This window comes from Hibiscus syriacus, unplaced genomic scaffold (genome assembly GCF_006381635.1).
Source record: "Hibiscus syriacus cultivar Baekdansim isolate YM2019G1 unplaced genomic scaffold, ASM638163v2 tig00111206_pilon, whole genome shotgun sequence".
NCBI lineage: Eukaryota > Viridiplantae > Streptophyta > Magnoliopsida > Malvales > Malvaceae > Hibiscus > Hibiscus syriacus.
Genome location: NW_024063018.1, coordinates 1368170 through 1440258, shown reverse-complemented (window position 1 = coordinate 1440258; position 72089 = coordinate 1368170). Strand labels below are relative to the sequence as shown.

The 72089-nt window shown below is 35.5% G+C and overlaps 1 protein-coding gene across 1 annotated transcript; it reads left to right on the top strand.

The window, feature by feature from the left end:
• The first annotated feature begins 37906 nt into the window (after window positions 1-37906).
• On the top strand, window positions 37907-68202 carry LOC120155722 (glutathione amide-dependent peroxidase-like). Its single transcript, XM_039167207.1, has 5 exons — window positions 37907-37993; window positions 38086-38184; window positions 42771-42929; window positions 67656-67952; window positions 68029-68202. The coding sequence occupies exons 1-5, from the start codon at window positions 37907-37909 to the stop codon at window positions 68200-68202; spliced, it is 816 nt and encodes a 271-aa protein (XP_039023138.1).
• The last annotated feature ends 3887 nt before the right edge of the window (window positions 68203-72089 follow it).

Genomic DNA, 72089 nt, shown 5'->3' with positions numbered 1-72089 from the left:
AGAAGTTGGGGGCATAGACTTAGGTTCTCTTGTTAAAGGCCCTATGATTGTTGGCCAGGAAACTCCTACAAAACCTGAATAGGCGGGAGTGAATATTTAGATGGCTGATCAGGAGAAGTCACGTGGGGAGTTGGTATTTCATTCTTGAGCCCATTGTAGGTCGGGCAAGCCTTGGTTCAAAAGTTGTGGAGGATTTAATAAGAATGGGATTATTAGAGGCTCTAACGGATGAGCATCCCACAACTATTTCCTCTTGGGATGAAGACTTTAATGGGTTGATGAATAATTAGTTTTGTGCTGATATGTGCATGGACTAAAGTCAATATTTTGACAAGGATGACCCACAAGGTTTCTTTAGAGAACTGAAGTATGGGTGGGGAAAAATAGGAGAATAGGAATGTATGGATCGATGCTAAACATGCAAGATAGTGTTCTGTCAAAATCTGATCGAGAAAAAAAGGGTAAGGTGCTGAAAAGACAGAAGGTAAAGGAAAAGGATCTAGAGTCATCAGAGTTTAAACTTGAATATTGGGGAAAAAATGGCAAATAGAAAAGAAAGAGGCATAAAGAACACTAAGCTTGGGAAAAAATTGTGCATCCAAATTTTTGGAGAAGAATCTGCGATATTAAAAGAACTGGCAGCTTTAGAGGCTGTTTAAACTTGTTTTTTCTTTATCAATCGTGGACGGAAGTAGATGTTGTTGGGAAATAAACCGAGTACAAGTAATTTTTCTATAACCAGATTAGTGAGAATGTGAAATAAAAGTGGAAAAATAATACTCGAAATTGATAACAGAGTTCAGTCAATTTTGCCTACGTCTCCGGACTACTGCAGATATTTTACTAAAGAGAAAATTTACAGGTGTTTACAAAATACACTTAAGAGAGAACTAGAAGATTTTGGTATTTTGGGATGATTTTGAAGCTAAATGGGTAAGAGTTTTTATAACTGAAGCTTAGAGACTAATCTTGTAAATACCCTAAAGTCCAATGACTAAAAATAATTTTCCCATGTCTAAAAAACCAACAAAAAACACTGTCTAACTTTGAATTAAAAAACAACCCATTTTCAATTCTAAGCCGCCGGCTGCTTAGCCATTTTCTTTGACTTTACAATAATCTCCCACTTGAAGACTGATTTTAATCTGTCTTCACACCTCAATCAATGCAGCAGCTTTTCTTAGTCTTGTTATTCTAGCATGCCAACTGAAGTTGAACACAACTTCAGTTTGTCCGTAGTCACCATCTTTGTCAACATGTCTGCCGGATTTGGAGATCCACTTATCTTTTCAAGTTTCAAAATCCCATCTTCCAGAAGAGACCGGATAAAATGATATCTCAATTGTATGTGCTTTGTTCTAGAATGAAAAGATGGATTCTTTGCTAGATGTATAGCACTTTGACTGTCGCAATACAAAACATTGTTCTCTTGTTTCTTGCCTAACTCTTCCAAGAAACTTTGGAGCCAAACCATCTCCTTGCTGGCTTCCGTAACAGCGACATATTCTGCTTCAGTTATGGAGAGAGCAACTATCTTCTGTAGTTGAGAACCCCAACTCACTGATATTCCTCCTAGAGTATAGACATACCCTGTAGTGCTTCTTCTGATGTCGACATTTCTACCTAAGTCATCATCTACATAGCCTGTCAGTATCGTATATCCACCTTTAAAACAAAGTGCTTTGTTTGTAGTACCCCGCATATATTTGAGGATCCATTTAACTGCTTCTCAGTGTACCTTGCCCGGATTATTCATGTACCTGCTAACAGCTCCCACTGCTTGAGCAATATCTGGTCTGGTACAAACCATGACATACATCAGACTTCCAATTACTGAGGCATACGTCACCTTCACCATGTGTGCACGTTCTTCCTAAAGGCGTACTTACTGGTTTAGCATCTTGCATGTTGAACCTGGAGAATACTTTGTTGATGTACTCAGCCTGTGATAATATCAAAGTCCCCGAATTTTTTTCTCTCTTGATCCTCATCCCAAGAATCTACTTTGCAGCGCCCAGATTCTACATAGTAAACTACTTCGACAATTTTTGCTTCAAGTGTATAATCTCTTGCATGTTTGAGCCTGCAACGAGCATGTCATCAACGTACAACAATAAAATAATTAAGCTATTGTCGAACCTCTTGATGTAGCAACAATGATCTGCTTGGCATCTGGTAAAACCATTGCTACCCATGAAACTATCAAACTTTTTGTACCATTGTCTAGGAGCTTGTTTTAAACCATACAAGCTCTTCTTCAACTTGCATACCAGGTTTTTCTTGCCTGCCTCTATGAAGCCTTATGGCTGCCTCATATATATTTCTTCCTCCAAATCTCCATGAAGGAAACCTGTCTTTACATCTAATTGCTCAAGATGTAGATTTTCTGCAGCTACAATTTTCAACACCAGTCTGATTGTAGACAGTTTCACGACTGTAGAGAAAATTTCATTGTAGTCAATACCTTCTTTTTGCTGAAACCCTTTGACAACCAATCTCGCTTTGTAGCGTTTGCTCCCATCGTGCTCTTCCTTGATCCTGTAAATCCACTTGTTGTGGAGCACTTTCTTCCTGATTGTAACAACCCGATTTTCTAAATAATATTTAAAGAAAATTCAGGGACCAAGCCCTGAATTTATCCTTGGAGTGTCGGCAAACATTTGTTATTTATGCGTGATTTCTATTTTGAAAAACAGAAATCAATTTGACAAATTCTTCCTCAAGCACACAACTTCCAAACTCGATCCCGACGTCGTCTGAATTCCGATCGTCGTTTTGAAAGCACCATCATGTTCGTTATCGAGTCAGGAACAACCCCCTCAATTTAATTGAAGCGAAACGCTGCCAAACGTCGTGAATTTCAAGTCAAAGCATCGACTTTTTTTTAGCTCAATCGCCTAGAAAATCCTAAATTCATCGCCGATCGTTGCTCCGTTTATGACACCTCCCGCACCATCGTGTTCCTTGAGCCGTTCCGATTCCACCGGTGTTCTCCTTTTTCTCCGGCGGCAGCGGCGCGTGGGGAGGTGAACCGGTCAAACTTCCCGATTTGATGAATTCGAGGTCTCCGCCGTTCAAATATTTGAACCGAGCTTTTTAAGTATCTCGAAAACGCTCAAAATAATTTTTAGAAATTTTTCCGTAATTTTTAGAGCCCCGGAGGACACCTCACGCGCCACACGCGCCGCCATAGGGCGAGTGAGTGACCGGTTCAACCGGTTTTCTTAAGGGTTTGACCGGTCACGACCTGACCCGTTGACCCGACCCTTTGACCCGACCCGACCGTTGACCCAACCCGTTGACCTGACCCGACCGTTGACCCTTGACCGATGCTATTTTGGTAAATAATTCGATTTTGGTGCTATTTTGGTACATAATTTGGTTTTGGTGCTATTCTGGTAAATAATTCTGTTTTGGTGTTATTCTGGTAATTAATTCGAAATGGGTACTATTTTGGTATTTACTTTAAAAAGGGTGCTATATGTGTAAAATGTTCAACAGTTTGTTGGCCTCTTTTGACCAGAACTTTGACCGGCTTTGACCGGCTATTAAACGATCGTTAATCTTTTTCGATTATACCTATCCTGATAGTTTTTGACGTGCCGAATCTGTTTTCGTGGTCCGCTTCATCAAATTCGAACCCGAAGGCCTCCAAATCGATGGTCAAAGTGGTTGACTTTGACTTTGACCAAGAATTTGAATTTTTGGAAAGTCATACTTTATGTTTTTTGACGTCCTGATTCTGATTCCGCAATCCGTTTGGCCAAATTCAGAATCGAAATACCCCAAATTGATAGTCAAACCCGAAAATGCTTATATACTTAAGAAGTTTAGCTTTGAACAATTAAATAGGATTTGGGACTGATAAATTATTATAGTTTGAAGGTACAAGAGACTCTTCGGATTGTTCGACAGCTTGACCCAGCTCTTCTAGATCAGTTAAACCACGTGTGCCAGTATTCACCCGTAAGACCCGTAAATTTTATGATTTTAGAGATCTATTTATATTACTCATAAGTAATATAGTGTTATTGTAAAATAGGTTCGAAAACTGTAGCAGAGCGTGGTGAAACCAGCAATCAGTAGATTTGCTATTTGAACCTATTGTCGAGGTGTGTTCCCTACTTATTACTGAACTGTTTTATTGGTTTTAATATGTGGTACACCGAATTCATTGGTTATTGTTTTATGGATGCACCAATTTAACGTGACAATTTATGGAATATGGCTGCTATCTAATTTTTGTTTTGAAATGGTATATGATTACCATGTTTTTGGATTTATGGAATTTATGTCACGGTGCAATTGAATTTTGGAATTGAATTTCGATGGAATAGCTCGGATAAAGCTAAATGGGCCTAATGTGACTCTTGAGGGCCCCAAGATGTTTCATTAGGTCGGCTTTCCTTTGCTGTGTGCTTAGGGTAAGCTATATGGACTTATTGACTTGGGCTTAAGGATACAATCTTCATAGCCTATCCTTAAGTCGGCTTTCTTTTTGCTATGTGCATAAAGTAAGCTATATGGAAAATAATTTTGGGAACTACTGATGGTGTACCAGAAAAGGGTTTAAACTAGGATTTTCAAAAGTTAAACTCTTTTACGAATTTGTGAGATTTACTGGACTATGATTTGTACCTATTGTGATTTTATGGAAATGTTGGGACACACTGAGCCTAGCTCACCTTTCGAAAATGTTTTCCCCCTTTCAGATACTGTTGGTTAGATACCTCGGTTCGAGCACTTGGAGGATCAACATATCTCTTGAAGTAAATCAGATTGTAATGTTTTTATTTTGCAAGTTGACTTTATTTTGGTGACATGGACCTTATTTTAAAATATCTAATTTTATAATGATGACTCTTTTGCTATTATTGTTCGGTTTATTGTGATTTTGAATTTGAAGACATGTTTTAAATTAATTTATTACTTATTGGTACTATATTTACGAGTTGTATTTTGATAGTATAATTTGTTTATAATTTCATGTTATTTATAATGTGATTTTATATTGATGGAATAACGGTTTCGGAAAATGTCTTTAATAATCATAATGTGATCCACTAGACTTAGTCGAAACGCATAGGTCGGGTCTAGGGGGTTACATTTTTTGGTATCAGAGCTTTTGGTTTTTATCCCTCGGACTGTGTATGAGTCCATATTAAAAATACAATTATAAAATATTTTACAAAACAAGTTACAAAGGCCATGTCACAAAATTATTAAGATTTTTAAATTGTGTTCGAGACTCCAAGTGCTTATCTAACCCTAAGTTTTATCTTCTGTAGTAAACTTGAGATCCATCAAAATAAGTGCTAGACGTGGTCGTCGAACTAGCCGTTGTCGAGGTTGAGTGGCTAGATTTGCAGATCCGATCGATGAGATACGGGTAGATCCCCCACCTCCAATAGGTGATCCTGCTCCTACGACCCCAACGAATCTGCCTCCTGCCGCTGGTATTTGCATGACTACACCGATCATTGGAGCGACCGATATTGAGTCAGAGTCTACCGTAGTTGCTTTGGATGAGAATTTTGGTAGACAATTTCTGCAGTTGATACAGAGACCAGTTAGAGCTACTGGTGTTGTATCAGAGGTTCCTATTTCGCAAACTTTGATTGCCAATGGAGTTAGAACTTTTGGGGGACAGATTTGTGGAGCTCCTACTGAAGCTGAGGATTGGCTTCAAGATACAGAGAGACGCATGGATCAGTTGGGTTTAGACTCAACTAAGAGATATCAGGGTACTGTGGCGATGTTAGATGGCAATACCTACACTTGGTGGGAGTCAGTGACCAGTAGTGTTCCTACCGATCGTTTGACATGGAATTTCTTTAAGGATCACTTTCGGAGTCGTTTTCTGGGAGAGCGCTACTTAGCTCAGAGACGTCAGCAGTTTCAAGACCTAGTTCAGGGAGACATGACTGTTTCTGAGTACGAGATTGAGTTCTTGAAGTTGCTGAAGTATGGATTCAGTATGGTACCTACTGAGAGAGATCGATGTCGTAAATTTGCCCTTGGACTCAGATACGAGCTACGTAGGCAAGTTGTAACCCATCAGGATGAGATATTTGATGTGTTGGTGGGCAGAGCCAAAGATACTGAAGAGGTGGAGGTTTTAGCTTCTGGTAGAGAGCGTGTTGAACAGGAACGATCTAAGAAATTTTCAGGCCCGATGGAGTCATCAGCACAGTCCAGGAAAAGGACTCGTACTTCAGTCCCTCAGAGAAGCAATACACGTTTCAGGCCTGTAGCATCCTCACCGTTAGTTGGCAGTCGAGGCGGTTTCTCATCGTATTATCATGGGTTCCTCTGTGAGTTTTGTGGTAAATAACACACAGGAGAGTGTCGTAAGAAGATGGGTCTTTGTTATCAGTGTGGATCTAGTGGTTATTTTCGGAGGGATTGTCCTCAGCTAGCTTCTTTTGAGCAGACCGCTACCCAGACTCTTGTGCGTTCTCAGACTACAGTACAGACCCCAATTAGAGATCGTAGTCAAAGAAAGACTCGAGGATCAGTATCCAGGACAGACAGTAGAGTCGACCTCAGCAAAATAGAGGGCCAACAGTTTCTGAGGCTAGACAACCAGCTTTGGTTTATGCCACTAGACGACGGGATGACAGAGATGAGCCTGAGGTTATTGCAGGTACATTTACTATATATTCCATTCCATACTTTGCATTACTGGACAATGGCTCCACTCACTCCTATGTATCGATCTCGGTATCTCGAAACCTTTAGATTCTGATCAAGAACACTGAAAATAATTTTACGGTTACGAGTCCAATAGGACAGGCGATATTAGTGAATAAAGTATTTCGGCGTTGTCCTCTAGAGGTTAAGGGAGAAATTTTTCTCGCTGATCTTATGGAGCTTCCTTTAGAGGAGTTCGATCAAATTCTTGGGATGGATTGGTTGAATAAACACAAGGTAAATCTGGATTGCGAATACAAGCGGTCTACTATAAAGACTTCAGATGGTCGGACCGTGGTGTTAATTGGTGAACGGCGTGGCTATCTCTCCAATATAGTTTCAGCTATAGAAATTGATCGTATGATCCGGAAGGGGTATGAGACTTTCATTGCTTGTATTTTGAACACTAAAGGTTCATTGTCCACGATCGAAGAGATCCGTACAGTTAGCAAGTTTCCTGATGTCTTTCCAGAGAAGTTGCCTGGTTTACCTCCTGATAGAGAGGTAGAGTTCGAGATAAAGACTTATCCGGGATATGCACCTATTTCTATGGCACCTTATCGCATGGCTCCAAAAAAACTTAAGGAGTTAAAGGTCCAATTGCAAGAATTATTCGATCGAGGATTTATTCGGCATAGTACTTCACCATGGGGAGCTCCAGTTCTGTTCGTGAAAAAGAAGGATGGGTCACTAAGATTATGTATTGACTATCGGAAGTTGAATCAGATGACGGTCAAGAATAAATATCCACTACCCAGGATTGATGACTTATTTGATCAATTACGAGGAGCTACTGTATTCTCTAAGATTGATCGTCGTTCGGGGTATTATCAATTGAAAGTTAAATGATCTGATGTTGCAAAAACGACCATTCGCACTAGATATGGTCATTATGAATTTTTAGTGATGCCTTTTGGTTTGACGAACGCTCCTGCAGCTTTCATGGATTTGATGAATCGGGTGTTCCGACCATATTTGGATTAATTTGTGGTAGTCTTCATTGATGATATCCTGATCTATTCTCGTACTGAGGTAAAGCATGACGAGCATTTGAAGATCATTCTACGGACTTTGAGAGAGCATCGTCTATATGCCAAACTAAGCAAGTGTGAGTTTTGGCTTCAAGAAGTGTCGTTTCTGGGGTATATTATTTCTGCGCGAGGTGTTCTGGTCGATCCCAGCAAGATAGAGGCTATTATGAATTGGAAACGACCTAAGAACGTATATGAGATCCGCAGTTTCTTGGGCTTGGCTGGTTATTATCGACGTTTTGTTGAGGGCTTCTCGATCATTGCTTCTCCTTTGAAAAAGTTGTTAAGGAAGAATGTGCCATTTGACTGGGGCGAGGCACAACAGGAGAGCTTTGATAAATTAAAGGCGGTTTTGACTCAAGCACCGGTGTTGATTCAACCAGAGTCCGGGAAGGATTTTACAGTGTATAGTGATGCGTCACATTCAGGACTTGGTTGTATTTTAATGCAGGAAAGTAAGGTGGTGGCTTATACATCCCGTCAGCTGCGACCGCATGAGTGTAACTATCCTACTCACGATTTGGAGTTGGCAGCAGTAATTTTTTCCTTGAGGATTTGGAGACACTATCTTTATGGAGAGAGGTGTTACATTTTCACGGATCATAAGAGCTTAAAGTATCTTCTGACCCAGAAGGAGCTTAATTTGAGACAGCGTCGTTGGTTAGAGCTTCTAAAGGATTATGATTTCATGATTGATTTTCACCCTGGTAAAGCTAACATTGTAGCGGATGCTTTGAGTCGAAAGACGGTATCGGAGTTGAGGTCTTTAATGGCCAAGATGAATTTATATGACGATGGCACTTTGTTAGCAGAATTGCAAGTTAAGCCGACCTTGGTTGATGATATCAAGGCTAAGCAGCCCCTTGATAGCTCCTTGCTTTCCATCTTTGAGCAAGTAGAGCAGGGGACAAACTCAAATTACGTAATTGATCAGGATGAAGTTTTATGCTTTAAAGGTAGATATTGTGTGCCTGATGATGCTGAGTTGAGGCAGACTATCCTTACTGAGGCTCATAGTAGTCCATATGCTATGCACCCCGGAGGAGATAAGATGTACCAAAATTTGAGAGAGAGGTATCATTGGATTGGGATGAAGAAAGACATATCTGATTTTGTGGCTAGGTGTTTGACTTGCCAACAAGTTAAGGTAGAACATCAACATCCATCAGGTTTGTTACAGCCTATCAAGATTCCTGAATGGAAATGGGAGCGTATTACTATGGATTTTGTTACTGGCTTGCCTATGACTCCTTCGAAAAAAGATTCAGTTTGGGTGATTGTTGACAGACTTACAAAGTCAGCTCACTTCATTCCTGTGCGAGTAAATTATACTTTGGACAAGCTGGCAAGATTGTCTATTTCAGAGATTGTCAGATTGCATGGTGTTCCATTGTCTATTATTTCTGATCGAGATCTGAGATTTACTTCGAGATTTTGGAAGGCGTTACATACGACTTTGGGAACAAGATTGGATTATAGTACATCCTTTCATCCACAAACTGATGGTCAATCTGAGAGAGTAATTCAGATTCTGGAGGATATGTTGCGGGGTTGCGTAATAGATTTTCATGGTAGTTAGGAGAACTTTTTGCCGTTGGCTGAATTTGCTTACAATAACAGTTATAAGACCAGCATTCGTATGGCACCCTATGAAGCACTCTATGGGCGTAAATGTCGCACTCCGATCTGTTGGACTGAGTTACGTGATAGGAAAACGTTGGGACCTGAGTTAGTGCGTGAGACGGAGGACACAGTCAGATTAATCTGTGACCGTCTGAAAGAGGCATTTGATAGGCAGAAATCTTATGTAGATCAAAGGAGGAAGGATATACAGTTTGAGGTTGGAGATCAGGTCTTTTTGAAAGTTTCACCATGGAAGAAAGTACTGAGATTTGGACATAAGGGTAAACTGAGTCCGCGATTTATTGGGCCGTATCCTATTCTGAAGAAAGTTGGACCTGTTGCTTATCAGCTTAAGTTACTTTCCCACCTCAGTCGTATTCATGATGTCTTTCAAGTTTATATATTGAGGCGATATCGTCCAGATCCAGATCACATCATTCAGGTTGAGGATGTAGAGCTGAGACCTGATTTGTCATATGAGGAGGAGCCCATTCAGATCTTAGAGAGAGATGAACGAGTTATTCGGAATAGGCGTATTTCAATGGTTAAGGTTCAGTGGAGTAATCGAGGCCCCTTAGAAGCTACTTGGGAGACATTGGAGTCAATGGAGGCTCAATTTCCTCATCTATTTTCATAAGGTAAATTTTGAGGACGAAATTTCTTGTAGAGGGGAAGAATTGTAACAACCCGATTTTCAAAATAATATTTAATTGAAATTGGAGGGTTTAATTGTGAAAATTGGCGAAAATTGGGACTAAATTGAAAGATTTTAAAACTTGGAGCTTGTTTTAAAGTTAGAGAAAATTCAGGGACCAAGCCTTGAATTTATCCTTGGAGTGTCGGCAAACATTTGTTATTTATGCGTGATTTCTGTTTTGAAAAACAGAAATCAATTTGACAAATTCTTCTCAAGCACACAACTTCCAAACTCGATCACGACGCCGTCCGAATTCCGATCGTCGTTTTAAAAGCACCATCGTGTTCGTTATCGAGTCAGGAACAATCCCCTCAATTTAATTGAAGCGAAACGCTGCCAAATGTCGTGAATTTCAAGTCAAAGCATCAACGTTTTTTTTAGCTCAATCGCCTAGAAAATCCTAAATTCATCGCCGATCGTTGCTCCGTTTACGACACCTCCCGCACTATCGTGTTCCTTGTGCCGTTCCGAGTCTACCGGTGTTCTCCTTTTTCTCCGGCGGCGGCGGCGCGTGGGGAGGTGAACCAGTCAAACTTCCCGATTTGATGAATTCGAGCTCTCCGCTGTTCAAAAATTTGAACCGAGCTTTGTAAGTATCTCGAAAACGGTTAAAATAATTTTTAGAAATTTTTACGTAATTTTTAGAGCCCCGGAGGACACCTCACGCGCCACACGCGCCGCCGTAGGGCGAGTGAGTGACCGGTTCAACCGGTTTTGTTAAGGGTTTGACCGGTCACGACCTGACCCGTTGACCCGACCGTTGACCGTTGACCGGTTCTATTTTGGTAAATAATTCGGTTTTGGTGCTATTCTGGTAAATAATTCTATTTTGCTGCTATTCTAGTAAATAATTCGGTTTTGGTACTATTCTGGTAATTAATTCGAAATGGGTGCTACTTTGGTAATTATCTTAAAAAGGGTGCTATTTGTGTAAAATATTCAACAGTTTGTTGACCTCCTTTGACCAGAACTTTGACCGGCCTTGACCAGCTATTAAACGATCGTTAATCTTTTCCGAGTATACCTATCCTGATAGAATTCGACGTGCCGAATCCGTTTCCGTGGTCCGTTTCGTCAAATTTGAACCTGAAGGCGTCCAAATCGATGGTCCAAGTGGTTGACTTTAACTTTGACCAAGAATTTGACTTTTTGGAAAGTCATACTTTATGTTTTTCAACGTTGTAATTCTGATTCCGCAATCCGTTTGGCAAAATTCAGACTCGAAATAGCCCAAATTGATAGTCAAACCCGAAAAATGCTTATATACTTAAGAAGTTTAGCTTTGAACAATTAAATAGTATTTGGGACTGATAAATAATTATTGTTTGATGGTACAAGAGACTCTCCGGATCGTTCGACAGCTCGACCCAGCTCTTCTAGATCAGTTAAACCACGTGTGCCAGTATTCACCCGTAAGACCCGTAAATTTTATGATTTTAGAGATCTATTTATATTACTCATAAGTAATATAGTGTTATTGTAAAATAGGTTCGAAAACTGTAGCAGAGCGTGGTGAAACCAGCAATCAGTAGATTTGCTATTTGAACCTATTGTCGAGGTGTGTTCCCTACTTATTACTGAACTGTTTTATTGGTTTTAATATATGGTACACCGAATTCATTGGTTATTGTTTTATCGATGCACCAATTTAATGTGACAATTTATGGAATATGGCTGCTATCTAATTTTTGTTTTGAAATGGTATATGATTACCATGTTTTTGGATTTATGGAATTTATGTCACGGTGCAATTGAATTTTGGAATTGAATTTCGATGGAATAGCTCTGATCAAGCTAAATGGGCCTAATGTGACTCTTGAGGGCCCCAAGATGTTTCATTAGGTCAGCTTTCCTTTGCTGTGTGCTTAGGGTAAGCTATATGGACTTATTGACTTGGGCTTAAGGATACAAGCTTCATAGCCTATCCTTAAGTCGGCTTTCTTTTTGCTATGTGCATAAAGTAAGCTATATGGAAAATAATTTTGGAAACTACTGATGGTGTACCAGAAAAGGGTTTAAACTAGAATTTTCAAAAGTTAAACTCTTTTACAAATTTGTGAGATTTACTGGACTATGATTTGTACCTATTGTGATTTTATGGAAATATTGGGACACACTGAGCCTAGTTCACCTTTCGAAAATGTTTTCCCCCTTTCAGATACTGTTGGTTAGATACCTCGGTTCGAGCACTTGGAGGATCAACATATCTCTTGAAGTAAATCAGATTGTAATGTTTTTATTTTGCAAGTTGACTTTATTTTGGTGACATGGACCTTATTTTAAAATATCAGATTTTATAATGATGACTCTTTTGCTATTACTGTTCGGTTTATTGTGATTTTGAATTTGAAGACATGTTTTAAATTAATTTATTACTTATTGGTACTATATTTACGAGTTGTATTTTGATAGTATAATTTGTTTATAATTTCATGTTATTTATAATGTGATTTTATATTGATGGAATAACGGTTTCAGAAAATGTCTTTAATAATCATAATGTGATCCATTAGACTTAGTCGAAACGCATAGGCCGGGTCTAGGGGGTTACACTGGTGGTAAGTCAGCTAATTCCCACGTCTGATTTGACATAAGCGAGTCCATCTCATCTTTCGTGGAAGACTCCCACTTGACTGAATCCTCCACCTGCATTGCTTCATCATAGCACTCTGGTTCACCATTGTCAGTCAGAAACAAGTAGTGCAAAGAAGGAGAATACCGTTGGGTTGGTTTAGGAATTCTGGAGGAGCAGCTCAGTTTTGGTGTGACTGGTTCTTCTTGAACTTCTTCAGGAATGATCTTAACATCATTTCAAGAAATCTCCTCGAACTCAGCAAATTCCTTTGTTTCAACTACGGCATTGGAGCTACTTGATTCTATGGTTAACCTATCTTTGTACATCACATTATCATTGAAAATGACATCTCTGCTTCTGATGATCTTCCGATTTTTGTAGTCCCAAAACCGGTAACCGAACTCATCACTACCATAACCAACAAAGACACATTTGTTGGACTTGGAATCAAGTTTAGTTCTTTCAGCAGAGTTTATGTGCACATAAGAAATACAACCAAACACTCTTAAGTGTGAAAGGTTTTTTTCTTTCTTGCTCCAAAACTACTCTGGTATTCCACCATCCAAAGGAACTGAGGGCCCACGGTTGATCAGGTAAGCTGCAGTGTTGATAGCTTCAGCCCATAGCAATTTTGGCAAGCCTACATGTATCCTCATGCCTCTGGCACGTTCATTCAGAGTTTTGTTCATGCGCTCTGCTACGACATTCTGCTGCGGTGTCATGGGAACTGTTCTCTCCATCTTGATCCCATTGTTTGCACAAAATTCTTTGAATCTACTATTTCTGTACTCTCCTCCATTATCAGACCTCAACCATTTGACTTTCAAACCAGTCTCGTTTTCCACCATGGTCTTCCATTTTCTAAAGGTATCAAAGACTTCTTATTTCTTCTTCAGAAAATAAACCAACACATTCCTTGTTGAATCATCGATGAAGGTGACATAATATAGTGAGTCTGCATGTGATGGAACTGGAGATGGTCCCCATACATCAGTATGAACCAACTCTAACTTTTCTCCCTTGGGTGTCTTTTCAATCTTTGCAAAACTGACTTTCTTTTGTTTTCCAAATATGCAATCCTCGCATAGTTCGACATCTACATTTTTTAGATCTGGCAGCTTTCCTTTTGAAAAAGGTGTCTTCATCCCTTTCTCGCTCATATGACCAAGCCTTTGGTGCCATAGGTTTGATTTTCCATCAGCATCTTCTGCAGCAATGATATTCTCTAAGTTTGAGGTTACAAAGAGAGTGCAGCCTTCTAACCATGAGAAATGACGAGTGCTCCTTTGGTAATCTTCCATTCACAGCCTGAAAAGGTTGTACTATAACCTTTTCCATCAAGCTGTCCTACAGAAATCAGATTTCTTTTGAGGCCAGGAATATGTCTCACTCCTTTCAGCGTCCAAGTGGTCTGGTTTGGCAACTTTAGTCGGATGTCTCATTTTCCGATGATCTTCAATGTTTCATCATTAGCTAGATGAACATTCCCAAAATTACCACTAACATAGTTCTCTATGATTTCTCGGCATGGGGTAGAGTGGAAATATGCCCCTGAATCCAAGATCCATGATTCAATCGGACTGTTGACGCTTAGAATCATGGCATCACTTGTCTCCTCTGTCACGTTGTCAGATTCCTGTGCGCCGGTATTTTTCTTCGGTGCTCAACAATCTCTTTTAAAGTGACCCTTCTTGCCATAATTAACAGGTAAAATCTTTCTTTCCTGTTCTTGATTTTCTCGTTCTTGATTTGGATCTGCCACGATTTGAATTTCTTTCTGAAGTTCTCCCTCTGGTCTCCGTGTGCAATGTTGAAGAGGTTGATGCTTCACCTGATTCTCTTCGTCGAATTTCTTCGGTCAGTACCAGATCTCGGACATCGTCGAATTTCAATTTACTATTTCCCGACGAGCTGCTAACTGCTGTAATAGTAGTATTCCAACTGTCTGGTAGAGATGATAAGAGAATTAAAGCTTGAACCTCATCATCGAATTCAATTTCCACGAAACTCAACTGGGTTGTAATTGTGTTGAGTTCATTTAGGTGTTGTGCCATCGATGCCCCTTCTGTCATCTCAAATTGAATAATCGCCTCATCAAGTGCACTTTATTTGAGGCTGATGGCTTCTCATACATACTGGAGAGAGCCGCCATAAGACCCGCCGTGGTCTTTTCCTTTTCTATGTTGAAAGCAACATTGCGGGATAACGTCAGTCGGATAACTCTGAGGGCTTGTCTGTCGAGAAGGGCCCAGTCTTCATTCTTCATGCCCTCTGGTTATTTTTCTGAAAGAGGTTGATATAGATTTTTCTGGTACAAAAAATCTTCAATCTGCATCTTCCAAAAGCCAAAGTCTGCACCATCGTACTTTTCAATTTTCACCTTCCCTTCGTCTGCAGCCATCGCTCCCACTCAAATTTGGCTTTGTTTGGATCGTTTTTGACAATTCTTGCGAACCACCGTGTATTAAAACACCTCCGTCGATAAATTCGTATCGCCGACAAAATTTTACTATTCACGAAATTCACTATTCACATGAATAGTAATAAATAGTAACCTCGCAAAAAATTGACAAAATTCACAACCAAAAACTCTTATACCAGTTGTTGGGAAATAAACCGAGTACAAGTGATTTCCCTATAACCATATTAGTGAGAATGCGAAATAAAAGCGGAAAAATAATACTTGAAATTGATAACGGAGTTCAGCCAATTTTGCATACGTCTCCAGACTGCTGCAGATATTTTACTAAAAAGAAAATTTACAGGTGTTTACAAAACACACTTGAGAGAAAACTAGAAGATTTTGGGATTTTGGGATGATTTTGAAGCTAAACGGTAAGGGTATTTATAGTTAAAGCTTACAGACTAATCTTGTAAATACCCTAAAGTCCAGTGACTAAAAATAATTTTCCCATGTCTAAAAAATCAACAAAAAACACTGCCTAACTTTGAATTAAAAAAATAACCCATTTTGAATTCTAAGCCGCCAGCTGCTTAGCCATTTTATTTGACTTTACAACATATGCTTGAATATGGGTACGTGTTCAGCTTAAAGGGATTTGAGTATGAGTGTTTTTCAGAAGGGATTTGGATAGAATGAGGATCATCAGTTTGAACATTAGAGGGTTAGGTGCTGAAACTAAGTCATTGGCACTTGGTTACTGTTGAGAAATTACATAGTGGATATATTGCTGGTTCAAGAAATAAAGAAGGAAACGGTGTTGTAGGTTGATATTCAAAGATTCTGGTTAAATGATGATTTTGAGTTTTAAAGAGGTAAATGCGATTGAACGATTAGGTGGGCTAGCGGTTGTGTGGAACAAGATGTTGTTTGAGGTGGAAAATCACAAACAAATCAAAGGTTTATATGTGTATTGGGTAAGTGGATCAACCTAGCTCTAAATATGCCAATCATTTGTGTTTATGCTCCGAACTGTGTTTCATAACAAATCCAATTATGGAATGAACTATGCATTTTGAGAAGTATGGATCCAAATGTGTTGGTAGTTGCTGGAGATTTTAATGTTGTTCGGAGTAGGAGCGAGAGACGTAGAGGTGTGGGGTCGATTGTCGGGCGTAAGGATTCAATGAGGTCATTGACAATTGATGTTAGTCGATCATACGATGAGAGATAAGAAATTTACATGGTATGGTCCGGCGAACAGGAGTTGTAGTCTGGATCGATTTCTATTAGACGAGAAATGGTTCCTCGGAGGTGGTAATTTTGAATAATTTGGTCTAAAACGGATTGTGTCAGACCATGCGTCGGTAATGCTTGTATCCGACGATGTGGATTGGGGCCCTAAACCATTTAAAATTTTTATTTGGTTCCTCAACAAAACGGACTGGAAAATGTTGATAAAGGAAACTCTCAGGAAAAACATAGGGAACATGTCGGATTTGATGTTGAAAATGAGAAGAATGTGCGATGAAAAGTTGGAATGTGAAGTCTGGTGAAGATTTTATTTCAAAGGTAAAGAATTTAGAGGGGAAATGGAACGAGTTAGAAGAAAAGGGCAATGTCTCCGGAAGAGCCCAATATCAATTGAAGCTGGAAATTTTCAAGGGGTCGTGGGAAGCGTTAAGAGTCCAAGAAGAGACATGGAGACAAAAATCACGTATTAGATGGTTAGCTCTTGGTTACTCGAATACTTTATTTTTTCAGAAAGCAGTGAAGTTTTGCTCCTGTAAAAACAAGATCGTTGGCTTGCGAATTAAAAATAAGTGGATTAACGAGTCAAAGAAATTAAAATGGGTCTTGTTTGAACATTTCAAGAGACACTTTGATTCCCAAAGATGAGACTGGGGAGCCATTTTTCAATTGAATTTCAAAACATTATCTCATTCAGAGGTAGAATTACTGGAACTACCATTCTCAATGGAGGAAATCAAAACTGCGGTTTGGTCATGTGACGGATCAAAAGCTCTGGGGCCTGATGGATTAAAGTTACATTTTTAAAGAAATGTTGGGAAGAATTGAAAGAAAATCTTATGGGGTTGATGATCACTTTTCATAAAACATGCAAGCTACCAGAGAAACTTAATGCTTTTTTATTATGTTGATTCCAAAGATTCAAAATCCGACTTTGGTGTCCGGTTATAGATCGATAAGCCTAATAGGCTCGATTTATAAAATTGTGGCAAAAGTGTTAGCGAGATGGCTAAAGATCATATTGGATGTGTTGATCGGTGACACTCAGTGTGTATTCATTGCGGGAAGACAAATAATATGACTGCTAAAGCTAGACTTCTCTAAGGCATATGACTGCTTGAGGTGGGAATTCCTGATGATGGTTTTGGAAAAGCTAGGATTTGGTAGGTTGTGGAGAAGATGGATTTGGGCTTTTGTATCCTCAGCTAGCATCTCAGTGTTAGTTAACGGGTCTCCTACAAAGGAGTTTCGACTAAGAAGAGGGCTCCAGCAAGGAGTCTCGTTGTCACTGTTCATGTTTATCATTATGACAGAGGTTCTACATCGCTTATTTATCAAGGCAGAGATATTAGGTGAGATCAAAGGCAATGAAAATGTTATTCCCCGCCAGTCATTTACTCATTTATAGTTTGTAAACGACACAATTATTTTTGTGAAACCAAAAATGTAGTTTTTAGTGAACGTTAGACGAATATTGAGGTTTTGAGGTTTGCTCGGATTTAGTATAAACTTTAGTAAATCATGTATTGTAGGAATAAATATGGATTATGCTTTTGTTACCGATTTTACCAAATGTTGTGGATGTAAGGTGGGTTTGTTACCTTTCTCATATTTGGGTATTCTTTTAAGGGCAAACCCATGGAAAATTAAAACATGGGATCCGATCATTGAATGGTTCCAGGTAAAGCTGGCTGGGTGGAAGAGAAACTCACTCTCATTTGCTAGGAAAGTGACTGTAATTAATTCTATCCTTTCTACTCTTCCCATGTATTTCATGTCCCTTTTCGAAGTCACAAAGCTGGTGGTATAGAAGTTGGACAGCATCAGAAGGAATTTTCTGTGGGGTAGCTCACCGGGGAAGAAAAAAACTAGTACTGGTAAGTTAGAGTAAGGTGTGTCTTTCCCGTTCTAAATGGGGAGAAGGGGTGATAAATCTTAGAGCAAATAATGAAGCTCTATAAGCCAAATGGGGATAGAGGTTTGGTGTGGAGAAAAAAACATTTTTCCACAGAGTAATCTCCTCAAAGTATGGTAATCCCTCTGATAATGAGCTACTAAATTCTTCCAATGTCAAAAATATGTCTATTGTATGGAATGACATTATCAGGAATTGGTCAAAGGAGAGCATGAGTAGGTGGATGAGATCAGATGCTTTTCATTGGGTTGTAGGTGATGGTGAACTTATTCTTTTTTGGATTGACGTTTGGTGTGGGGATAAACCGTTGAGATGTACTTTTCCAAGACTTTTCAGGCTAGCAAGAGAGGAACGGGTTATTGTGGGATAGGTGATTGGTGGTGAGGATGCAGGTGGTTTTGGTTGGTCATCGGCTTTTAGTAGAGCACTACTTGAATGTGCATGGCACATGGTAGATACTTTGAAGGCGTTATTCCAAGATTGTAAGACGGTTGAGGAAAAAAGTGATAGGATTGTTTGGAAACTTTACAAAGATTGATATTTTTGGTTAAGAAATAATCACAACTAATTATTGATGCAGATGTGGAGGATCCGAAATTTGACTTTGACAAGGTATAAAAATTTCTCATCCCTCCAAAGGTAAAAAATTCCCTTTGGATGTTGATAATTCGTAGAGTGCCAACAAAAGCTTTCATCAAGAATCGGGGTATTGAAGTGGAAGGGATGTATTTCTCTTGCGGATAGTGTGATGTTGCATTGGATGATGTTGATCACCTTTTTGTGGGCTGCAATTTCTCAAGATTTTTGTGGATATCCTTCATCGAGTGGTGAACTTACCTCGGGGAGTTTTTAATTATATTGATAGCTTGTTTGACTGAATTTTTGCAGTTCCTCTCGACTGCAAGGTAAAACAATTATGCTTGGTAGCCTTTGTGGCTGCGTTGTGGAGTATTTGGTTAGGGCATAATGAATTTGTGTTTGAGGGCAAACGCAACTCCGTGGAGGATTTTTTTGTTTTTTTACAAAGATTCATGCTTTAATTTGGTTGAAGGCGATCAGAGGTAACCTTCTCATTAACGAGGAGGCTTGGTGAACTAATCCGAGTTTCTATATTATTCCCCGATGATGAATTTTACCATTTTAAAAACTGATCCTCTGATATTCTTCATCGTAAAATAAAACGAGTAAGTGGCTCATAGTTCCCCGATGATGAATTTTGGAAATTTTGGTAGTTGTTCGATCGTCGTACCCGTTGCACGTGTCGCACACATCCTGCTTGCACGTGCGTGTCATTTACCAGCTAGGGAAGTCTTATGAACCGAATGAACCAACTAAACTGGCTAAATTGGTCTAAACTGCCAAGCCAAACTGAGCCATTTGAGTTGAACGGAGCCACTTGAGTCGAACCGAGTGATGCCAAGTTGAGTCGATTTGCGCCAAACTGAGTCGAGCCGTGTTGGCCATTGACCCTTCGTTGAACCTTGATCAATCGTTGACCGACCATTGATTTTTCTCAGTAACACCTAATCTGACGTTTTGCGATATCATGAGTCCGTTTTTGAGGTTTTTTTTGCCAAATTTGAACATAGTAAGCTATTTTCAGCGTTTTACCTTCCAATTCAATCTGATTTTTGTGATTAAGTTTCCTTTCTGATGTAGTTCATTTTTCTATATATTTGAGAGATTATGGGACATCAAATTCAAGTTCGTGAACGATCAAATGAAGTTTAAATGACCGACCAATGTAGCTTAGAAATCGAGGTAATACTTTACTACCCTATTTATACTTTACTGAACTCGTTGGGAATTGGTCAATGCATGATTGAATATGATTTAGATAAGAGTTACAATCGATTATTTTAAACCCACTCTAATTACTGTAAAAGGATAATAAACTGATTAAGACTCGAGTGACTCGCATAACAAAATTTGATGACTGATAGGAAATTTAAAGCTCAATTATTAACTAATAAAATAATTGACCTCAAAATCTTCAACTCTGATAATTCATATCAAAAGATTTAACGACTGAATATAATTTATGGGAAATGACAAAAATACCATTGAGATGTAAAGAAGATCTGATTTGACCTGAAAATTTGTATTTGACCTAATAAAATTTCTAATTTCTTGAATAAACACCTGAAGACAAATTTACTGGAAGTAATGCATACGATTGAATTGAACAAAATGACTAAAATACCCCTGAACTCCAAAATGACCAAATTATCCTTAAACACCAAAATGACCAAATTATCTTTGAACTCCAAAATGATCAAACTACCTAAAGCTTCAAAATAATTGAAATACCATTGAGCTCCAAAATGGTCTAGATACACTCTAGGTTCTAAATGACTTAAATACTTTTACGACTTGGAATAAATGAATGCATTTGATAAATATTGAAATACTAATAAAGTTAAAGGTTATATTCCCTTAAATGTTAGAGCACGGCCCTAGTATGTCGACCATGTTTCCTATTATTACAATACGAGAATATGGGCAATTACTATCTAAATACATATATGTCTTCTCGGATCTGTTCAATGAAGATTGCTGAAGATGAATTGTCTAGCTACATAATGTAGTCAATTTTGTGAAGTATCTTTGTCCGAATACTTGGCGAATATTGAAATAGTGAGATCTGTTTAGATCAATTGGACTTGAAAGGATGATACGTCGATAGAGATTATTGAATACTATAATTCCATGTTTATCTTTATTAAATTAAATTACCAAAATTCCTTAGGAACCAAATGAATAAAATGCCCTTGTAAGTTTGATTGATGGAATCACTCCAAGAAATTTTGAATCTTAAATAATTATGATGTAACAGTTCCCGAATACCCTTTTGATATATCTGAATACTAAATGATTATGATATATCTATTATAAATTTTTGGATAGATTCGTTATCCTTCAAACCCTTTTGAATAGGGATCTCATTTCTGAAATCAATTCAAAATTGACAGAAACTCTGTGTTACCTTTCTTGATACGACCAAGTATCTCCAAGAAAGAATTGGAACCTCTAGTGTGTCCTATATGCATTTGAATATTTTCTATGATTTTAAAACTATGAATCTTTTATTAGAAATGAAAGTACACTCTTTGATTTCCGTTTATGACACAAAAGTATATATGATTAATGATTTCTGATATTACTGGTCACTATATGAAAATTTCTTATTACTGGGTTATTTGGAATTTGATATAAAGACTCTGCAGGTTCAGCTCCAATCAAGCTGGTAATTCCTTATGAACTTAAGGTGGCCCTTGGATAGGCTCTTAGGCCTAATAGGCTTAGGGAAGACCTTATGGATCCTAAGGCATTCCCTTATGATGTTGATAAATCTCCAAAAGAGTTATCATTTAGGATATTTTTACCTATGTTAAGCTTGAACTTTAGCATTATTAGGAGCATATTATGATCATTTGTACATATTTTCGTATCATTTGCGTCATGGGAGTTAGTTGGTGAAATTTGGGCTAATTTTGACATTTAATGCTGAAAACTGGTAAGTTGATGTTGTGGCATTGTTCTGCTGTAGGTGATGTTGTGTTGCGATGCTATGTTGAATCCTTGAGCACTAATAACAACTACTCAGTAACCAGAGAATTATAGAATTTTATGGAATTGGGATAACTGTTAGGGAAACTGTAAATTGGCTAAAAATTATGATAATGGTGGAATATATCTATTAGCTAGAACTTTAACTTTTCGATCTATAAATAGGATATGAAATCATACATTTGGAATGATCCTTCTTCTTCTTTGTCGACACCATTTTTCACCCAGGCGGGGGAAAACACAAGTACCGACTTAGGGGTTTTTCTTTGGAAAGGTTTTTGAAATGTGAGGAGTCTCCACCAATCATTTAAGGTGCGATTGGAACACCATAAAAATTGGGTGATTTTAATAAAACATTTTATTTTTATTAAAATACTAAGTTTTAGGGTTTACAAAAAATCCATAAATCAGGTTTGGGAGTCAGTTACGCGTGGGGAAGGATTAGCACCCCCACAAGCGCCCAAAAATTGGTACCTAGTTGATTACCCTATATTTGGAATTAAAACTTTTGTGTTCAAACTTTATCTAATTTAAAAATCATTAAGGATGCAAAGTTGAAAAGGGTATTCATTTATTAATGCCAATAGAATTCATCAATAGCATAAATGTGGGACATAAGCTATTATACCTAATTACTAGACATTACCTTAATTTTAGAAATCGTGATGCGGTCTTGAAAAGGATGTCGACCTATTTCAGGAATCACCATTAGTCACCCCCTGAGCATACTTGCGGGGGATATACTATCGAATCCCTAATAAGTGAACATTGCCTTAAATCTTAAAAAAAATGCAATCAAATAAATTTTCATTAATCCTAATTAAACTAAGGATATATTAAGGCTTTCTCTAGTTTACCGTGTCAAATTATGTAAAGAACCTATATGCATAAACCTAAAAATGCAGGCTCTAATATTAATCCTACTTGATTTAACCAATTATTGAATCAAATAATTGACATGGTCCCTTGACAATTTAGGCGAGGGTCAACTAAAATTATTCCCTAAATTAAAAGACCAGTTTGAAATCTAATCTAAAATAGAGGATCTAATATTAATTTAAATAAATTTTATGATTCAAATAATTAAATTGGAACCTCGAGCAAAAGCGAGGACCAAATTAAGAATTCTATTAATTTAATGACTAAATACAAATCAAATAATTAAAAGATTATGGTCTAAATCTAAAAAAGGGGAATCCATCAAGGACTAAATTAAAAGGATATAAACATTAAGGCAATTAAAATATATAAAAGGACTAAAATTAATGTACAAAAAAAGAAGGGTAAAAATAGATAATAAAAATAGTAAATTAAAATAATGAAATTAAATAAATAAAAAGTAAAGGGAAGAAATATAAATGTCCATAAAATTAAATAACAAAAATAAAATAGCAATAAAAATAAAATGTTAACATTTAGTTTTAATATTTAACCTGAACCGTAAATAATGAGAGTCGCACCCCTAGGCGAGTCGTCGCAAGGTCGTACGATATTTCGAACATAAAATAAATAAATAAAAAGATAAATAAAAATTAGTTGTTAATAGAGTCCGGACCATAATAATGGGAGTCGTACCCCGGATCGGGTCACCGCAAGTTCATATATTAATTCAAACAAATTAATAAAAAGAATTAACAATTAGGAGTTAATAGAGTTCGGACCATAATAATGTGGATCGTAGCCTTGATCGGGTTACCATAAGGTCGAATAATAATTCAAACAAATTAATAAAAAGAATTAACAATTAGAAGTTAATAGAATCTGGACAATAATAATATGGATCGTACCTCGGATCGGTCACCACAAGGTCGAATCAAACATCAAATAAATTAATTAAAAAGCGGCTAAAATGAAAAAAAATAAAAAGTCAATGATTAATTTTAAATAAAAAACATACATGGTGACTAAAATAAAAATGACCAGAAAGATATACCAAATTTGAAATATAAAAATGCACACACTTAAATGGCTTTAATGTAGATACTAAAAATAAATTATATTAAACTGTAGGATTAAAATAAAAAAATAGAAAAAAACAGTGAGCAGTTAAAAAAAAATCAAAAATGAAAGAAAATGAAAAATTATAGCTAATTCAGAAATAAATAAAAACCAAACAAGTGGCTAAAATGAAAGCTAGTAAAGTCAGAGGATAAAATTTGAAATGTAAGAACTTTAAATAAGGGCTACAATGCAAAAACACAGCTAATGTTGAAGGTCATGGCTGAAAATATACCAAAATTTTAGTTCTAAATAATCACCTATTCACAAAAATGTAAAATATCATAATAAGGACATACGATTTAAATAAGAATAAAAAAGCATCGATCTCCGCCAGCCACCGTATCGCCACTGTTGTTGGTGTCTGTTTGGTCAAAAGAAATGTAGTCTTAGCAAAAATAATTAAATACTGCTTAAAGTTGAGACTGAAAAATAAAGCATACAAAGGAAATTAAGAGTCCTAGTCGCATGCGGTCTAGTTCTCCTATGTTAATTCTCTACATGTGGTTGGGTTCTAGCAAAGGCTCTCGAGCCATCAATACAACCTGCTAGGGTGATCTCGATTCTGGCCCATTATAGACTTGCAAATAAAATTTGGCTCAGAGGATCACACCACTAAAAGCGTATCTCGGATCTGATATCCGGATATGCAACTTAGGATGCATTCCAGATAACTTTATCAGACCCACACAAAGAAGCCCAATGCTCCTCATGAGATGTGCCATTTCTCCCTACTTAGATAAACCAAAATTGAGCTCGGGTTTAGAGCTATGATATGCAACAATACTAAATATTCATAGAAGTGTAAGCATTAACCAGTGAGAAAATCTTTTTTCACTTTTTTTGAAACAAAAAAATTAACTGTATATTAAAAAAGATCGAACTCGTAATTTCAAAAATCCTAAATATAGGGTAACCCACTCGTGGCTCAACTCTCAAGTTTTTTTAAAAACAAAATTTCCTCAGCGGAGTCACAAAGTTGTCAACACCATTTTTCGCGCGGGGAAAACACAAGTACCAACTTAGGGGTTTTTCTTTGGAAAGGTTTTTGAAATGTGACGAGTCGCCACCAATCATTTAAGATGCGATTAGGACACAATAAAAATGGGTGATTTTAATAAAATATTTTTTTTATCAAAATACCAAGTTTTAGGGTCAGCAAAAATCCAGAAATAAGGTTCGGGAGTCGGTTACGCATGGGGAAGGATTAGCACCCCCACAAGCGCCCAAAAATTGGTACCTAGTTGATTACCCTATATTTAGAATTAAAAATTTTGAGTTTGTACTTTATCTAATTTAAAAGTCATTACGGATGCAAAGTTGAAAAGGGTATTCGTTTATTAATGCCAATAAAATTTGCCCTTAGCATAATTGTGGGATATCAGCTATTGCGCCTAATAACCGGACATTACCTTAATTTTAGAAATCATGATACGGTCTTGTAAAGGACATCGACCTATTTCAGGAATCACCAGTAGTCACCCCCTGAGCATACTTGCGCGAGATATAATATCGAATCCCTAATAAGTGAACATTACGTTAAATTTTAAAATAAAATGTAATCAAATCAATTTTCATTAATCCTAATTAAACTAAGGATATATTAAGGCTTTCTCTAGCTTACCGTGTCAAATTATGATAATTAAAGAGCCTAGAGGCATAAACCTAAAAATGCAGGCTCTAATATTAATCCTACTTGATTTTAACGAGTTATTGAATCAAATAATTGATATGGTCCCTTGCGCATTTAGGCGAGAGTCAACTCGAATTATTCTCTAAATTAAAAGACTAGTTTAAAATATAAAATAAATTATAGCTAATTCAAAAATAAATAAAACACAAAAGAATGTAAAAAATTATACTAAACTGTAGGATTAAAAATAAAAAAATATAAAAAAACAATGAGCAGTTTAAAAAAAGTCTAAAATGTCAGAAATAAATAAAACACAAACAAGTGGCTAAAATGAAAACTAGTAAAGTCAAAGGATAAAATCTGAAACGTAAGAAATTTAAATATAGACTACAATGCAAAAAAAAAGGCTAATGTTGAAGGTCATGACCGAAAATATACCAAAAATTTAGTTCTAAATAATCACATATTCACAAAAATGCAGAATATCATAATAAGAACATACGATTTAAATAAGAATGAAAAGGCATCACAAGGGACTAAAGTGTAAAAACAGGCGAAATATCAAAGGACCTGAAAGACAATAAACTGAAAGTTACCATTGAAACATAAAATAGAAAAATTACGAAATAAGGACCAACATTCTAAATAAATAAGAAATTAATCATAAAATAAGTGACCAAATTATAACTGAAGGAAAAGGCGAGGATTGTGGGAGGGATTAAACCACTAAGACCAAAACACACATCAACAAGGGTGAGAAAAATAACGCCGATTTGGGGTGCTCGGGCAGGTGCCAAAATAACATCGTTTTGGTGTGTCTATACATAGGTGAAATCCCCTTTTTTCTCATTTTCGCTTCACTCTCTCTCTTCACCCTTAATTCTCTCCTTTGTCTCTAAAACTTTTCCAGAAACCGACAATGAACGCCCCCACTGATATCCGCCGACCGCTGCACTATTGCCACTACTGGCGGTCGTTTGGGCCCAAATTTTATGGGAACTCTCGCCTCGATGTCAGGATCTTAAATTGGGCCAAGGTTTTGTGAGATCTGGAATCTAACACCGCGAAAATGTCCAATAGCCTTTTGACTTTTGGTGCCCTATCTACTCCGTCAGTCGTTGGATCAAGGTGATTTCGTAGTATCTGGACTGTCGTCTTTCTTTCTCTCTTCTGACCATTCAAATCTACGAAAGGAGGACCGGTCGAAGATAATTTCTTTATTATATTCTCTATATTTCTTTTTTTGCTTTTGTTTTGCTTGATTTTTCGATCAAAATCGAAAAATAAGAAAAAAATACAATGTTATGGTTTTATTTTAGTTTCGAAAAAAACCCTAAAGAAAAATGACTGCTGGAAAATTTTCTCTTATTGCCTTTCAAACTTCGGGAGAGAGTCTCTGGTACCTTGTTTCATTCAGGGGTTTATGCCCATTTATAGAGAAAGAAAATCATTACAATTTTGTTTTCTTGCTTTCTGTTTTCTGTAGGGAGCGTGAAGTGCTATATGGTGGTGGCATACTGGAGCTGCTTTTTTTTTGCTTGTTGCTAGAGATCGGCAACAACTGATAGGGTGATTGGAGTGGCTACACTAGAGTTAGTTTTAGGTTAGGGTAGGCTCTGGGTCGGGTTCAGTTTGGGCTTCGTGTTGGGTTCTTTTTGGGCTCTGGGTCGGGTTCTGTTTATGGTTTTATTTTGGGGTGGGTTTGGGTTGGACTTGTGGCCTGTTTAGGCTTTGGGTTTTGGTTTGTTTTATTTTGGGGCATGTTTGTATAAAACGAAAAAAATAGTGGAAAAATGGCGATTACATTCTTAAAATACTTTCTACACTGAAATTTATTTTCCAAGTGATGACCATTTACCCTATGCCAGAAAGTGTAGTAGCAGTTAGGGGAGCATGTTCGTGTAGCAATGGTGATTAAGTGGAATTCAACTCTATTTTCATCCCTTTGTTTGAGAGAGGACTGATGTTATAAAGTTTGAATGTTATCTTATTTTTGATGTTATTTTGATTTGAACCTAACATGTTTGATGAAATGTTTCTCCTCGTGGTTTTTTCTTAGACAATGCTTCTATGTGCTGGAGCTTTACTGAGATGATTTTAGAAATAGAGTTATCTTTATGTATACGATCTTGATGATTTTTAGAAATGAAGATTTATTGAGTTTGCAAACTACCTTCTTGCAACGTTGGTATTTTCGAAAGTGAGTTTAGCATATAGAAATGTATGATGCCAATAGTTGTTGCTTTGATTAATATTTGATTAATAGAATTGACGAAAATTGGTTCTATTTGATTAAGTGTTATTAATCATTGTGCATCACATATTTGTGTTGTCACAAACATAATTATGGTAAGAACTACCAAATGTCAACCACATTTATTAATCCATTGATATGGTTGCTCTCCAGAATATTACTACATGACCTGACACTTTCATTCTGATTTTTGTTATTTGCTATAAGCCTTCCACTATTGTGTTCCAACTTTATTATTTCAATTGAGACATACAATTCTAATTTGTGATACATCACAGTCTGTGGATTTGACATCTGATGCTCTTGTAGCATCAACTTTTACTACTTGAATACGATACATATACTTGTTTGACTGAATTTTTGCAGTTCCTCTCGATTGCAAGGTAAAACAATTATTCTTGGTAGCCTTTGTGGCTGCGTTGTGGAGTATTTGGTTAGGGCATAATGAATTTTTGTTTGAGGGCAAATGCAACTCTGTGGAGGATTTGTTGTTTTTACAAAGATTCATGCTTTGATTTGGTTGAAGGCGATCAAAGGTAACCTTCTCATTAACGAGGAGGCATGGTGAACTAATCCGAGTTTCTACATTATTCCTCCTTCTGTATCTTCTTGTTGCAGGCATCCTTCAGGGGGAGACATATGGGTCTTGCAGTGTCTAGCGTGGTTAATGTGGGATTGAGTGGGTGTGGTGGGGTTCTCAAATCTATGTCCAGTGTGGTAACGGCGTTTTTCTCTTTTCCGTGACTGCCAATGTTGTTGATGGTTCCGATGTCCTTGCAATAAAGTTAGCATTATCCATTGTCGAAGAAGACGGTTTTGAGGAGATGAAGTGCTTGGTGGTGGACTCTACCTCTAAAGTTATTTTGTTTTGGATTACTAACCCCCTCTCTCGCTAGAGTCTATTGTGTTGTTGTTTCTGGCTATGGTGTTGCTTATTTGGTTGCAAAGTACTCGGTTTTGAAGGTACTACTTTCAATGTATTGTTTTGTTGTAGAGGTAATCTCTTTGTTTTGCTTTTTTGTAATTGCTTATATCTTGTTCAAGTTTGGTTACCTTGCTCTGCGTAAGTTTGGTGCTATATATATATATAATTTAATTTAATTTTTATTACATGAAATTAAGTTAAAAGAACTCATTCTTATTTTTTACTTTTAAGATAAGTTTTGAATATAAAACATCTTACTTACGTGGTGTCACACATTAATTAGACAGTTGACAAAATTACTTAAATACGATAAATAATGAAAAATAAATAAAATTATAATTTTTGTAATTTCAAAATACATTTTAGTAAAAATAGAAGGATTATTATTTGTTATATTATATCACCATGAATATTATATACAACTCAATCTTGATTCCTACGAACTTGAACTCTTCTTTGTTTCTCCAAACCTTTATGCCAGTGTTGACCTTGTTCAACACAAAACCTTATTTTGCTTCATTCAAACAAGACGCTTTCATCAATAACATTATTATTTGACATGAAGGAGGAAGTACTAGCGACATTGTCTAAATCTCTTAAGTTTTGAGTGTAAAAGCCTTACTTACGCGGTGTCGTACATTAATTAGACATTTGAAAAAATTATTAAAATAGCAACAATTAATAAAAATAATAATAAGAACAATATATTCTAGTAAAAAAGAATTATTATTTGGTATATTGTGTCATCATTAGTAATATCATGTACAATTCAATCTTATTATCAATGGTGATTATATCATTTTGGTCATTTGTCCTTATGATGAATCATACTCTCTTTTTATTTTCAAATTCGTTATGATCAATGGTGATTATGCTCGCGAACTTAAACTCTTCTTTGTTTCTCTTAACCTTTGTGACAATATATGCCTTATTTAACATGAAATCTTATTTTTCTTGATTCAATAAAGATGTTTTCATGGGTAGCATCGTAATTTTGCGAATAAGGTGGAGATATCAACGGTATCGCCTAAAATTGTTAAACATGTAGAATATAAAATTAGAAGCCTTTATCTGTCCTTTCATCAAAATGTTAGTGCTATTGTAAATTTTCATACTTCACTTTCACTAGATTATTTGTACCCTTTTTAATCCTAAGTACTATCAAAATTAGATTTCTTCTCAAATTTGAAACATGTCTCGCATCACCTAATGTTTTAACAAAACCATCTAATATATTAATCTTTAAATTCAAAATTTCTTTAAAGATAATTATGTGATTTTTTTATTCAAAATCAACTTCAATTTCTTATTGAAAATAATTTTTTTTAAGTTAAATATAAAAAATAACCTGGGTATGTGTGTGAACTTTAAGTTTCATCCCCGAAAATCCCTCCAACATACTCAACTAATTCTAGTCGTACGCTTTTAACATGGGATGTTCCAGCTATGTGCCCAAGATGTACACGTCACGTACCAATCTTGGGGACGTAGTAGGTACTCGAAACGACATTAGGTTTCCATACACGTGCAACATAAGTGTGAACAATTCCATCTAATGTTTTTAAACTTATAAGGGGAAAAGGGTATCCAATATTATTAATTACCACAAAAAATAACACCTGAAAATGTCCATTGCAAAGTGCAAGAGAAAAGAAGCAGGAAAAAGAAAGAAATCCTGCGAAAAGCCTTGAGACAGGCAACACCATGCACAAAACCAGAAAAGATGTCACTTTGATGATAGAGCTGAGAGCATCCGATTAGAACAAAAAGAATACTCGACACCTGCAACCAGAGAAGCTGCAACACCATATACAAAAAACGCTTGGCAGAGACAAATAGAGCAATCCATTAAAAATGAGCAGATTTACGAGAGGGAGTTTTAAGAATTCGAACATCTTGAGGGTTTCGAGTGAAATCTAGCACAGAAAGGCATGAACGGGGCCATTTACTTTTTACCCAAAAACCGATCCGCATAAGAGCGAGGTCCAAAACGTGATCACCTGTGAACTTTTTACTATTAAAAATTGTTTCCTTCCAGCACAGCTAAATTGTCCAGAGGAAACATAAAAGAGCTAGAGACCAAACCGGTTTCAAAGAAGGCTTGACAGGAAAATTCATCCAAATGGATATGAAGGAATTGAAATTCCTTGGCATCACTAATAAGAAATCCCATACCTGCACCACTTAGACCAAATGTTCCATGAAAAAAGGCAGTGCAATAGAAGGTGACTTATCGATTCGGCCTCTTTGGAGGAGAAAATGCAGAGGGAGTTTACACTCGCAACAACACCGTGCTTTGCGAGTTCAACAGAGGTAGGGATTCGGCCATGGACCGCTTTCCATAAGAAGGATTCAACTTTAGGTGGGGCAAGGGTAACCCAAATAAGCTTGCAGAAACGATTGGGACAGATCATAAAAGAGCTTTGGATAGTACAGCCCTTTAGACGAGGCTTTCCACACGATTTTATTGATTTGTTTGCGAAAAAGAGGCCATGTTTACGGTTTTAAAAAAGTTCTCCCCTAATGAAAATTCCCACTGAAAGAGAGGCCTTCGAATTTCTATATTTCACTGCCAAACCCCGTTAGACTTGATCCCAAATTCATGGACATTACCAGATATTTTTTAGAGCTAAACTAAAAATACGGAGAAATGAAACTCTGAGGGAATCAACATCAGCCCAGGGGTCATTCTAGAAATCAATATATTTTCCTTTTCCGAGGACGTGACCGATGTTTTTTCACAAAGAGATCCTTCGGATTGGAAAGAAGGCGGGTTATGTTTCGCCAAATCCACGAGTACTTTCTGCCAAGAGTGTCATAGGGAAGTAAAGCTTGATGATTGTATCCATATTTCTCATTGATTACCTTTCTCCAAAGACAATTCGATTCTCTGCCAAATAGCCACACTCATTTGTTTAATATGGACCTCTTTCTTACCTTAAGATCAAAGAATCTCAACCCACCATACTTCTTTGATTTGCATAGTTTTTCCCACTTTAACCAATGAATACCTCTTCCATTACATAAACCCTAACTGAATTTGGCGACGAGTTTGTTAAGGGCGTTAGGCACCCCTTTGTCTGTTTAACTGAATTTGGCGATGAGTTTGGTCCAGCGTTTTTAGATGGTCAACAACTGTATCGGGTCTTTTCTGTTTAAGTTCCCTTTGTCTTTGTTCTCTTTGCGTGTATTTATCGTGACTTGGTGTTTTCTTTTCTTTTCCCTTATTAGGCTTAAGAGAGTTTTTAACGAGACATTGCACCAAGTAAATTCATTTTAATAAAATTCTTTTTGCGGATCAAAAAATAAAAGATATGTACCCAAGTTGTACACGTCACGTACCCTTCTTGAGGACATATTAGGTACTTGAAACGACATTGGGTTTCCCAACTCATGCAACATAGGTTTGAACAATCCCATCTAAAATATTATTTTTTATTATAACAATATTTCTGACTTTACAAGAGGGTTTATATTCCACGTAAAACTAATCATGCATACATGGATTTGTACATTACAAACAAGTTATGATTGTTAATTGAAAATTGTTAATAAAGTCAAGAATCCATTCATCACTTACCATAGAGTATTCACCCCAAGGACCCTGAAGTTCACAATTTGAACTTAGTGCTATGTATCTAAGATTTCAACATTTCCCCGCCTTTTCTCTATCAAAGTACTCTAAAATCTTATAAGTCCGCTCCCTCGCATAAAATCATGCTTTTGTCCCTAGATGAACCCTTGCATTTGGATTAGTGGTTGACACATTTTGAGTTACCCAAAATTCGGATTGAGTGTCCAAATATGTTTGGATGATCATGATCCAATGTTCATGTCCAAATATGTGTCTGATGAAAGTGTCCAACTCGATTATGATAATCAAAAGTCTAGCTTATATTATTTTCCGCAAAGCAATAGTATTATTGACATTATAATGAAGCCAAACAATGTCATAATAAAGCTAAAATGGCAATACATGTGAAAAGCATCACGCTGAGAAAAATCTGACCATACGCAGAAATCACTCGATAAGATTGCTTAAAATAAGAGTCATCTGCCCTCCGAATACTATCACACAAAGATACATGCCAAACTCCTTATGAATCAACAAGAACGTTTGCTAACCTTGAAGAATATAGCTCGATTCATCAGTCAACACACCATCATCACAACACGATTTCAAAGCATTAGATAACCGTCGATTGTAAAAACTCATATTAACATACAAATCTTCTTGATATTTGAATCAATCTCAATAACCACAACACCACTCCAACTCCAACGCTGCAATCGAAATTGCTAAAGACTCCCACAACCTAGTGTACAATTATTGAGCTTGCTTCACCCACCAAGAGTTCTACCAACTGTTTATATTCTCATAGAATGCTTTTAACACACATCTTCATGATATAAATTAGACCCTCCATCCACATCATTTTGCCTCCAAAAGCTTTTAATTTACGAGCAAGTCATAAAAATAACATTGCACCTTCAGTAAAGATTGTCCATAGACTTTCAACTAACTTGTCAAAGACACAACAAAATCGTTACCAAAAATCTATTACTGTATATCCCAAACCTATTATTGGACCCATGAAAGAAAATTTTCTTAATAAGGTGCATGATTTTCGTATTTTAAGGAGCAAAGTTCAAACTCGGTTTAACAAATCAAGCAAAAAATTAAAAAGGAAAGTGGAGTGTAGATATGTTTAGTTTGTTATGATGTTATTGTCTGGAATGAGAATTCGATGAAAACTTGGATTTATACTGTATTTGGGATTGTGTATAGGGAGCATACGTAGGTGTTTGTTCACAACAGCACGTGCCTAGATACATGAAGAACATTGATAAGTTCAAGGCTAAAGGAATCAACTCTGTAATTTTTTTTTCCGTTAATGTCCATATGATATGAATGCTAGGGAAAGGAAACTGAGAGCTACAGATGTGGTAAGTCATTCCAAGTTAACAATGTATTGTATGATTTCTTCCTTATGTTGTTTAGTTTATCGTTGAAAGGTCTATATTATTCTTGGGATTTATCAAAAAAAAAAATTGTACTACAGATTATTAGATATCTTTCAGTGGTGATGTAGTGATTATCTCTGTGCACTAGAAGGATACTCAGTCTTTAGAATCACAAACTTTGTCAAATATTTAACATTATGGAGCCATAGAATTGTGTAATTCGTACGTACATGCATACATAAATCAAATATGAATATGAAATTTTGAATTGAAGAATATAAATAAGTTATATTTCTTCTGTTCTGTTACTAGCAAGAATTGAAAGAAAGCGTGTGACAAAGCAATGGTTTTGGGCCTTTGGCAGGCAAAATAACAAGTAACGAACCCAATAGGAAGCAATTCAACATTTTCCACGAAATTGTTAGTGTAATCTTATACATTACACCGAGATTAACACGATCTGAACTGGATGCTATGTTGCTAAGATTTCAGCATTTCCCCTTGACTTTTTCCGTTTAAGTGAATTATTGTGTCTGTGAGCCAAACTTTAAACACTTATTTTTTCATGTTAAATTACATATAATATAATACAAACTCCAATAACAAATGGTTTAAGCCCTCAATTTTTAGTGAAAAAAATCAATTAAGACACTATTTTTTGTACTAAATTGAGCCATTAATATAGTAAATTTCATAGATTAAGTCATTTGATTTACAGTTTATGTCATTGATCGCCATTTTATTTATGTGGTCGTTAATTTTAACGAGGTTCGGCAATGTGCTTACGTCCTCGGTGCCTAGGCGGCGCTAGAAATTTTTTATTCAATATCTCATAGGTTTAGGTTACATCTCTATTTATAATAGAAAACCCTGGTATATAATTACAAAATTAACCATGTATCATATATCCTGCCCCTTAGAAAACATTCAATGTGGGTTGGGTTACCTTACTTCTTTAACAACTTGAAACATTCAATAAGTCCAAACAAGCTTGAACTTGTCTGTCGTAACTGGCATGGTGAGCATATCAGCGGCATTCTCATCAGTATGTACCTTCTGAAACAAAACCTCTCTATATGCAACCAACTCTCTAATCTTTTGAAAACGTACATCAATATGCTTAGTTCTAGCACGATATACCTGATAGCCAAGTGAATAGCACTTTGATTGTCGCAAAGCAACTGAACTCCACCTTGCTGAACAACCAACTCCTTCACTAAACCAGTGAGCCATAAAGCTTCTTTTGCAGCTTCAGCCGCTGCCATGTATTCATCTTCAAATGTAGATAGTGCCACAACAGATTGAACAGTAGACTTCCAACAAATAGGTCCTCCACCAAGAGTAAAAACATACCCTGTCGTAGATCTTCTATTATCTAAGTCACCTGCATAGTCTGAATCCACATATCCTACAACCAAAGGATTATCCCTCCGACTACCAAAAATAATTCCATTTCCCATAGTACCCTTTAAATATCGAAAGATCCACTTGACTGCTTCCAAATGTTGCTTACCAAGTTTGACATGTACTTACAAACTTGACTAACAACATGAGCTAAATCAGGACGAGTACATACCATTGCATACATCAAGCAGCCAACAACATTAGAATACGAAACCTTCTCCATATCTTTAGCTTCCTTATCTATCATAGGGCATTGTTCTGATGAGAGCTTAAAGTGGTTCGCTGATGGAGTGCTAACTGGTTTTGTGCTGCTCATCGCAAACCTTTCTAGCATTTTCTCAACATAACCCCGTTGAGATAGCCACAATTTCCTTCAGTCTCTCTCCCTATAAATTTCTATTCTAAGAATTTTCTTTGCAGCACCTAAATCTTTCATATCAAATTCCTGACTCAATAAGGTTTTCAAATCGATAACATCATCCATGTTCTTCGCAACAATCAACATATCATCAACATACAGTAACAGAAAAATAAAATAACCACCATCAAGGCTCTTAACATAGACACAACAATCATATTCACACCGGTTGTAGCTAATCGTAATCATATAGGAGTCAAACTGTTTATACCACTGTCTCGGAGACTGTTTTAACCCATATAAAGATTTCTTCAATCTGCAAACTAAATGCTCATTTCCAGGTTGAGTGAAACCTTTAGGCTGCTGCATGTAGATCTACTCCTCTAAATCACCATACAAAAAAGCAGTTTTAACATCCACCTACTCTAAATGCAAATCCCAACTAGCCACCAATGCAAGTACTGCTCGGATTGAAGTGTGCCTGACCACAGGAGAAAAAATTTCATCATAATTAACTCCTTTCAGCTGTGAAAACCCTTTGCTACCAAGCGAGTCTTGAACTTCTCCCCCTCTTTTTCTGTTACTACTGGTTTCTTCTTATACACCCATTTGCAACCAATCAACTTCTTACCCTCAGGAAGGGGAACTAACTCCCATGTACGATTGTGATTCAAAGACTTCATCTCCTCAACCATGGAAGCCATCCATTTGTCGTTTTCCTGACTAGTAACTGCTTCATGAAAAGTAACCGGATCATCACTACTAACAGTAAGTGCAAAAGAGACCAAGTCTTCAAAACCCAATCTGTTCGGAGGCTTTATATTCGTCCTTCTCACCCTGTCTCTAGCGAGACTATAATCCTGCAAATCATCTGTAGCATAACCACCAGAAGTCGGTTGAGAAGTTTCTATTTTCTCAACTGGAAACTGCTCAAAATCTAACACTGTCGTTTCTGCCTTCTGCTGCAACATAGACTGTTCATCAAAAGCAACATCTCTACTGATCACAATTTCATCGCAACTGGATCTCAGAACTTGAATCCTTTGACACATTTCTTGTAACCCAGAAAAATGCACTCTTTCGATTTTGCATCAAGTTTGGATCTCTCACCAGCAGGTACATGCACATAAGCAGGACAACAAAAAATCCGTAAGTGATAAAAACTAACTTCATGACCAGTCCATACCTCTTCTGTAACTTTCCCAGCCAATGGTGCCTTTGGTGATCTATTGATAAGATAACACTCCATGTTAACAGCATTAGCCTAGAAGTGTTTGGGAAGCCCCATATTCAACCGTAAACATCTGGCTCTTTCATTCAATGACCTGTTCATCAACACCATTCTTCTGTTGTGGTGTCTTGCGCACTGTAAAATGCCTCTTAATCCTGTGCTCCTTACAGAAGTTTAGAAACTGTGTATCTGTGTACTCCGTACCATTGTCAGACCACAAACACTTGATTTTTTTTCCTGTTTGGTTTTCTACCTCAGCTTTCCACAGCTTGAACTTCTCAAAAACGTTGGACTTCTATTTCAAAAAATACATCCAAACTTTCAATGAAAAATCATCAATAAAGTAACATAGTACCTAAATCAACCCAAAGACGATATCGTGGAAGGTCCCCATACATTAGAATGCACATAATCAAGAATCCCTTCAGTTGTGTGCTTCGCAGTCTTGAAACGAACTTTAGTCTGTTTACCAAGAACACAATACTTGCAAAAATCGAGCTTACAACTTTTAACACCATGCAACAGATTTCTTTTATGTAATTCAGCCATACCACGTTCACTAAGATGAGCAAGACGCATATGCCACAGTTTGGTAGTATCATCACAGGACTCAACAGAATGAACTCCACCTACAACGATACTCCCTAATAATCTGTAAATATTCCCTACAGTCATCTTTACTTTCATCACAGTCAAAGCTCCTTTAACAATCCGAATGGTTTCCCTATCCTCGTCAGCCTTAGGGATAAAACCATTCTTGTGCAAAGTGCCCAAATAAATCAAATTCTTCTTCAAATCTGGGATATGTCGAACACCACTCAACGTCTGAACAGAGCCATTATACATCTTAATTCTGACCTCACCAATACTAACAATAAAGCAACATCAATCATCATCCAAATAAACAGAACCAGAATTAACCGACCTGTATGTCAAAAACCATTCCCTATTTGGCGTGATGTGATAAGAACATCCAAAAATCAAAAATCCAAACATCCGTCAATTGAGTCGTTGAAATAGAGAGCATATCACCCTCATTGCAATCAGAATTGTCATCCTCGACCACATTCACAGACTAGGATGAATCATCATGCTTCTCATCAGTCTTTTTTTTCAACTTCGGACAGTCTCGCTTCATATGTCCCACCTCTTTGCACTTGTAACAGTGAATTGTCTTCTTATCCCTAGATTTGGATATGGAATTCTGCTTGCTAAACCCTGCCTTCTCTGGCTTCCGTCCACGGTCTCGATTACCCTTGACATATAAGATATCTGCTTGAGAAATTTCCCCTGTATTCTGCTTCCGCTGGTTGTGAGCCAACAAGGCTACATTAATCTCCTCAACGTTGATAGTCTCTTTCCCATATGTAAGAGTAGTCACCATGTCCTCAATTTCTGTTTTAGGACAAATGCAACTCTGTGGAGGATTTGTTGTTTTTACAAAGATTCATGCTTTGATTTGGTTGAAGGTGATCAAAGGTAACATTCTCATTAACGAGGAGGCGTGATGAACTGATCCAAGTTTCTACATTATTCCTTCTTCTGTATCTTCTTGTTGCAGGCATCTTTCAGGGGGAGACATATGGGTCTTGCAGTGTCTAGCGTTGTTAATGTGGGATTGAGTGGGTGTGGTGGGGTTCTCAAATCTCTGTCTAGTGTGGTAAGGGCGGTTTTCTCTTTCCCGGGATTTCCAATATTGTTGATGGTTCCGATGTCCTTGTAATAAAGTTAGCATTATCCACTGTCGAAGAAGATGGTTTTGGGGAGATGAAGTGCTTGGTGGTGGACTCTACCTCTAAAGTTGCTTTGTTTTAGATTACTAACCCCCTCTCTCACCCATAGTCTATTGTGATGTTATTTCTGGCTATGGTGTTGGTTATTTGGTTGCAAAGTACTCAGTTTTGAAGGTACTTTTGATGTATTGTTTTGTTGAAGAGGTAATCTCTTTGTTTTGCTTTTTTGTAACAGCTTATGTCTTGTTCAAGTTTGGTTACCATGCTCTGCGTAAGTTTGGTGTTATATATATATATATAATTTAATTTAATTTTAATTACATGAAATTAAGGTAAAAGAACTCATTTTTATTTTTTACTTTTAGGATAAGTTTTGAATATAAAACATCTTACTTACGTGGTGTCACACATTAATTAGACACTTGAAAAAATTACTTAAATACGATAAATAATGAAAAATAAATAAAATTATCATTTTGTAAGAGAAAATAACTTCAGTGACCGAAAATGACTTATAATATATGATTTTAACCAACTTTTTTTGGATTCGCATAAACAACTAACAAATTCGTAACGCCAACTCCTATTTCGCAACACAGTTTCCAAATTCGCAACTCAAACATGAAAATTTTCGCAACGCGAATTTCATTTTCGCAACGCAAATTTCGCAAATAGAATTCGCCAATTTTGCAACTCAATTAGCGATATAGGTAAACACGGTAGAAAAAATCCGATCAAAAATCCGAATTCGCCAATTTGAAAACTGAGTTGCGAATTTGGCAAATTCGTGTTGCGAAATGTAAAATCTCGCCTCTTAAAGAAAAAATCATTTCAACAGTTCGTTTGTTTGGTTAAAGTTAAATGAACGAACGAACGAACGAACAAACAAACATAAACATACCCTCGTTCGTGTTTGTTCAATTCATTTACAGGCATAGGTTTAGCTGAGTGATTCACAATGCGAATTTCTTTTTTGCAAGGCTAATTACCAATATAGGTAAACACAACTATTTGCAACGTGAATCTCATTTTCGCAACGCGAATTTTGCAAATCGAATTTGCTAATTTCACAACTCAATTAGTGATATAGATAAACACGGTAGAAAAAATCCGGTCAAAAATCCGAATTCGCCAATTTGAAAACTGAGTTGCGATTTTGACAAAATCTTGTTGCGAATTGTAAAATATCGCCTCTTAAAGAAAAAAGCATTTCGACAGTTCGTTTGTTTGGTTAAAGTTAAACGAACGAACGAACGAACATGAACATACCCTCGTTCGTGTTTGGTCAATTCATTTACAGTCGTAGGTTTAGCTGAGTGATTCATACGTGGACTTAGCAACTGGGATGTCCCAGTTTGAAAACCACTCCAGTGCATTTTATGTCCTTTAATTTTTTCTTTAAGAGGCGAGATTTTACATTTCGCAACACGAATTTTCCAAATTTACAACTCAGTTTTCAAATGGTCGAATTCATATTTTTTACCCAATTTTTTCTACCGTTTTTACCTATATAAGTAATTGAGTTTCGAAATTGGCGAATTTGATTTGTGAAATTCGCATTGTGAAAATGAAATTCCATTGCGAATAGTTGTGTTTACCTATATCGGTAATTAGCGTTGCGAAAATTTCCATGTCCGAGTTGCAAATTTGGAAACTGTGTTGCAAAATAGGAGTTCGCGTTGCGAATTTGTTGGTTATTCTTACAAATCCAAAAAAAAGTTGGTTAAAATCACATATTATAAGGCATTTTCGGTTACTGAAGTTATTTTTTCTTTTTGTAATTTCAAAATACATTTTAGTAAAAATTATTTGTTATATTATACCACCATGAATATTATGTACAACTCAAATCTTGATTCCTACGAACTTGAACTCTTATTTGTTTCTCCAAACCTTTATGCCAATGTTGGCCTTGTTCAACACGAGACCTTATTTTGCTTCATTCAAATAAGACGCTTTCATCAATAGCATTATTATTTGACACAAAGGAGGAAGTACTAGCGACATCATCTAAATCTCTTAAGTTTTCAGTGTAAAAGTCTTACTTACGTGGTGTCGCACATTAATTGGACATTTGGAAAAATTATTAAAATAGTAACAATTAATAAAAATAATAATAAGAACAATATATTTTAGTAAAAAAGAATTATTATTTGGTATATTGTATCATCATTAGTAATATCATGCACAATTCAATCTTATTATCAATGGTGATTATATCTTTTTGGTCATTTGTCCTTGTGGTGAATCATACTCTCTTTTTATTTTCAAATTCACTATGCTCGTGAACTTAAACTCTTCTTTGTTTCTCTGAACTTTTATGACAATATATGCCTTATTTAACATGAAATCTTATTTTTCTTGATTCAATAAAGATGTGTCATCAGTAGCATCGTAATTTTGCCAAGAAGGTGGAGATACCAACGATATCGCCTAAAATTGTTAAACATGTAGAACATAAAATTAGAAGCCTTTCTCTGTCCTTTCATCAAAATGTTAGCGCTCTTGCAAATTTTCATACTTCACTTTCACTAGATTATTTGTACCCTTTTTAATACTAAGTGCTATCAAAATTAGATTTCTTCTCAAATTTGAAACATGTCTCACATCACCTAATTTTTTAACAATCCCATCTAATATATTAATCTTTAAATTCAAAATTTCTTATTCAAAATCAACTTCAATTTCTTATTCAAAATTATCATTATTATTTTTTAAGTTAAATATAAAAAATAACTTGGGTATGTGTGTGAACTTTAAGCGTCGTCCCCGAAAATCCCTCCAACGTACTCAACTAATTCTAGTCGTACGCTTTCAACATGGGATGTTCCAGCTATGTACCCAAGATGTACACATCACGTAACAATCTTGGGGACGTAGTAGGTACTTGAAACGACATTAGGTTGCCATACACGTGCAACATAAGTGTGAACAATTCCATCTAATATTTTTAAACTTATAAGGGAAAAAGGGTATCCATATTATTAATTACCACAAAAAATAACACCTGAAAATGTCCATTGCGAAGTACAACAGAAAAGCAGGAAAAAGAAAGAAATCCTGCGAAAAGCCTTGAGACAGGCAATACCATGCACAAAACCAGAAAATATGTCACTTCGATGATACAGCTGAGAGCATCCGATTAGAACAAAAAGAATACTCGACACCTTCAACCAGAGAAGCTGCAACACCATATACAAAAAATGCTTGGCAGAGACAAACAGAGCAATCCATTAAAAATGAGCAGATTTACGAGAGGGAGTTTTAAGAATTCGAACATCTTGAGGGTTTCGAGTGAAATCTAACACAGAAAGGCATGAACGGGGCCATTTACTTTTTACCGAAAAATCGATCCGCATAAGAGCGAGGTCCAAAACGTGATCAGCTGTGAACTTTTTACTATTAAAAATTGTTTCCTTCTAGCACAGCTAAATTGTTCAGAGGAAACATAAAAGAGCTAGAGACCAAACCGGTTTCAAAGAAGGCTTGACAGGAAAATTCATCCAAACGGATATGAAGGAATTGAAATTCCTTGGCATCACTAATAAGAAATCCCATACCTGCACCACTAAGACCAAATATTCCATGAAAAGAGGCAGTGCAAGAGAAGGTGACTTATCGATTCGGCCTCTTTGGAATAGAAAATACAGAGGGAGTTTACACTCGCAACAACACCACGCTTTGCGAGTTCAACAGAGCTAGGGATTCGGCCATGGACAGCTTTCCATACGAAGGATTCAATTTAGGTGGGGCAAGGTTAACCCAAATAAGCTTGCAGAAATGATTGGGACATATCATAAAAGAGCTTTGGACAGTACAACCCTTCAGACGAGGCTTTCCACACGATTTTATCGATTTGTTTGCGAAAAAGAGGTCATGTTTAAGGTTTTAAAAAAGATCTCCCCTAAAGAAAATTCTTCATCCCTAGATGAACCCTTGCATTTGGATTAGTGGTTGACATATTTTGAGTTACCCGAAATTCGGATTGAGTGTCCAAATATGTTTGGATAATCACGATCCAATGTTCATGTCCAAATATGTATCTGATGAAAGTGTCCAACTCGATTATGATAATCAAAAGTCTAGGTTATATTGCAGCTTCAGTAAAGATTATCCATAGACCTTCAACTAACTTGTCAAAGACACTACAAAATCGTTACCAAAAATCTATCACAGTAGATACCAAACCTATTATTGGACCCATGAAAGAAAATTTTCCTATGAAAATAGCTCACATAACCGTAAGATACAAAAGAATGATTCAAGTTTTCAGTGCAACAAGAACAATAGATTAGAGGCATACCATCAGATTAAGGTCAAAGTCTGGATTATATAAGGTGCATGATTTTCGTATTTTAAAGAGCAAAGTTCAAACTCGGTTAAAAAAATCAAGCAAAAAATCAAAAAGGAAACTGGAGTGTAGATCTGTTTAGTTTGCTATTTCTGACGTTATTGTCTGGAATGGGAATTCGATGAAAACTTGGATTTATTCTGTATTTGGGATTGTGTATAGGGAGCATACGTAGGTGTTTGTTCACAACAGCACGTTCCTAGTTACATGAAGAACATTGATAAGTTCAAGGCTAAAGAAATCGACTCTGTAATTTGTGTTTTCGTTAATGATCCTTATGCTATGAATGCTTGGGAAAGGAAACTGAGAGCTAAAGATGTGGTAAGTCATTCCAAGTTAACAATGCATTGTATGATTTCTTCCTAATGTTGTTCAGTTTATCGTTGAAAGGTCTATATTATTCTTGGGATTTATCAAAAAAAAAATCGTACTACAGATTATTAGATATATTTCAGTGGTGATGTAGTGATTCTCTCTGTGCACTAGAAGGATACTCAGACTTTAGAATCACAAACTTTGTCAAATCATTAACATTATGGAGCCATAGAATTGTATAATTCATACGTACATGCATACATAAATCAAATATGAATATGAAATTTTGAATTGAAGAATATAACTAAGTTATATTTCTTCTGTTCTGTTACTAGCAAGAATTGAAAGAAAGCGTGTGACAAAGCAATGGTTTTGGGCCTTTGGCAGGCAAAATAACAAGTAACGAACCCAATAGGAAGCAATTCAACATTTTCCACGAAATTGTTAGTGTAATCTTATACATTACACCGAGATTAAGTCATTATTGTATCTGTAAGCCAAACTTGAAACACTTCTTTATTCATGTTAAATTACATATAATATAATACAAACTCCAATAACAAATGGTTTAAGCCCTCAATTTTTAGTGAAAAAAATCATTTAAGACGCTATTTTTTGTACTAAATTGAGCCGTTAATATAGTAAATTTCATAGATTAAGTCATTTGATTTATAGTTTATGTCATTGATCGCTATTATATTTATGTGGTCGTTAATTTTACAAATGCGATAATCAACTTGAAAATGATAGATGTAACATAGTCAACCGTGTATATCACAACTCTTAATTTTTAGTCAACAAAATTTCCATTAAACCATGTTTTATAAAACCAATTTCCAACATTTATTGGCATCTTTCATTATATCTTTGTAGCACATTCTTTCCATAAATATAGTAAACAAAATAAGAGAAAATCAACATAAATATTATCATTCTTCTTCAGCCAGAGTCACTTTCCTTTTTTAGCATACATTAATATTATTCCATGCAAGGCCAAATTGAATATTATATATACAATACAGAGCTATATGTTAAGCATTTGAACCAACGTAGTCTATTAGATATACAGAGATGGGGAAGTTTTCATTGACTTTGATTATTTTTGTTGTCATAATCTTCTTTGTAACTAGTTAGTTCGTTTTCCTATTCAACTCTTTTTTTATATATATAATGTTACCTGATTTTTGTAATCTAATACAATAAAATTTGGTTGTAGATTCAAAGATGGTGGCAGAGGGAAGGGGACCTATCGCTCATTGGCCTTGCGATAGTGATGTGCCTTGTCAAACTAATTGTGCAGCTTATTTTGGCTGCCCCAAGTGTGTTTGTGGTCCTGATCACTATTGTCAATGCCTTTCTTCCCCAAATTTTTCATTATCTTAAAATCTATTCAACTAATAAATCACTATCATATCCTTTGTAAGTGTAATAAATATTCTCGCAATGTAGTTAATAATAATAATAATTATTATTATTATTATTATTATTATAATTATTATTATTGCCTTTAATTAGTCTTTTCTTCTTCTCCTTATGATTTTCATGTAGCTTTATCAATCTCTTTTTCTTTTCTATCGGGTTTTTTTTTGTTATGGATGTGATTTTGAAGACGTAGGGATAATTTTAGATAATGTGTATCCCTTACTGATCGATATACGATCACTCAAATTCCTTAGTGTTAGTCAGATTCAGGTTGTGTTTTGTCCTAGTAAAGCAAATATTCTTTTCGTGGTGCCAGAACTGGAGGAAAGCAAAGCATCTGTTCTACATCGAATGAAGAACACAATCAAAGTTTGAGTAACCAATTAGTCGTGGATCAATCTATTCATCCAACCATTATGATTAGGTGTGTTTTCAATTCGTGCAAAGATTTAAATGCTAAATTTCATATTCCATTTTAAATCTTGTAATGTTATATATATAATTTAATTTATATTACATGAAATTAAGTTAAAAGAACTCATTTTTATTTTTTGAGTTTTCTTATTCCTTGGTGAATAAGAGAATCTAGAGAAACAAAAGAGAAAGCCTTAAACATCAAGTTTGAGCAATTCAAGCCAACATCCACTCAATATTCATTTTTCTTTCAATAACACAATTTGTGCTCAATCGTATTCAGTTTTTAGTGTTCTTTCTTTGTTCTAGAATTGTGCAAATAATCTTACCTTATGAGGTTTTTATTCTAAGTTTGTGAAATTTTTAATTTTCTCTTTGAGAGAGAGTGTCTCAAGAATTTGTGATATAATTCTTGAGAGAGTTTTAAGGTTACTCTTTATCCTCAAAAGAAAGACAAATAGTGAAATCGCGGAAAATCCTTAGTGTGGATAGCTAAGATAGTGGACGTAGACTTTGGTTGAGAAAGTTGAACCACTCTAAATCGCTGTGCAAATATTTTTATTTTCTGTCAAACTTCCACCAAAATTTCATTTGCCAATTCACCCCATCTTGGCTATTTCATCCGACATTTTTCTGGATCACAATCCATATATTATGATTTACGGTTAAAACTGATTTTTACTGGATTTTTTATATAGGTAGGATTCTGGAGTATGGAGGTTCAGCCCTGATCCAGCTGGTAAATCCTTACGGACCTGAGGATACCCTTGGGTATGCCCATAGAGCCCAAGACATACAGTTAGGTTGGCTCCCTTTGCAGTGTGCTTAGGGTAAGCCCTTATGGATGCAGTTCTGGGGAACTGCATAATGGAGTTTGGTTGGAGGGTTTCACTATGGTTTAAAAGATTTATATCTTTTCACTGGTTTTGATTGGAACACACTAGACATCCTATTCGATCTCTTGAAAATTTGATACTATGAATGTTTCCTATGAATTGAGATCTTCATGGCTTCTACTCGATGAACTACCCGTGAAACCCCAACTTATCCCAAAAACCTGTATATTTCTGTTTTAAATAAAGAAATTTTATGGCTTTCCATTTATATAAATGTCCTATAGCACTAACTAGTAGTATTGTATTACTGAGCTTCAAAAAGATCACAATATGTTACTCACCATTTTAGGTTAAAAGAATCATACTAGTGCAACTATCAACTTCAGTAGGGGAGTTCCATCGGCGTTGCTTGAGGAGTACGCTGTATGTGATTAGGGGGCATGTAGCTAGTATTTTGTTTTTAAATCTGAGTCAGATATATGTTATTTCTGAATATTGATAAATTTTACTTTTGTATTTATAAATTGTTTTATGATTTTAATCGTTTTACCAAAAAGTTTAATTTTCCGCTATTTTTACGGTGGGTCACTTTGGTGGTCCTAATGTAACACCCCGGATCGGATCAGGCCACCCGCATCAGTCTGAGGGGGTTACAAGCTTGATAATGATTGATAATTTATTTTCTTTTTCCTTGTTCAATCGTGTGATTGCTGGTAGGTTCGGGCAGGAGTGGTGAGGTATTACAAATAAGTTTGAGGTGGGTCCAAGTGTAAGTTGAGTCTATTATAATGTTGTTTCTGGCTATGGTATTGTTGATTTGGTTGCAAAGTACACAATTTTGAAGGCACTACTTTATGTGGTATTGTTTTCTTAAAGAGGCACTACTCAAATTCCTTAGTGTTAGTCAGATTCAACTTGTATTTTGTCCGAGTAAAGCAAATACTCTTTTCGTGGTGCCAGAACTGGTGGAAAGGAAAGCGTCCGTTCTACATCAAATAAAGAAAGCATTAGCTCAAGCTCTACCATCATAGTACGAGGCAATTGAAAGCGAAAGAACAAAGAACACAATCTGAGTTTGAGCAACCAATTAGTCGCGGATCAATCTATTCATGCAACCATTATGATTAGGTGTGTTTTCAATTCGTGCAAAGATTTGAATGCTAAATTTCATATTCCATTTTAAATCTTGTAATGTTATACATATAATTTAATTTATATTACATGAAATTAAGTTAAAACAACTCATTTTGTTTTTTTCTTTTAGGATAAGTTTTGAATATAAAACGTCTTACATACGTGGTGTCACACATTAATTAGACAGTTGATAAAATTACTTAAATAGCGATAAATAATGAAAAATAAATAAAATTATCGTTTTTTGTAATTTCAAAATACATTTTAGTAAAAAAAAGGAATATTATTTGTTATATTATATCACCATGAATATTATGTACAACTCAATCTTGATTCCTACGAACTTGAACTCTTCTTTGTTTCTCCAAACCTTTATGCCAATGTTGGCCTTGTTCAACACGAGACCTTATTTTGCTTCATTTCAATACCATAGTTATTCGACATGGAGGAAGTACTATCTACATTGTCTAAATCTCTTAAATTATGTAGGACACAAAAACTAAGGTAAAATAATACCCTTTTATTTTTATTTTTTTACTAAAATAGCAATAATTAATAAAAATAAATAATAAGCACAATATATTTTAATAAAAAGGGATTACTATTTAGTATATTGTATCATCATTAGTAATATCATGCACAATTCAATCTTAATATCAATGGTAATTATATCTTTTTGGTTATTTATCATTGTGGTGAATCATACTCTCTTTTTATTTTCAAATTCGTTATGCTCGTAAACTTAAACTCTTCTTTGTTTCTCTAAACCTTTGTGACAATATGTGCCTTATTTAACATGGAATCTTATTTTTCTTGATTCAATAAAGATGTTTTCATCGGTAGCATTGTAATTTTGCTAAGAAGGTGGAGATACCAATTGTATCGCCTAAAATTGTTAAACCAGTATAACATAAAATTAACAGCCTTTCTCTGTCCTTTCTTCAAAATGTTAGCGCTCATGCAAATTTTCATACTTTCTGATATGTTCTTTATTTGGTTAATATTTTTATTTAAAATTGCTCCTTAATCGTTAGTTTTTGTGGCTTATTTGTTCGTTTTGATTCATTTTCTGTGTAGGACACTAGATTATGGAAATTCCACTAAAAGGACATAATTTTGCAGTTTTTTTTTATTTTTCGGAATCAAAGCTAGATTAGTGGACATGACTTTGGGCATGACATAACTGACGTGGTGATGACATCATCACCTTCTGGAAGGTCCAATAAACGCTTCTAAAAGAATGAATGGATCAGTCGCACATTTCTGCAATTCGGATTTGAATCAAACTCATGTTTTAGGATATTATTTTAAATATTATATTTTATCTTATCTCTGCTTTAGGTATTTTAGTTTAAATAGTTTTAAGTATTTTCATTAGGATTTATTTCTTTATTTTAGGAATTATATTTACCTTGTTTTTAGGATTTTGAAGGCTATAAATACCCTCTCAGGGTAAGCCTAAAAATATATCTCTCTACAAGTGAGAAATTATTATTATTCTTCTTTCTAGTTTTATAAAGTTTTCTCTTTTCTTTTTTTATCAAGTTTTCATTTTTTTATTTTAAGTTTTATTTTCAAATATGCTAAGTATAACTTGGATCATGCTTAGCTAATTTTCTTTTAAGCGGAAGGCTAAAGAGATGACTCAATTCCAAATGTGAGAATTGTAAGGAACTTAAATCGCTTCGAATATCTCTCTATTTTCTGGGCTTATTTTCAAATCAAAACAATTTTTAAACCAAAAAGTTAACGTTGGTCTGGATGATATTATGGTTAACGTGGGAGGAATGATCGACTTATTGAAGCATATTCGATTTCCTCGGAACACACTTAGCAAAATTGTTTGCTAAGAGGAAACTGAGATCGAAACCAATTATTGTTTAAACAACATAATCCGAGTCGGTAGCTTTTCGAGCCTCAACGTTTTTTAGATATACACCATTGTTGTTTCTTAGATCAATTCACAGACCGATATTAAAGATTGCACTTGGGTATTCGGTATACAAATCATAGTCACAAGGATTTGTCATTGTAAACAAGTAACCGACGTGAATCCTGAAGTAAAGATCTATTTCAATGATCCGAGGAAACAAAGTCAAAGTTGAAAGCCTGAGGCAACTTTTTACAATAATTCTTCTTTTCAAACTCTAATACCTATTTTATTTTATTTTCTATATTATTTGTCTTTATCTTATTTTCAAACAGTCTTTCAAAACCCCCTATTTTATCTTATTCTTATTTCACCTTTATTTTTATATTTTTATTTATTTTTAATCTTGAACTTCATCCATATCAAAACTCTACTATTCAAAAACAGAAAGATAATTAAATCAGAAACTACATAGTCTTTGTGGGATCAACCCTTTCTTTCCACTTGTTATATTTTCTTTCTATTTCTTTTGGAATTAAGGAATTATTTTGATGCGGAAACGACGTGTGTCAAATTGGCACCGTTGTCGGGGACTAACGGTAAGTACTGATTTATTTTTCTTTGTTTTTTGATTTATGACCATAAGAAACCCGGGAGAATTAGTAGATCTTGACCTGGAGATTGAAGCAAGAGCACGAAGAATACATGCCAAAAAGCTTTGAGAAAAAAGAAAAAAGATAAGAAGAATAAGAACAAAGTTCAGAAACAAAATCAAATCCGAAGAAAAACTCTGAAGCAGACTCTTATAACAAATATCAAATCCCAATTGCAGAAGAAGGAGAACAAACGATCCGAAAGGTAGCCTCAACTCCTGTCACTCATACGCCATTATGCATCAGTTTTCCTAATGGCAGGACTCCATTTTAATTAAAGATGGGACTTATTCATCTTTCCCCACTTTCCACGGCCTTCCTAATGAAAATCCACACAAACACTTAATGGAATTCCACATGGTTTACACTAGCATGAAACCATAGGGAGTTATCGAATATCAAATTAAATTGAGAGCTTTCCCTATCTCTTTAGCTGGCTTGGCTAAAGATTGGTTATTTTATTTACCTCTAAATTCAGTTAATTCATGAGCTGACATGAATCAAATTTTTCTTGACAAATTCTTCCCAACAGATAAAGCAAGCGAGCTACAAAGGAGCATTATATCCATTAAGCAAAAGATCGAAGAAAGTCTTTATGACTATTGGGAATGATTTAAAAAGCTTTGCGCAAGTTCTCTACACCATGAATTAAGTGAGAAAACGTTACTTCAATACTTCCCATGTCCTCTATAGAGACCGTACAACCCATCTAGCAACACTTATAATTGGGATGGCGAGACCACCCAAATTTTAGCTATGCGCCAAATCAAATGGCAACTTATCAACCAAGACCTCCTCCTCAACATCAAACGTCAAAGCCATCATTGGAGGAAATCATAGAAAAGTTAGCAATTTCATTAGAAAAGCTGGTTACATCTCAGGAAAAGCTAGTTGTATCACAGGAAAAATTCCAAAGCCAAACCGAAACACATTTTCAAGAGTTGAATAAACAAGTGAGCCGACTGGCTCAAACTGTGGGGAAATTGGAATCACAAGGAATAATTCCTTCTCAAATGGAGTTAAATCCGAGAGAGAATGTTAGTGCCATCACACTCCAAAGTAGAACAGTCATCTCACCCAAAGTTTCAGAAGAAAAAACCACACATTTCGGAGAACAAGAAGAAACACCACCTCCAGGAATACAAGGTACATCTAACACACATCCTCCTTATTCTTCTCATGAAATCGCACCACCCTTTCAATCAAGATTGTTAAAGCGTGATAAAAGAGCTGAAGAAAGGGAGATCTTAGAGGTGTTCCAAAAAGTTCAAGTTAATATACCTATTCTTGAAGTAATTCAACAAGTACCATGGTATGCTCAATTTTTAAAGGAGTTTTGCACTACAAAGAGGAAATTAATGGGGAACAAAAAAAAATTTGGGAGAACATGTTTCCGCAATTTTTCAACGAAAGCTTCCACCAAAGATGAAGGACCAAGGTATGTTCATCATACCTTTTAAAATAGGTAATTTTAAAATTAAACGTGCAATGTGTGACTTAGGAGCTTCAATTAACATTATGTCATTTGCTATTTATAAAATGATTACTAACGAGCCTTTAAAGGAGACGGGAGTAACCATATAGTTGGCTGATCGGTCCGTGATCTATCCAGTGGGAATGATGGAAAATGTCTTAGTGAAGGTCGATGTAATATTTTTTCCTGCAGATTTCTATGTCATTGACATGGAACATGACAAGTCGGATACTTATTCCGAAGTACTCTTAGGCCGACCCTTCCTAAGCACCGCACATGCAAAGATTGATGATAGAAGTGGTCTACTGACAATAGAATTTGATGGTGAGATCATTGAATTTGATGTTTACAAAGCAATGAAATACCCGAATCGAGTTGAAAGAATTAATTATGTTGATATTTTAGATCCTTTAATTGATGAATATATTGAATCTAATTTTTCTTACAATCTTCCCAGTGATCTTGAACTTTGCCACAAAGAGGAAAAAAGGAGTTACCGGAACACTTGAAGTATGCTTTTTAGGTGAAAATGGAACCTTAATAGTGTTCATCACAAATAAATTATCCGAAGGAGAAGAGGAAGCTTTGGTAACGGTGTTGCGTTCGCATAAAGAAGCCATAGGATAGACCATTGTCGACATTAAAGGATTAAATCTCTTGACTTGCATGCACAATATCAAAATTAAAGAAGGAGCAAAGCCGTCACGAGAATGACAACGCCGATTAAATCCACAAATAATAAAAGTAGTAAAGAAGGAAATTCAGAAACTCCTTGATGTTGACGTAGTCTATCCGATATCAGATAGTAATTGGGTAAGTCAGATTCATGTGGTTCCCAAGAAAAAGTGTGTCACAATGATCGAAAATCAAGAAGGTGAGTTAGTGCCAACAAGAGTTCGAAATGGATGGTGAGTTTGTATTGATTATAGGAAGTTGAACTATCTTACTCAAAAAGATCATTTTCATCTTCCCTTTATAGGCCAAATGATTGAAAGATTAGCTAGGAAAACTCAATATTGCTGCCTTGATGGTTTTTCAGTTTTTTCCAAATTCCAGTAGCGCTAGAAGATAAAGAAAAAAATGACTTTTACTTGTCCCTTCGGTACATTTGCATATAGACGAATGCCCTTTGGCCTTTGTAACACATTTGCCACCTTCCAAAGATGCATGTTGAGTATATTTTCTGACTATGTGGAAAAAGGGATCGATGTCTTTATGGATGATTTCATGGTTTCTGGTAATTGTTTTAGTGAATGTCTTGATAATTTAACTAATGTTCTTAAAAGATTCTTAGAATATAACCTTGTTTTAAACTATGAAAAATGTCATTTTATGGTTGACAAAGGGTTAATTTTAGGTCATATTGTTTCCTCAAAAGGGATTGCGATTGATAAAGCTAAAACATATATTATACATTCACTTCCTTACCCCATAACTGTGACCCATAACTGTGAGGGAAAATCGTTCTTTTCTTGGCCATGCAGGATTTTACCACAGGTTTATTAAATACTTTTCGAAGATAGCACAACAAATTGAGCCGTTAACAAATGGTTTAAGACAAACTTTAAACACTTCTTTATTCATGTTAAATTACATATAATATAATACAATCTCCAAAAACAAATGGTTTAAGCCCTCAATTTGTAGTGAAAAAAATCAATTAAAAAGCTATTTTTTGTACTAAATTGAGCCGTTAATATAATAAATTTCATAGATTAAGTCATTTGATTTATAGTTTATGTCATTGATCGCTATTATATTTATGTGGTCGTTAATTTTACAAATGCGATAATCAACTTGAAAATGATAGATGTAACACAGTCAACCATGTATATCACAACTCTTAATTTGTAGTCAACAAAATTTCCATTAAACCATGTTTTATAAAACCAATTTCCAACATTTATTGGCATCTTTCATTATATCTTTGTAGCACATGCTTTCCATAAATATAGTAAACAAAATAAGAGAAAATCAACATAAAATCTTATCATTCTTCTTCAGCCAGAGTCACTTTCCTTTTTTAGCAGACATTAATATTATTCCATGCAAGGCCAAATTGAATATTATATATACAATACAGAGCTATATGTTAAGCATTTGAACCAACGTAGTCTATTAGATATACAGAGATGGGGAAGTTTTCATTGACTTTGATTATTTTTTTTGTCATCATCTTCTTTGTAACTAGTTAGTTATTTTTCCTATTCAACTCCTTTTTTTATATATATAATGTTACCTCGTTTTTGTAATCTAATACAATAAAATTTGGTTGTAGATTCAAAGATGGTGGCAGAGGGAAGGGGACCTATTGCTCATTGGCCTTGCAATAGTGATGTGCCTTGTCAAACTAATTGTGCAGTTTATTTTGGCTGCCCCAAGTGTTTTTGCGATCCTGATCACTATTGTCAATGCCTTTCTTCCCCAAATTTTTCATTATTTTAAAATCTAAATATTTTCAAGTAATAAATCACTATCATATCCTTTGTAAGTGCAATAAATATTCTCGCAATGTAGTAATAATAATAATAATAATAATAATAATAATATATTATTATTATTATTATTATTACCATTAATTAGTCTTTTATTCTTCTCCTTATGATTTTCATGTAGCTTTGTCAATCTCTTTTTCTTTTCTATCGGGTTTTTTTTGTTATGGATGTCATTTTGAAGACGTAGGGATAATTTTAGATAATGTGTCTCCCTTACTGATCGATATACGACCACTCAAATTCCTTAGTGTTAGTCAAATTCAGGTTGTGTTTTGTCCTAGTAAAGCAAATATTCTTTTCGTGGTGCCAGAACTGGAGGAAAGCAAACCATCTGTTCTACATCGAATGAAGAACACAATCAGAGTTTGAGTAACCAATTAGTCGTGGATCAATCTATTCATCCAACCATTATGATTAGGTGTGTTTTCAATTCGTACAAAGATTTGAATGCTAAATTTCATAGTCCATTTTAAATATTGTAATGTTATATATATAATTTAATTTATATTACATGAAATTAAGTTAAAAGAACTCATTTTTTTCTTTTAGGAAAAGTTTTGAATATAAAACGTCTTACTTACGTGGTGTCACACATTAATTAGACAGTTGATAAAATGTAATTTCAAAATACATTTTAGTAAAAAGAAAAAATAATATAATTTGTTATATTATATCCCCATGAATATTATGTACAACTCAATCTTGATTCCTACGAACTTGAACTCTTCTTTGTTTCTCCAAACCTTTATGCCAATGTTGGCCTTGTTCAACAGGAGACCTTATTTTGATTCATTCAATCAAGACTCTTTCATCAATAGAATCGTTATTTGACACGAAGGAAGAAGTACTAGCTACATTGTCTAAATCTCTTAAATCATGTAGGACACAAAAACTAAGGTAAAATAATACCCTTTTATTTTTATTTTTTACTCTTGGGTTAAGTTTTGAGTGTAAATGTCTTACTTACGTGGCGTCGCACATTAATTAGACATTTGGAAAACTTATTAAAATAGCAATAATTAATAAAAATTATAATAAGCATAATATATTTTAGTAAAAAGGGATTATTATATGGTATATTGTATCATCATTAGTAATATCATGCACAATTCAATCTTTTTATCAATGATAATTATATCTTTTTGGTCATTTATCCTTGTGGTGAATCACTCTTTTTTTCAAATTCGTTATGCTCTCGAACTTAAACTCTTCTTTGTTTCTCTAAATCTTTGTGACAATATGTGTCTTATTTAACATGAAATCTTATTTTTCTTGATTCAATAAAGATATTTTCATCGGTAGCATCTTAATTTTGCCAAGAAGGTGGAGATACCAACGATATCGCCTAAAATTGTTAAACCTGTATAACATAAAATTAGCAGCCTTTCTCTATCCTTTCATCAAAATGTTAACGCTATTGCAAATTTTCATACCTTCTAATAAGTGCTTTATTTGGTTAATATTTTGCTTTTAAATTGCTCCTTAATCGTTGGTTTTTGTGGCTTATTTGTTCGTTTTGATTTATTTTCTGTGCATGACACTAGATTCTGGAAATTGCAATAAAAGGACAGAATTCTACAGTTTTTTTTAATTTTTGGAATCAAAGTTGGACTAGTGGCCATGACTTTGGGCATGACATATCTGATGTGGTGATGACATCAGAACCCTCTAGAAGGTCCAGCCAGCGCTTCTAGAAGGTCCAGCCAGCGCTTCTAGAAGAACGAATGGATCAGCCGCACATTTCTGAAATTCGAATTTGAATTAAACTCTTGTTTCAGGATATTATTTTAAATATTATATTTTATCTTATCTTTTCTTTAGGTATCTTAGTTTAAATAGTTTTAAGTATTTTCATTAGGATTTATTTCTTTATTTTGGGAATTATCTTTACCTTGTTTTTAGGATTTTGAAGGCTATAAATACCCTCTCAAGGTAAGCCTAAAAACATATTTCTCTACAACTGAGAATTTACTCTTGTTTCTAGTTTTATAAAGTTTTCTCTTTTCTTTTCTTTTCAAGTTTTCATTTTTCTTTATTTTTAAGTTTTATTTTCAAATATGCTAAGTATGACTTTAGTCATGCTTAGCTAATTTTCTTTTAAGCCGAATGCTAAAGCGATGGCTCAATTGCAAATGTGAGAATTGTAAGGCATTTAAATCGCTTCGGATATCTCTTTGTTTTTTGGGCTTATTTTCAAATCAAAACAATTTTCAAAACAAAAAATGTCGACGTTTGTTTGGATGTTGTTATGGTTAACGTTGGAGGAAGGATCGGCTTATTGAAGCAAATTCGACTTCCTGGGAACACACTTAGAAAAATTGTTTGCTAAGAGGAAACTGAGATAGAAACCAATTATTGTTGAAACAACATAATCCGAGTCGACAGCTTTTCGAGCCTCAACTTTTTTAGATCTACAACATTGTTGTTGCTTAGATTAATTCACAAACCGATATTAAAGATTGCACTTGGGTATTCGGTATACAAAGCATAGTCACAAGGATTTGTCCTTGTAGATAACTAATCGGCGTGAATCATGAAGTAAAGATCTATTTCAATGATCCAAAGAAACTAAGTCAAAGCTGAAAGCCTAAGGCAATTTTTTACAACAAGTTTTCTTTTCAAACTCTAATTATTATTTTATTTATATTATTTGCCTTTATCTTATTTTCAAATAGTCTTTCAAAATCCCCCTATTTTATCTTATTCTTATTTCACCTTTATTTTTATATTTTTATTTATTTTTAATCTTGAATTTCATCCATATCCAAACTCTACTGTTAAAAAACAACAAGATAATTAAATCAGAAATTGCATAGTCTATATGGGATTGACCCTTACTTTCCACTTGCTATATTTTCTTTATATTTCTTTTGGGATTAAGGAATTATTTTGACGCGAAAATGACACGTGTCAAATTGCACCGTTGCTAGGGACTAACGGAAAGTACTGGTTTATTTTTCTTAGTTTTTTTATTTATGACCATAAGAAACCCGGGAGAATTAGTAGATCTTGAACCCGAGATCGAAGCACGAGCACGAAGAATCCTTGCACAAAAGCTTTGAGAAAAAAGAAAAAAAGATAAGAAGAATAAGAATAAAGTTCAGAAATTGAATCAAATCGGAGACAAACTCTGAATTAGACGCATATAACGAATATCAAATCCTAATAGAAGAAGAAGGAGAACAAAAGATCCGAGTGCTAGCCTCGCTCCTATCACTCAGATGCCATTATGCATCACTTTTCCTAATGGTGGGAATCTATTTCAATTAAAGACGAGACTTATTCATCTTATTCCCTCTTTCTACGACCTTCCCAATGCAAATCCACACAAACACTTAATGGAATTCCACATGGTTTGCACTAGCATGAAACCATAGGGAGTTACCGAAGATCAAATTAAATTGAGAGCTTTCCTTTTCTCTTTAGTCCAAATTCAGTTAATTCATGGGCTGACATGAGTAAAATTTTTCTTGACAGGTTCTTCCCAACGGCTAAAGAAAGCGAGTTACGAAGGAACATTCTATCCATTAAGTAAAAGACCTAAGAAAATCTTTATGACTATTGGGAATGATTTAAAAAGCTTTGCGCAAGTTGTCTGCAACACGAATTAAGTGAGCAAATGTTACTTTGATACTTTTCAGGTCCTCCACAGATACCATACTACCCATATAGAAACACTTATAATCCGGGATGGCGACACCACCCAAATTTCAGCTGTGCGCCAATTCAAAGGCCAGCTTATCAACTAAGACCTCCTCCTCAACATCAAAAACAAAATCCATCATTGGAGGAAATAATAGAAAAGTTAGCAATTTCACAAGAAAAGTTTGTTACATTTTAGGAAAAGCTAGTTGCATCATTGGAAAAATTCCAAAGCTAAACCGAAACACATTTTCAAGAGTTAGATAAACAAGTGAGTCGATTGGCTCAAACTGTGGGGAAATTGGAATTACAAGGAATACTACATTCTCAAATGGAGTTAAATATGAGAGAGAATGTTAATTCCATCACACTCCGAAGTTGAACAGTCATCTCACCTAAAGTTCCAGAAGAAAAAGCCGTACATTTTGGAGAACAAGAAGAAATTCCACCTCCAGGAGTACATGCACATCCTCCTTCTTCTCATGAAATCGCACCACCGTTCCCATCAAGATTGTTAAAGCGTGCTAAAAGAGCTGAAGAAAGGGAGATCTTAGAGGTGTTCCAAAAAGTTCAAGTTAACATACCTCTTCTTGAAGTAATTCGACAAGTACCGAGGTATGCTCAACTTTTGAAGGAGCTTTGCACTACAAAGAGGAAATTAATGTGGCACAAAAAGGTAAATTTGGGAGAACATGTTTCCATAATTTTTCAATGAAAGCTTCCACCAAAGACGAAGGACCAAGGTATGTTCGCCATACCTTGTAAAATAGGCAATTTTAAAATTTAATATGAAATGTGTGACTTAGGAGCTTCAATTAATGTTATGCCATTTTCTATTTATAAAATGATTACTAACGAGCCTTTGAAGGAGACGAGAGTAACCATACAATTGGTTGATCTGTCTGTGATCTATCCAATGAGAATTATGGAAAAATGTCTTAGTGAAGGTCAATGTAATATTTTTTTTGTGCAGATTTCTGTGTCATTAATATGGAACATGACAGGTCGGATACTTATTCCAAAGTACTCTTAGGCCGACCCATCCTAAGCATCACACATACAAAGATCGATGTTAGAAGTGGTATACTGAAAATGGAATTTGATGGTGAGATCATTGAATTTGATGTTTACATAGCAATGAAATACCCGTATATAGTTGAAAGAATTAATTCTGTTGATATTTTATATCCTTTAATTGATGAATATATTTGATCTATTTTTTCTTATAATCTTTCCAGGGATCTTGTGCCACAAAGAGGAAAAAAAGGAGTTTGAAAATATTTATTCAATTAATTTTGATTTATTTTTACCTTCCTCTAAAACTAAAAATTTACCTTCTGTTTTACAGGAACCTGAGGTAGAATTAAAACAGCTACTAGAACACTTGAAGCATGCCTTTTTAGGCGAAAATGGACCTTACCGGTGATCATCTCAAATAAATTATCTGAAGGAGAAGAAGAAGGTTTGGTAAAAGTGTTGCGTTCGCACAAAGAAGCCATAGGATGGACCATTGCAGACATTAAAGAATTAAGTCCCTGGACTTGCATGCACAAAATCAAAATCGAAGAAGGAGCAAAGCCGACATGAGAAGGACAATACAGATTAAATCCACCAATGATGGAAGTAGTAAAGAAAGAAATTTAGAAACTCCTTGATGTTTATATAGTCTATCCGATATCGGATAGTAATTGGGTAAGTCTGATTCATGTGGTTCCTAAGAAAATGGGAGGCACAGTAGACAAAATCAAGAAGGGGAGTTAGTGCCAACAAGAGTTCAAAATGGATGGCGAGTTTGTGTTGATTACAAGAAGTTGAACTCTCTTACTTGAAAAGATCATTTTCCTCTTCCCTTTATAGACCAAATGATTGAAAGATTAGATAGGAAAGCTCATTACTGTTGCCTTGATGGTTTTTCAGTTTTTTCCAAATTCCATAGCTCCAGAAGATCAAGAAAAATGACTTTTACTTGTCCCTACGGTACATTTGCATATAGAAGAATAACCTTTTGCCTTTGTAACGCACCTGCCACCTTCAAAAGATGCATGTTGAGTATATTTTCCGACTATGTGAAAAAAGACATCGAAGTCTTTATGGATGATTTCACGGTTTATGGTAATTATTTTAGTGAAGGTCTTGATAATTTAACTAATGTGCTTAAAAGATGCTTAGAATATAACCTTGTTTTAAACTATGAAAAAATTCATTTTATGGTTCATAAAGGGTTAGTTTTAGGTCATATTGTTTCCTCAAAAGAGATTGCGGTTGATAAAGCTAAAACAAATATTATACGCTCACTTCCTTACCACACAACTGTGAGGGAAATTCGTTCTTTTCTTGGCCATGCAGGATTTTACCACAGTTTTATTACATACTTTTCGAAGATAGCACAACCTTTATGCAATCTTCTCCAAAAGGATCAAGATTTTGATTTTGATTCAAAATGCAAGGCGTCTTTCGATTCATTAAAGGAAAAACTTATTTCAGCCCCAATTGTTCACCCACCAGATTGGAATTACCCCTTTGAACTTATGTGTGACGCATCAGATACTAGCATTGGAGTCGTTCTCGGAAAAAAAAAATAGGGAAAGAGTCACATGTTAGAGCCTATGAATCTCGAACTTTGGACTCGTCTCAGAAAAATTATTCAACTACAAAAAATAACTTTTTGCTATAATTTTTGCTTTAGAAAAATTTAGATCTTATTTGCTTGGCACTAAAATTACTGTTTTTTCTTATCATGCACTTTAAGGTATTTAATGAGCAAAAAGGGAGAAAATGAGGCTTATCCGATGGATCTTGCTTTTACAGGAGTTTAACTGGAAATCAAAACAAAAAGGGATGCAAATATGTTAGTGGATCACTTGAGTCGAATTCCCCTTTCCACATCTGACCTACCACTTAGAGAAGAATTTTCTGTAGAAAAACTAATGGTGGTGCAAAGCAAAACCCCATGGTTTGCGGATCTGGTCAATTATTTGGTCACAAGCAAGTTACCATTAGATTTGCCGAGAGCTGAAATCAATTGAATTAAATGAGAATCTCGATATTTTATTTGGGACAATCCTTATTTATGGAAACACTGCTTGGATCGGGTAATTCGATGATGTATTGTAGAAAATAAGGTAAATGCAATTTTATAATTTTGTCATTCTTACTCTTGTGGTGGTCATTTTGGGCCCAAATGTACATCCCATAAAATTCTTGAGTGTGGTTTCTTTTGGCCTCACATCTTTTGGGATTCTTGTTTGTTCTGTAAAACTTGTGAGAGATGTCAACGTACATGTAATTTAAGCAATAGGAATGACATGCCTTTTAATCTTGTACAAGTTTGTGAATTTTTTGATGTTTGGGTAATCAATTATATGGGTCCTTTTATTTCGTTATTTGCAAATACTTATATTATTTTAGCTGTAGATTATGTTTCTAAATGGGTGGAACCTAAGACCACTCAGAATAATGATGCTAAAACTATAATTAATTTTTTGAAAATTCTATTTTTCTAGGTTTGGCACGCCACGGGCTATAATTAGGACAAAGGAACACATTTCATAAACTGAGTGATCGAATCACTGATGAAAAAATTTGAAGTGACTCAAAGAATCGCCACAGCCTACTATCAACAAACAAATGGACAGATAGAAGTATCAAATCAAGAAATTAAAATCATTCTTGAAATAATTGTTAAACCGGACCGAAAAGATTGGAGTTTAAAATTAACTTACGCACTTTGGGCATATTGAACCGTTTACAAAGGTCTCATTGGGATATCACCATACCGGCTTGTTTTCGGTAAACCATACAATTTACCGGTTGAGTTAGAACATCTGGCTTATTGGGTCGTTAAATAGTGTAACATGGACATGGATGCGGTTGGTGAAGCTCAGAAATTACATATTTAAGAACTTGAGGAAATCCGAAAAAATGCCTATGACAATGCTCGAATATTTAAAGAAAAAAAAAGAATTTCATGATATCGAATTTCTTTTAAAACATTTTCTGTCGGATAAAAGGTTCTGTTATTTAACTCTAAATTTAAACTTTTTTGTAGGGAAACTCAAATCAAAATGGCTCGGACCATTTACAGTTACTCAAGTATTTCCTCACCGTGTTGTTAAAGTTGAAAATAACTCAGGAATTCGATTTAAAGTTAATGGTCAAAGATTGAAGCCATATTATAAAAATGCTCTGGTTGATCTAATCAAAGAAATAAATTTAGAGGAACCCACAATCTGAAAAAATCAGGTCGTCAGGCTAACGACGTTAAACAAAGGCGCTTGATGGGAGGTAACCTATTTCGTTTTATTTTCATTTTAATTTCATTTTATTTTTAGAAAAACTTTATTTCATTCCATTTATTTTATTTATCATATGCTTAATTTTATTTTATTTTTCTCTGAACAGATTCGATTTTTGATTGAATATATAATGGAAGAGCATTGTCTCACGTCTGGAGACAAGAAGCATGCACATGTTAGCATAGCCCAACCTCTTGTGGAGCGCCATAGCATTCCCCAAGCCAATTTTGTTCTCTTCCGCCGCCAACTTAAATTCAAGGGGAGTTAATTTTTGTTTCAAAATATTCTATGGGACCCACCTTATCTTCTCACCTATCACTATCCCCACCTTTTACAATTTAAAACCAATCCCAATACCCAATCCCTTTTGATCAGCTAAACTTCTCTATGCACCCAACTTCTTTTTATTTTCTTTATTATATTATTATAACCTTCCATGGACCCACCTATCTCTTTCAACCTCTTTTAAAATCAAACTCTCCTTTTTCTTTATATCCCACTTGACCTATACCCCTTATTACAAAAAACTTTGCCTTCTTCATTTTTTTCTTTCCCCAACCGCTCAACATATTCTCCATCTCCCTCTACTTTGTAAAAAATCGGTTTACCGATTTATTCTCAAGTGCCCATGTCGTCGACTACAATGTTGGATGTTGCCTCCCTAGCACCGGTTCTCATTGCTCCATCGTCTCTCCTTTTTTCATAATGGTGTTAACACGCAACCGATAAAACCAGGGGGTTCTGTCGCTGCTCCGACTATCATCGAATTTCCAAGCGATTCCGACTGACTTCCCGTTCCAACTTCTATTCGTCGTGGTGGACACCAACTGTAAGGTTTTCCACCGAGAATTCCAACATCCACGTATGAAACCACCATCGCTCCTTCGTTCATCGGCTGTTCCACCTCTTACCACCATCACGCTGTCGGTGAGTAATACACGACGTCCAACCTTTATCACCAGCCATCCAACGTTCTACTCTATGTCGTCGGGTTCTACTTCCTATTCCATGTCGAATGTCGCATCTCTGCCGTTTGTAGCACATGAACAACCTGAGGTAAATTCTGAACCTATCGATATTGAACCATTACTAATTTGGCATCATGTTTTTGGCTTTTATGAAGATTTTAGGAATGAATTCAATTTACCGAGTGGTGTACTGCCACAACCGATCCCCGCATCCTCACATCACCTAATTTTTAACAATCCCATCTAATATATTAATCATTAAATTTGAGACAATTTATGTAATGATAATTATGTGATCTTTTTTATTTCAAAATCTACTTCAATTTCTTATTCAAAATTATCATTATTATTATTTAAGTTAAATATAAAAAATAACATGGTATGCGTGTGAACTTTAAGTGTCGTCCCCAATAATCTCTCCAACGTACCCAACTAATTATAGTAGTACACTTTCAACATGAGATGTTCCAGCTATGTACCCAAGTTGTACATGTAACGTATCAATCATGTGGACGTAGTAGGTACTTGAAACGACATTAGGTTGCCATACACGTGCAACATAACTTTGAATAATTCTATCTAATATTTTTAAACTTATAAGGGGAAAAGGGTATCCAATATTATTATTTACCACAAAAAATAAAACCTGAAAATGTCCATTGAAAAGTACAATAGAAAAGAAGTAGGAAAAAGAAAGAAATCCTGCGAAAAGCCTTAAGATAGGAAACACCATGCACAAAACCATAAAAGATGTCACTTTGATGATACATATGAGAGCATCCGATTAGAACTAAAAGAATACTCGACACCTGCAATTAGAGAAACTGCAATACCATATGTAACCCCCTAGGACCGAAGCGGATGGCCCCATTCGATTCGGGGTGTCACATTAGGGCCACCGGAGCGACCTACTGTAGAAAATCTCAGAAAATTTAATTTTTTTTTATTAAAACTTGTAAAATCATAAAATTAGTTTATAAATACAAAAGTAAAATTTACAGTATTCGAAAGTAAAACAAATTTCAGACTCATATGTAAAACAAATTACAACCTACATGCCCCCGATCATCTACGCCATACTCCACAAGCAACAATGATAGAACTCCCTTACTGAAGTCGATAGCTACACATGTACGATTCTTTTAACCTGAAATGGTGAGTAACAGAGTGAGCTTTAGGAAGCTCAATAATACAATACTACGAGTTGATGCTATAGGACATGCAGATAAATGAAAAGCCTTATATTTCCTTATTGATTATGGCGTATACCGATTTTCGAGATATTCTGGATTCTACTGGTAGTTCATCGAGTAAAAGCCATGAAGATCTCAGTTCATATGAAGCATTCGTAGTATCACAATGTCTAGTGTGTTCCAATTAAAACCAGTGAAAAGATATAAATCTTTTAAAACTATAACGGGACCCTCTAACCAAACTCCATTATGCAGTTCCCCATAACTGTGTCCATAGGCTTACCCTAAGCACACAGCAATGGGAGCCAACCTAAGATATACCTTGGGACCTATGGGCCTACCCAAGGGTATCCTTAGGTCTGTAAGGTCTTACCAGCTGGATCAGGGTTGTGCCTCCATACTCTAGAATCTTATCCATATAATCCAGCAGAAAGCAGTTTTAACCGTAATTTGTAATATATGGATCGTGATCCAGTAAATCTCATAAGCATAACCATGAAGTAAACCATATAATTTCCCTCCACCTGTACGCCATAAGTAGTCCCATGATTAACTTAAAGGGAATGCCTTGGGGCCTGAGAGCCTACCCAAGGGTCACCATAAGTCTGTAAAGATTTACCAGCTTGATCAGAGTTGTATCTCTATACTCCAGTGTACCCAGATAATGTCCTAATAGAACAGTTTGGGTATAACCCGTGAAAACAGAAAACCATAGTTCATAAACCAGTAAAGTCCATGATTCCATAAACCATAGTTCATAGAACAATTCATTATTTTCGATGAAAAAAGAAATCAGATATCACATACCATGAAGCCATGGTTCATAAACCAGTAAATCAATACTTTCGTTAAAACTCATTTCAAAACATATAAAATTGTCATATAGTACAAGTGGAACACACTAGAGATCCAAGTATTTCTTTGAGACACTAGGTAGTTATCCGAATGGATAACATGAAACTGATGTAATTTGATCGGATTATAAGAACGAGGTCATTTTTAAGTGAATCAATTACTAACTGATATAGTCAGACATTTAAGGTTTATACTTTAGAATCCCACTATGATCCATGTACATCAAGAAAGTGTTCAGGAACTTTTATACAGAATAATTATAGATTCAAATTTATTAAGAGCGATTCCATTACCCAACAATAAGGGGTATTCAAGATTAGGCATTGAATGAACATGATTATAGTCCTAAATTTACCCAAATTTTTGGAGCAGTGAAAATATACCCCCTTTTCCCCGGTGAAATTCCCAATTTCTTTCCCCAAATTAGAATGAAATCCCTAACCCCCAAATATTTCCATCCCCAATCGAAGCTTCATAGGGTTCCCATGCCTCACCGTATGACCGTCATTGCTGTGCTCCACCACCACTGATCGAATCGGCATCCCACCCCAACCAAACCCCTACATCATAGACCCCGTATCGACCGCTTTTCTTTGGGAAATGGGCGTAGGAAGTTTTATCGAACTCAAGCCGATCGTTCTGTAGTTCTTCATTTTTTGGTCATTCTAGACGCCGGTACCGTAGTGCTCCTCATCCAAGCTTGAACAAAACGCAGCCTGTAGCAGCGCCTCACCGTCGTTCTATCGTCGACGACCATGGGTAAGCGATTTGAGTCTTTCTTTTCTTTAATTCTGATTTGATTTGGCTGATAATTAAGGTTGTTTTGGATTGATTATGTGATTATTGAACCATGGAGTAATCGACCACCCAGAATAGCCCTTGTCCCCATCTCATGTGCCGCCATGCATTGACGATGCGTGTTGGCCTTGTCCACGCTCCAATGAAGTCTTCAGAACCGGCTCAGCCGTTCTAGACTAGCCCGAACCGGTCAACCCGGTTTGAACTGAACCGAGTTAAACTGTCTACCGACCCGCCTTGTCCGGCCTAGTCACCAAGTCAACTCGGTCCGAGTCAACCCGTCCGAATCAACCCTGTTGACTTTGACCATTGACAAAAAGTTAACTTTTTCTAAAAGGTAATATTTTATGTTTTTTGACGTCCTGAGTCTGAATCCGAAGTACGTTTTGCCCAATTCGCACCCGGTAAGCCGTTTTTCAGTATTTTATCTTCAGATTCAAGATAGTTTCAAAATTAAGTTCAGTTTCTTATGTAAATTCAGTTGCTTTGTATCCGAGGAATTATTGGATGTTGAATTCAAGTTCGAGGGTGATCAAATGGAGTTTAAATGGTCGATCGGTATGACACATAAATCAAGGTAATAAAGTAATACATGTTTCATGCTTTATGGAACATGTTAGTATTGATTCTTGCATAGATAAATTTAATTGTTCACATGTATATAGTGATTATTTCCTAACTCGATCCAAATACTAAAAATTTCGGTAACCAGATAGGACTTATATGGCTTCCTTAAGAAAGTGGAAAACCAATCGGAAATAATAATAATAATAAGCTCGGTGATTCAATAATTAGTAAATTGACTTCAAGATCCGTAAATTTTGATTAATTTCTTTGAAGGTTAAATACCGAGAATATTTTGATAGTATGTTACCTAAAATAACCCTAAGAGGTAAAATTACAAAAATGCCTTTGTACTGAAAAAGGACCAAAACTTTCCCTAGTGGTGACATTAACCTCCGGTGTGTAAATGAGCAAATTACTCTGAACTTTAATGGAACTGAAATACTTTCAAGCCTAAGTTACCATAAGTAATGCCACTGACGAAATGAATGAAATTATGATAATACCCTTAAAGTGTAAAAAAGTAATATGATTGATTATGATAATGAGGATGACCTGAGAGGTCATATCTTGATTCAATTGAACCATGGAATCATCGATTTAAATTCCGGATCTATATTGTATTTATAGAAATGCCCTAAAGTGTAAAATGACCAAAATATCCCTAAAAAATAAAATGGCCTAAAGTATTTCCAAGACCTGGAATGACTAATGCCCTTAAGCTCCGAAATGAATAAATCAACCTCTAGTCCTAAATTTACTTCACTTTCCAAAACTGACTTCCAAATTTAGAAACTTATAAATTGACCCCTAAATCGGGGTGTGACACCATATACAAAAAAACGCTTGGCAGAGACAAACAGAGCAATCCATTAAAAATGAGTAGATTTACGAGAGGTAGTTTTAAGAATTCGAACATCTTTAGGGTTTCAAGTGAAATCTAGCACATAAAGGCATGAACGGGGCCATTTACTTTTTACCCAAAAATGGATCCGTATAAGAGCGAGGTCCAAAACGTGATCAGCTGTGAACGTTTTACTATTAAAAATTGTGTCCTTCCAGTACAACTAAATTGTCCAGAGGAAACATAAAAGAGCTAGAGACCAAATCGGTTTCGAAGAAGGCTTGACAGGTAAATTCATCCAAACGGATATGAAAGAATTGAAATTCCTTGGCGTTACTAATAAGAAATCCCATACCTACACCACTTAGACCAAATGTTCCATGAAAAAAGGTAGTGCAAGAGAATGTGACTTATTGATTCGGCCTCTTTAGAGCAGACAATACAGAGGGAGTTTAAACTCGCAACAACACCACGCTTTGCGAATTCAACAGAGGTAGGGATTTGGCCATGGATAACTTTTCATACGAAGGATACAAATTTAGGTGGGCAAGATTAACCCAAATAAGCTTACAGCTTGGATCTTCTTGTATGCCAAACGATTGGGACAGATCATAAAAAAGCTTTGGACAGTACAATCCTTCAGACGAGGCTTTCCACATGATTTTATCAATTTGTTTGCGAAAAAGAGGCCATGTTTTGTTGAATTTTATTGATTCATAACAATTTTGATTTGGTCTTTAGTAGTTAGCGTGATTTACTCCTTAATTTATGAGTCAAAATAAGTTATGATTTAGTGTTGATAATATCTTTGATTAGTTGAGTTTTTTTCTTTTAAGTAGTACTTTGTAAGCCTACAAATAGTCATATTACTATTGAATAAAGTGTGCATTTCCTTTCCACAATCATATTTGTTGTCATATTTACTTCTTTCATTGCTTTGTTTCCAACATTTGTGGTATCTAGAGCCATGTTTTTTTTAGTGATATGATGATTGCAAATAACAGTTTAATGAGTATCTCCCAACCTACTATTCCTATTTTCAAAGGAGAATGTTACGATTTCTGGGTGTCAAAATGAAAACTCTATTCAAATCTCAAGATCTTTGGGTTTTGATAGAGAATGGATTTGTTGATTCAGATGAGGAGAACCAACTTAAAGACAATCGAAAGAATGATTCAAAGGAAATGTTTTTTATTCAACAAGCTGTTCATGAGACTATTTTTTTCGAGAATCGCTGGAGCTACTACTTCGAAACATGCTTGGAAAATATTTCAGAACGAGTTTCCAGGCTCAACCAAAGTAATAGTGGTGAAACTGCAAGCTTTAAGGAATCAATTTGAGACCTTATTCATGAAAAATAACGAAACTGTACATGATTTTCTGTCAAGAGTTACAACTATTACTAGTAAAATGAAGGCCTATGGTGAACAGATCACTGATGAGACTATTGTTTCAAAGGTGTTACGAAGCTTACCCTCAAAATTTGATCATGTTGTTACAGCAATTGAGGAGTCCACAGATTTTTCTGTATTTTCATTTGATGAATTGATGGGATCTTTGCAATCTCATGAGGTTTGAATTAATAGATCTTTTGAAAAGCATAAAGAACAAGTGTTCCAGGTGAAAAGGATGATGCCCGAAATGACAGCTGATAAATGATGAGGCAGAGGTGGAATGTGTGGTAGAGGTAGAGGCCAAAGTGGGTAACAAGGTAGAGGCCAATGTGGGCAATGACCACAATATAGAAATAGCATCCAATGCTACCATTATGGAAAGTTTGGGCATATTGAGGCAAATTACTGGGAAAAAACTGAGAAAATGAATTATGTAGAAGAATATCATAATGAAGAGGAAGAAACTAAATTGTTCATGGCAACTTACAATGCTGATGGTGTGTCAAATGATGTTTGGTTTGTTGACAGTGGATGTTCCAACCACATGACAGGCGTAAGGTCGATGTTCAAAGAACTCGATGAAAGTTATAAAATCAAAGTCAGACTTGGTGATAACAAAAAGATTCAGGTCAAAGGGAAAGGTACTATAGCAGTGAAGGTTAAAAATGGTAAAACAAAATTCATTTATAACGTTCATTTTTGTTCCTAGTTGGCATTCAATTTGTTAGTGTGGGCAGCTTATGAGTAGTGGATTTTTTATACTTTTTTATGGTGATTTATGTGTTATAAAGGATCAAAAGATAGGGAAAATTATAAATGTGTAACCCCAGACCCGGTCTGTAAGTTAGACCCAAACCTAAGTGGTCACATATCCCATTCAAAGTTTTTTTTATATTCTTAAAATACATTAGATATAATATAGAACAAAATATTAATAATACAGATATATCCAAAACGATAGCAAATACATGTCACCAAACATAACCGAAAAACATATAGAGATATACGTTCGTACAAAATAAGCAGTTGATATCCCCTGATGCCAAATCTGCTAGCTACGGTCTGCTGTTATCTAAAAAAGGTAAAACTACAGAATGAGCTAAAAAGCCCAGTGTGCTCCATACAGTATAAAAAAACATACAAATAAAATCTTTCAATAAAATCGGTTTATGCATCATGTTTTTATTTTTAAACATGAACACTACCCCATCCGTTCACATCATAAATGTGTAGGTTCTCCAAAACAATACACCCAACCGCACATGCCATTTAGACCCTGAGCACAAAGCCGAGGAGTCTGCAGATAATCTTCCTTCAACAATACTCCCCAATGACAATATTAAACATGAATGTATTCAAGTAAAAATAATGATTAATCACTTAAAACATAAAAATGTTTCATACTTGGAAACCATATGCAAAAATAAGGAAATCAGAATTCAAAACAGTAATATATGATAATTCAGATGTCAGATAATCAGATTTCAGAAATCGGTATGAAATACCTTAATCCAGAAATTATATCGGAATATACAATAAATCAGATATCAAATACTTGGTATTCAGATGAATCATTTTAAAATAGTAATGTAATACTGTCTGGAAATACACCTGTAACAGTCTGAGAAATCAGATAGGGAAGCCTACTACTGGGTTTTTCGATCACGCTCTGCTGCAGCGCTAGATCCTACGAATTGGAAAAATCCATATTGGAATCCTAATATAAATAATCTTAATCTTTTTTTAAATAATATACGGAAACCTACGGGTAATTCTTGTAGTACGCGGTCCAGGACGATCTGACGAACGAACAACTCTAGACCTAACTGATCCACGCTCAGGTGAAACACGAGTACCTTCATATAATATTTTATTGAATCAATTCCTTAACCAAAACTCAAATAAATAATCAAAATATTAAAATACTAAGCCTTTTGGGTTCACATGCTCGATTCAAGAATTTCGGGTCAGAATTTGGGAAAACGGACTTCGGAATCAGATTCATAACGTCGAAAAACATAAAGTATGACCTTCTGAAATTCTGAATTCTTGGTCAAAATCAAAGTCTACGGGTTTGACTGACGATTTGGAGACTTTCGTGTTCGAATTTGGTGAAACAGACCCCAAAAACATATTCGAGACGTTGAAAAATGTAAGGATAGGTATTCTCGAAAAAGATTAACGACCGTTTAATGGCCGGTCAAAGCCGATCAAAGTTCTGGTCAAAGGTGGTCAAGATATGAACAACCATTTTACGAAAATAGCATCATTTTTAAAACAATTACCAAAATATCACCATTTTCAAAATAATTACTAAAATAACTTTTAAAAAAATTAGGATTTTTTTAAATTATGAAAATAACACCTTTTTCAAAATAATTACCAGAATGGCACCCTTTTCCAAATAATTACCAGAATAGCACACGGTCAACGGGTCGGGTCAACGGGTCAGGTTGTAACCGGTTCAAAACCGGTGAAACCGGTCATTTTGACCTTCCCCACGCGTAGTGGCGGCGCGTGGGACGGCTTCCGGTAGCGTTTAATTCACAAAACAAATTTTAAAAATTAATTTGAGCTATATCGAGGTATTTACAAAGCTCAGTTCAAATTTTTGAACGGCGGAGAGCTCGATTTCAACAAATCGAAAACTTTGACCGCTTCACCTCCCTACGCGCCGTCGTCGACGGAGACCAAGGATGACACCGGTGGACTCGGAACGGCACAAGGAACACGATGGTGCGGGAGGTGTCGTAAAAGGAGCAACGATCGGTGATGAATTTAAGAATTTCTCGACGATTGAGCTAAAAAAACGTCGAGACTTTGACTTGAAATTAACGGCATTTGGCAGCGTTTCACTTCAATTAATTTAAGAGGTTTGTTCCTCACTCGTTGATGAACACGATGGTGTTTTCAAAACGACGATCAGAGGTCGGACGACATCGGGATCGTGGTTATAAGTTGGGGCTTGAAATGAGGAAAACTTATAATTTTTTTCTTAATAATTCACCCCCACGCACATCTGATTCTCTATTTAATAGAGTGTCTACCGACACTTTTTTTTGGGTAAATTTATGGTTTAGTCCCTAAAGTTCCTTAAACTCTACAACAACCTACAAGTTTTGAAAACTTTTAATTTAGTCCCCAATTTTCACCAATTACACAATTAAATCCTCAAATTTCAATTAAATATTATTTTAAAATTTCCAGGTTGTTACAAAATGTCCCTATGAGTGGGAGCAACATGTTTCCTCTAAACATTTCAGATGCAGGAGATTATGTCTTCGTAGCTGATCAAAGAAGTGAGTCAAAACTGTGGCATTTGCGGTATGGACATCTCAACGTCAAAGGATTACAATTGTTGAGTAATAAAGGTATGGTTCATGGTTTACCAAAAATTAATTTCTTTGATCTCTGTGAAGGGTGTGTGTATGGTAAACAAACAAGGCAATCATTTCCTGTTGGGAGATCTTCGAGAGCTTCAAATTATCTTGAGTTAGTTCATGATAACTTGTGTGGACCTATGGATACGAAATCGTGGTGGTAAGTTGATATTTATTTAATGTTCACTGACGATTATAACAAGATGAGCTTGATTTATTTTCTCAAACTCAAGTTAGAAACATTTGAGAATTTCAAAAAATTCAAAGCCATGGTTGAAAAGCAAAGTGAGACCACCATTAAAATCCTCAGAACAGACAGAGGGGGTGAGTTTTATTCTACTGATTTTATTAATTTTTGTGAAGGTGTTGGAATACGTATGGAATTGACAGCACCATACACTCCAAAGCAAAATGGGGTAGCAGAGCGGGAAAATCGTACAGTTGTTGAGATGGCAAGAAGTTTGTTAAAGGCTAAAAAATTACCAAATGATTTCCGGGCTGAAGCAATAGCAACTGATGTGTACCTGCTGAATATATCTCCCACCAAGGCTGTTCTCAATTGTACACCACATGAATCTTGGAGGGGTACAAAACCATCCGTGAATCACTTGAAGATTTTTTGTCTTGCCTATGTTTTGGTAAGTTCTCAAAACCGTAAAAAAACTTGATGAAAAGTCTGAAAAATGTATCTTTATCGGATATTGTTTGCAATCTAAATCATATCGATTATATAATCCTCTTAGTGGTAAAGTGATAATCAGCAGGAATGTGACATTTGATGAAAGTGAAAGTTAGAATTGGGAAAAAGAGAATGAAAACTCACAAATTCAATTTCCAACAAAAGATAATACAAACTCTATCACAGAATATACTAGCCAACCAAATGGCTTAGCGAACAGTCCACCAATAAGTCCACTAAACAGCCCACCAATCAG

Excerpts from the sequence above, each read along its gene's own strand:
- LOC120155722 (XM_039167207.1), top strand. The coding sequence starts at position 37,907 with ATGTCCTCAATTTCTGTTTTAGGACAAATGCAACTCTGTGGAGGATTT. Across the intron at positions 38,185-42,770 it reads TCAAATCTCTGTCTAGTGTG|GGAGCATACGTAGGTGTTTG; the intron begins GTAAGGGCGGTT and ends GATTGTGTATAG. Across the intron at positions 67,953-68,028 it reads GATCTTTGCAATCTCATGAG|CTGATAAATGATGAGGCAGA; the intron begins GTTTGAATTAAT and ends CCGAAATGACAG.